This window comes from Corvus brachyrhynchos, unplaced genomic scaffold (assembly GCF_000691975.1).
Source record: "Corvus brachyrhynchos isolate BGI_N302 unplaced genomic scaffold, ASM69197v1 scaffold1, whole genome shotgun sequence".
Taxonomy (NCBI): Eukaryota; Metazoa; Chordata; class Aves; order Passeriformes; family Corvidae; genus Corvus; species Corvus brachyrhynchos.
Window position 1 is genome coordinate 7,220,078 of NW_008237222.1, and position 72,089 is coordinate 7,292,166.

Here is a 72,089-nt window from a genome sequence, read left to right on the forward strand (position 1 = left end):
ACTTTGAGAAGGAAGGTTGAGTTATGCATCCCCGAAGTCCTCCATTTGCATAGTTTTAGAAAGTGGATATATTTGGCAGGCATTCTTTTTATTCAGCCATGGGTTTGGCACATGCCAGAGTAGAGAAGCTGAGTGAACATCATGCAGCAATTTAAACTGAGAAAACAGATGTGGTTTTGCATTTTGTTATGTGTTGAGTCTCAGGCTACCATGAAAATATCTTTGGGTAATCAGCACACCCAAAGTGCACAGTTCACATGTTGATACCTTACAGCTATGCTACAAAAATAAATATTTTCCTTTTTTTTATTTCTTCATTTAGTTATGCTGCCCCAAATTATCTGAGTATTGTGGATAATTATAGTTGAATTTATCAGGATTAATTTTATTTCACATAATCGTCCTTGCGTTTGGGTTCTTATATGCATTATTCCAATCCTTGGGCCTACAAACCAGCAAAGAGAGATGGTGACATCACAAGATTATTTATAACAGTTTCATATGAGCAGAGTGCAAAACTTCTATTTCTGAATGGGAGCCTATACAATGTGAAAAAACGAATGAAAATGACAGTTAAGCAGTATTGAACACAGCAAAAAATATTTTCTTAGAAATCACTTCGAATATAGACTAAAGAACTGGTGACTGCAGTGCAAATTTAACATAAGGGATTTAAGACCTGGTCCCATATCATGGGCAGAATTCCCTTGATTTAAATGCATGTCAGTTCAGGTCAATAAAAGGCAATTACTTTTTTGTATGATGATAAGTATGAAACCCTGAACAATGTCTGGAATGTGTTTGTTGCTGATCTTTGAATTAGATGGGGAAAAATAGCAATTCTTGCATTGTTACACAGAATCTTGCTAGATTGTGTTAAGTGTGAGGTTTCAAGTTGTTAAAGTAGGAAGTTAGGGCTATTAAATCATGATTTCTCTGTAATTATGGAAAACACACATTTGTACTTTATGATAGCTATTGGCTTGCTAGATTTTTTCACAAGATTATGCGAAAACAGTACTACTAACTTGCTCATAGCACTAATTTTACAACTGAAAAACCAATTGTAGATCACTTTAGGGCAACCTGCAAACAAGGCTTATAAAGTAAGAGTGAAAGTAGCTGTAAAGTTACTAGCTGGCCAAAAAAATGTGTTCATTCAGACTGACTGTCCAGTGTGGCTGCAATTGTGAGTGTTTCTTCTTTGGTTGCTACTTTAATCAATCCAATTTTTTCTCCCACAGAAAGTTTTGCATATATAGTTCCAATTTATAGATGTGACCCTAAAGGAATTGATTAAGATAGTATTTTTAATATCACTTGTTACTAGAAGTGAGTTAATACTTCATAAAAATTTCTCTTCAAATTTGACCTTTTTTTGTCTCCTTCTCAAAAAGTCTGCAGTCAGACTGAAGGTTTTTGTGAAAAGCTGTACCAGAGGAAATGGTTTAGCAGATTATTTTGCCTATTTCTGATATTTGGAAAGCAAATTTCAATACATGTACCAAATGTACTCATCCATAACAACTGGCTACGTCAGCTCCCTTGAGGGCCAGGTTTAACAAGGGCAGTTCAGGGAAATAAGTTTATAGGTCCATCTATTTCTGCAGAGCCTATGAGGAAGTGCTTTTGGAACATCCTGAACACTGACAGGATCCTGGATAAAAGCTCATTCATATCTTCAAGAACTCCATGATTTAAATTTTGTTTCTCCCCACATATCAAGGCATGGAGAGCTCATTTCCTCACTTTCAACAAGAAACATGTTAGGGTAGCTGAAGTGGCTTCTTACTAATAGCCACAATATGCCATGAATAGAAGAACTGTAAAAAAAAGAATTCTTAAAACAATTTTTTATTATTCAAGTAACTCAATTTCTTAAGTCATCAACTTCAAGTGAGGAAAGACTGACAATATGTGTGCTCTTCATGAGGGGAGTAAAACAGTGGGGGAAAGCTGTCCTTTGATTTTGGTTCATATTCAGGGAACAGCCTGGGTTAATAATTTAAAGGTAGGAAGTTAATTTATGCATCCCTGAAATCCTCCTTTTGTGCAGTTTTAGAAAATGCATACATGTGACAGGATATCTCATTGTTCTCAGGATGTGTTATCGTGTATATGTGGAGTAGCTTTAGTGCGATATGAAATGCAAATTTGACTCACTTTGTTCTTGCCACTTTTATGAATATTAAAAATATGAGTAAAATAATTGTGAACACTTGGAAAAGGTCTTTAGCTCCTAATTTCAGTGCTATGAAGTTTTCATATCAGTGCAGTAGAAAAAAAAATTGAAAATTTTACCAGCTTATATTGGCATGAATGTAGGAAATTTAATTGAAAATCTGCATTTGAGTGTACTCTGAGTGGAACTTTATGATGGCATGAAACCCTAATGCCAATACCACAACAGCCTCTCAGGCCAAAACAATATAACTCATTCACGTTAAGTCAAACAAAATGTGGTCATTCAGGTGATTTTACACCAGCACTAACCTCCTGTAGCACCATGTTTGTAATAAAGAAGGGGTTAAAGAAGAGCTTATCCTCAACAGACAAGGCAGTTAGCCAGGCATGGGGCACCAGCAGTGTCGCCACTCGACATCCCTCATAACACCAATCCCACTTGATCCTCCCTGCTAAGTGCATTGGCTTGATGAGAAGGCTTTATGTAACAGTTTCTACTCTCACTAACAAATTCCTGGTAGTAAGGAGGACTCTAAGGCTGCCACAATGTGCCTTGCTTAACATTGTTAAGCACTACCTTTGTAAGCCATTCCTGATTGTGGATATATGCTGAGCAGTGCTCCAGAAATTGATGCTATGTAAAATCAACAGAATAGACTTGTTTAAATTATTGTGGGAGACCAAAAGGCCAAGTCATTACTTTATGCATATGATTCTTTAATGTAAAAATAAAAAACCAGATACTTTGCTTCCCCAGCATTCATTGATGTTTTACCTGTGCATTAAGTGCAGACTCCAATACTTCATATTGCAAGACAAAGAATTATGGTGTAAGTACTAGAAGAGACTATTTTTCTGGTCCTTTAATTTAATAGCACTGTAACTGTGAAACTGAGGACACAGAATCGTTTGTCTTATTTGTTTAGATTATTCAAATAAAACATGAGTAATAATCACAGCTTGGGCTGAGATTCTTCTTTACTTTAACTCTTCTAAAATCTGGACCTGTTTCAGGAATTAAACATCTTTTCCTCCATGTGGCTTTTAGGCTGCAGTTATAAAGCTCTTCATCAGCACGTAGTGACTTTGCTCATTTCTTTGACAAAAGGCTGATAATCTGCACTAATGGCTTTGGCTGAGTCATATGTTTAGTTCCCAACTGACTTTGACTGGCAAGCTGGGGAATATTAGCAATGTGGAAACAAAGGTTGATCATGGAAGGAGACGGACAAGCATCTTGGCTGAAATCCTGCATACCTTTACTTTTATTAGAGTTCATTTTTTTCTGAGGTTAGACTGTTTTTAAGTTACATTCCCTTCTCTGCTGAAAGAAATTTTCAGGTCCTAGACTGTCATTCCTGCACTTAGAAGTTCCTCTTTAGACAGGTAGCACTTAGGATTATGTCTTCCCAGAGGTAAAGTTTCTCTTGAGTACAAACTATCTCTTATCCCTAAACAGGAATGTATGAAAAGTATAAAAAAAAAAGAATCTTTATTTTCCTGTGGAAATCATTCACATCCAGTACCTGGAATTATAACCACTTGGCAATTTACCCACCAGCAAGGAGGGGCCATTTCCAGCTTGGAGTGGGTTCTTTATTTGTTTTGGTTTGGCGGTAGTGCTCTCTGGGGTAGTTCAGTTCTGAGCTACTCTTCTGTCTTTTACTCCATATATCAATATAAGAACACATATCCTGACTCATATAGATGGTGATAAATTCTGTATAGAAGAAATTGCAAATTGTATAAGCCTTTAGGTGACGAATAACAGGATAGGATTGAATAAATAGTGATTTAAGATCCATTTACCCATAAATTCAGAAAGATAAACATTGTCCAAAACTTTGCCTAGCATGTGGGCTGTCCTTGAGCAAAAGGATTGGAAGGTGAGGTGTAGGTTGTACTATTAATTTAGACAACCTTAAAATAAAATTTGGCAAACCCCACCCCCCAACCTCAAATCTAAAGTTAAAATATAAATTTAATATAAAAATTCATAATTTCAAAGTTTGAAAGCAAAGGTTTTGGCTTCCATGGGCAAATAGAAATGCTTTACAGGGAAAAGTGACAAACATGCAAGTTTGCAAAGGTTTTGAGTTAAAAGAATCTTTCCTGTACTAAAGTTAAAAACTTGTGCTTAAGTTCATCACTTGCATTCAACAAATATGTCCCTTCTGTTTCTCAGCAGGATCTCCATAAGCACAGGTGGGAAGATTGGTTTTGCTTTGTAGAGATAGAATGATATAAATCCTGTGTCATAACCAGGATAAATGACTATTTTTCAGCCTGAATGGAGCTTACAGATTTTTGCATGACAGAGGCCTCCAAAACATGCACATTTGGTTATTCCAAAACAACAGTCAGAAAAGTCACAATGTGAAATGTTTCTTCCTTCTTGAAAGCCAATTTCTTCCTGGAGGAAGCTTTATGTTCTTTCACATACATGAGATTCCAGCAGGTGTTTAAGCTTGACTCTCAATTATTGGCAGGTGATTTTGAAGAACAGTCACCCAATAAAAAAAGAGACAATAAAGAATTCCCACCTGGAAATACCTACCTATCTTAATAAGATAGCTTTATATAAAGATCTGAAGCCTTTTGAGATTGATGAGGACTGTTTACTTTCCATTTCATTCTGAGCCACCTCTACTACATGTGTTGAATCAAAAGGCTGAGAATTTCGATATGGGAAACTGAAAAAGGAATTGATAAAATGTAAAAAGTCAGCTATTGTGCTGGATTTGAAGTCTTTCTCTCTCCCCATCTTTGCCTGGAGTTGATCAGAAAGACTGGAAGACAACCGTTCTCTTTTATTAACAAAAAACTTTAAAAAAGAAAGAAATGTTCTCTGTACCTCTGTGGCTCCAGAGACAATCACATAGAAGTACACACAAATATAAAATATGTGTGATGTTACATATTGGTGTGCAGTGGTGCAGTGGTATTGTATAGATGGAGACATAAACCTGTCAGTTCGGGTTTTATTGCCAGGAGTGCCAGATGCACTGTCCAGGAGCCCAGACATATCAGTCAGTGCCACCAGCCCAAGAGGCCATGTCAGGGCTTTCCTCTGCTCTCACAGATTTCTCATTTGATAGACTCATGTTCCCAGACTGTAAGTGCCGTGGCCTCCCTCTGTGAGCTTTTAGCTTTTGATAAAGATGGTATTGTGTGTAACAACATTCATGTTTCTTAAGAGTTCCCATATTGCCTGGAAGAAACTCCTTAGGTGCTGACCTAAAACAGATGCTGTGAGCACTCTTTTTCCTACCCTTTAAACTTTTTTAATGGTTTGTGTATTTTAATTTTACCAGTCACTTAGCCTTCTCATTATATCCTGCTTCTCTCCCAGCTGCCTACAGGGGAGACATGGAGAGATAACCTTTCCTTTTCTCTCTGTCCAAGTGCAACATAAAAGAAAAGCAAAAAAAAATTTACATGCCATGGTGTGGCTGTGGACACTGCTCTGCTTTGCCAGGACCTGTGGACTCTGTTTCAAGTGACTCTGTTTCAAGTGTTGTTCAAACTTGTACACAGGAGTTTTGCTCAGGCTGCTTGGCTCTGGTTTGAAAAGTGCAGTGGTCTCTGGTTCTTTGGGTGTCACCACTGAAGTGGCCATGAACAAGGCTTGGCAGGATGACCTGGGACCTAGAAAGGTGAATGTATAAAGATCTCAGGACAAAAATAAAGTGAAGATAGATTCATCTTCATTATAAGACAGTTACAGAAAAGAAATCAAATTATATTGCAGAGAGACTGGAGAGCTGGGAGGCCTGTAGCCTAGATTCCTGACACTATTAAATATTACCCTATGTTTGCACAGTTTTTATCACCTCTCTGCAACGTTTCTGTTCAATCAAGGAAAATACAATGAATTAAAAAACATATGTTAGGATCTTAAAAAGCATTCCTGTTTTTTTGAGACTTTCAGCTAAAAGTTGCATAGACAACTGGCTGATAAAATTTGACATGTCATAGCTCAGTCTTTTTGAGTCACAGAGACTCCACAGGAGTTATTCTCTCATCAGAAGAGGGTAGTACACCTACTACAGAAAAGGAGAACAAAACAAAGCCTGTAGACATACTCAAATCCACCACGCCAGGAGAATTTTGTTTTGCCTCAATGACACTTTCTGAGACTGTGGGCAGCAGATTGTGTTTGGATTGTCAAGGAAACAGTCGGGCCATTATTGTTGTTGTTAAATTTTTGGTGGTTGAGGGTTTTTTTCCCCCTCCTAGTCAAAGTATTAAAAAAAAAAAAAAAAAAAAGAAGTTGATTTCTTCAACAAGCAGCTGCAATGACAGATGGCTGATGAATGCACTACCAGCAGTTCCAATGGAACTCGACTCCGTGGGAGTCAGGGCACTGCGCACCTTCCAAAGGGCGCCACGGTAGTCGCTTGGGAAAGGGAGTGAGAGTCGGAATTTCTAACCATGGTGAAAATGTACTGAAGGAAGAGAACATGATGACAAGGGGTGAGAAAGGGAAGGGAGTGATTGAGATCCATCCAGCTGAGTCTTTATCCCCAAGGATGAATTAAGATGAAATAGGGGCCTCGAGCCATAAAAACTTCAGGACTACTTTAAAAATAATGCCTCCTCTGCTAAAACATATCATCTTAGCCACGCACTTTACTTTAGTCTTTGTTGATCTTTCTTCCTTAGACCCCAGATAGACTCCTCCTCCCTCTGTTCTTTCTATACACCTTTTTCTTCTCTTTCCTGTTCCTTCTTTTCCCATAGCTATCTCTTCCTAACTTTTTTCCCCCCCCCAAGTAAAAATAAAAAAAAAAAAAAAAAAAAGAAGTTGATTTCTTCAACAAGCAGCTGCAATGACAGATGGCTGATGAATGCACTACCAGCAGTTCCAATGGAACTCGACTCCGTGGGAGTCAGGGCACTGCGCACCTTCCAAAGGGCGCCACGGTAGTCGCTTGGGAAAGGGAGTGAGAGTCGGAATTTCTAACCATGGTGAAAATGTACTGAAGGAAGAGAACATGATGACAAGGGGTGAGAAAGGGAAGGGAGTGATTGAGATCCATCCAGCTGAGTCTTTATCCCCAAGGATGAATTAAGATGAAATAGGGGCCTCGAGCCATAAAAACTTCAGGACTACTTTAAAAATAATGCCTCCTCTGCTAAAACATATCATCTTAGCCACGCACTTTACTTTAGTCTTTGTTGATCTTTCTTCCTTAGACCCCAGATAGACTCCTCCTCCCTCTGTTCTTTCTATACACCTTTTTCTTCTCTTTCCTGTTCCTTCTTTTCCCATAGCTATCTCTTCCTAACTCATGACTGTGTGTGATTGTGAAAGAAACAGATAAGCTGTTGCTCTTCTCAAAGCTGCTTCCTGATGCCTGCCAGATGTCCCCCATGAGTCTTTCTTAGCACCCAGGGTCTGGCAATCCATGATCAGCCCTGCTGGGTGATGTGTGGTGCAGTGTCCTCCCTTGTAGTGCTCGGGCTTGAAAAAATGATTTGTCCTGGCCAGTAATCACCTCTTTGTCCAAAAGCGCCACATTTAAATGGGTAGTCAGCAAAATTTATGACCTTGTATTGGAAGTCCTGTGCCAGGTGTGAAAATTTGTTGCCCTAATGCCTTTGAGTTTTAGCACATCGTGGAGGCAGAAACATGACAAGAAAGGAACACAAGCCACACTCTCTGAAAGGAATTTGCAGACAAATGTGAAGAGTCAGTTTCCTGCATCATGCAGAATATCATAACCTGCAAAATCCCCAACTTCTCATGGTCCCCAAGACAGTGCAGTTCCCCCTTTCTTCACCTCCCTTTGTGAAGTGAGAAGAAAAGAACTGGTGCCAGCTGGAAAAGCAGCAGGGGTTTGCAACAGGGCAGTGAGTGAACGAGGAACAAAACTCCTCTAGCAGTAAATGTACTGTGTAAACATAAACAATAGCAACAAGCAAGACACATATTCCAAATCTGTCTCCAGTGAGAATCAATTATGTTATATCCGATGAATCGGGGGAGGGGGCTGGTGAGAGAGAATGGGGGCCTATTATTATTTTCAAGTCAAGTCAAACAGCCAAGTCTGCAAACAAAAGCATTTTCTGTCTTTTTCTCTCTGTCTTGTTGATGGCCCTCCCTTGTCTCTCTTCCTTGGCATATTTCCTGCAGTTCCCCCACCCAGCAGTAGTTATATACATCTGAATAACACTGCAGTTCAAACACCAAAAGAATTGTTTTCCTGTGGTTTCTAAATGTCTTTTCTATTTTCTTATATTCATAATCCTAGCATAAGCAGTTCTTATCAAGGGGTGTTCCACATCAGAAAACTCAAGCATGAGACAACGTGTGTGTGTGTGTGTATGCTCACATGTACATGAACACATGTGACCAAGGAGGCAAGAAAATACTGCTGCAGATAATTAATGAAATAATGATAGGTACTTCTTTTACACCTGTGGTTGTAAAAAGAAAGGAGAGGTTTTATTCTTGTGTCTGCACATCACTATCTAGTACTAACACACAGAGGTTTTTTTCTGTATCCCCAAAATCACAAAATGGGAAATGAAAAGGGGAGGAGGAGAAAGAGAGAATTGCTGGAAATTATTGTCTCTTAGGGTGCTCTCTAATAATAAGAAAGAAGCCCCACTTTGAACTCTTGATTCTTTGCCAGAGAACAAAAACCTTAAAGCATTTTGCTACCTTTAATTGTATTACTCTTCTAGTAATCAATAAAGATAAAAAAAGATCATTCTATGTACAATATGAAATCACACAGTGTCTGACTATGTGGAGATAGATTCCACTTATCTGTCTCTAGGGGTAGCTTCTCTTGTATGAGAAAACTCAATTTTTATTTGGATTTTAAAAATGTTTCAAATTATTCAGTCAATGCTACATGCATATTAAAAGATTTATTACCAAATATTCTCATCTTGATGTACTGGATCTATGCACCCAATTCCCACTAATGTTAATGGAACTGCATCTGTAAATCCCTGCACATCAAAGGCAGACAGTACCCATAAGTATTGCAAATACATAGGTAGCTGGATAAATAGCACAAAGATTAACCACCTCTGACATTACTGGTTTTTATTTCTTTGTGTCAACGTTGGTCTCGTCTTTCTAAGGCTCAAGATGAGACGTAAGAAACTAAATGCATTGGGGCCAACTTCCCCCACGCTTCAGCATGGGTGTTGAAGGGAGACACCTGACTGCTGAGTGGTGGCGCCCACTCTAATTGAAGAGGAGAGGGAGAGAGGTGCCTCCACAGGGTGACTCAGATTTTAGGTGGGCTGAGTCATCCCCACAGGTGCCTTTTTCTCTCCACTGACTGTTAACTGGGGGTGTATAAAGAGATGGTAATTTGAGCACCTGAAGGGAGATAGGTTACATCAGGCCTTAAAGTATTAAGCCCTCATTCCTCCCCTCTGGTATGGGGTGATGGGAATGCTCCTGCTCAGGAAATAGGCTGCTCACCCCATGCTGGGGTGCCTATTAGCCCTTCATGTTAAAGGCCTGAAGAGAGATGAAGAAAGGGCAACCATCCCATGTCTCTCATTCACACCAGTATTAGAAAACCTATACTCATATATCAAAGCCAAGATTTTCAAACATGGATTCCTAGAGTTTAAGCCTTAAATCCCTAGATGGAATTCATATAAAGCAGCTTGGATTTCACTGCTCCAGAACTTAGTTTTGGGTTAATTTCTAATCTTAGGCATCCATGCTTTGTAACTTTTGGATCATGTTTTTAAATTAAAAGAAAACTAGTGTATTGTTATTATTAATAATATTATTAACAGATTTACTAATTTCAATGTCAACATATATACCAATATGAACTGTAATTAAAGTAAATTAAGTATACTAACAACAAAGTTGTATAGAAGTGCACATGCCATGTTGGAATTCAAAGTAAACAAATGCATGTTTTAAAGTGAAAAAAGGATGAGGTGGAAAAAATAATAACCATGGGGCCAATAACTATATTAATTGTCAGAAGAGAATACAGCTGCAATAAAGTCACAAGGAGTGTGTACAGTGAAAGATGAGTGGGATGATTAGAGCACAGACAGGCTAATAAATGTTAATTAATAATACCTTTCTGAAACTTCCATTTCTTATCTCTAGATTCACAAGTGCCTTACAAAGGAAGCATCATTAGCCCCATTAAGCAGAGGAAGGAGGAAGAGGCATAGAGTAATAAAGTACAGTGGCCAGCATCACCCAAGGGTACGGCTGCACAAACAAGTTACAGCAAGTTAAATTAGAGGATATATTAACGGAGTCAGATGCTCTGCTCTAGCTTCCTATTTGTCTGCTTTTGGCCTGCAGAAAATGAAACCCGTCTTACCTCAGGTCTAATGAAAAGACTAAGCCTCTTCTCCAGCTGCAGGAGGGAAAAAGTGAGTACCTGATACCGTGAAACCACACTGGCTAACTTGCTCTAACTCCAACTCCGTTAAAAACCTGGCTAGTGTGTGAGATGGCAGCGATAATTCTGTGAGGTTCTGCTGACATTGGGATGAGTGTGGTATATAAATGGAAAGGGTTGACGGGAAAGGAAGGTTCCGGGGGTGAGATACATCGTGTAGTTCAGCACAGAAAAGTCAAAATCTGTTGCAGATCTGCGATGTGACAGTAGGGTTCCAGGAAAAGCAGGTGGTGTGGGAACACAGCTCCCCATTAGGGCAGGGCTCAAAGAAAAGGGGATCCGTCATAGCCAGAGCCTTTATTACTTAAGGCTTTAAAATCTGAAAGGGCCAACTTAAAATCAACCTGCCACTTCAGAGGCTGGCAGCGTGGAAAATGCATTGTGGTGTAATGTGTTCCTGCTGGCTCACAGGGCTGAGCACACGTGCTGCCGTGCTCGGAGCAAGCAGTGCTGAGCAGCCTGGCTCTAAGCTCCTCTAAGAGGGTATTACAATAATTGAGCTTGCTGGTAACGAGGTCTGCGCTGCTATATTTGTGATAGGCATGGGATAAACTGAGCACGCAGCCGGTGCCTGTAGCAGAACTGGAGGAGGGGGGAAAAGAACCTTTTTGACACCAGGGCTGGAAACCTGGCTTCAACTTAAGCAATGGCAAAACTCCATTAACTTCAGCTTGAGCCTGTGTTTGCCAGGTCCTTTTCACGGAGCACAGAGGCCTAACACAGTGCCAGCACACACCCAGCCCATGACCTGTGAAACACAATTCTTCAAAGTGCAGGGCAACATAATAGAAATAATTCTACGTGCCATCACCCAACACATGCTTTTACCAACTCAGAGAAGAAGTGTCTCCAGCTGTAGAGCATCCCTCTCCTCCTTTATGGCTGAAATAGAATCAGGATAATGACGGCATAGGATTCTATATAAATTTTATTAAGATATTCAGTCTTTATTTTATTGTTCATCTGTTTTGATCTGTCCCAACTTACTGCCTTTCTCACATTGTAAAATCTGGGAGAAGATCTGGCACAGACTGCATTTTCCCACATGCATTTTCCAGTGGCTCATTCTCATTTTGAAAACCCTCTTCATCAGAAATCCCAAATCCTTTGTCCCAATCACGGCTAATAACATGAAGCTTGAGTTAGAGAAATCTTCACTTTTTAGTGCTCTCCTATGAGTCTCACATTCTTCCATGTTCCAAATCAGGCAAATGCCTTAACTGTCATTTGACTGTGGAACCTGCACAGGCACTGTCTCTTGTGGCCCACTTGCTCTCCCTGATCCTCCTGACTTTGTTTCAGTTGTTTTCTGTTGGGGGCTGGATGCAGTAAGTTCATTTAGGAAGATCTAAAGGGTTTTGGTTGCTCTGAGGAAAGCAGTTCAAGGGTTATTCCAGGGCAACACTATCTTGAAGGAGCTGGGTAGGCAGTTCCTCCCCACTACCAGCACAATGGCCTCCCGGGTTTTCTCTTACAGTGGGGTCTCTGAATGGTCAGTGTGAGGGACAGGCACTTCCAGAGCCTGGTGAGAGTGTTGGAGACCTGCTATGCTCTTTGCCAGTGCCCACTGTGCTCCTGAGAAGCCCTGGCAGGATTCTCAGCTAACAGATTAGCATTAGGTCATTAAATGAGGGACCCATATATCTCTTGTGGCTTAAAGTAGGCACTCAAGGGCTTTGGTCTTGCTAAACTTAGGTGGTACTGAGCTAGGGATTTGAAGATCAAAAGCTGAGCGTTAGGATTTAGGTATGCAAGTCTTCTTTGGATTGAGCCCTTTGTCTAACCTTTTTGGCTCAAGAATAGGCACTCTGAAATTCTGTGGTCTGCCTTGTCAGCCACAAATTAATGATGGTAAATGCATGGAAAGAAATTATCCATTAATGAGTATATTATGTAAAGAATCTTGTGTGTATATGTGTGTGCACCTTGAGTAAAGCGAATGTTTTTTGCACAAATAGAAAAGCATTTTTTAAAAACGAATGTATGATACTCTGTGAAGTCTACAGTCATAACAGGAAATCATGCATTTTCTGCAGAAAGATTTTATTTAAAAAAGCAGAGTGCATCTCATTGACCTACATTCAGCTTCCCCAGCATACACTGTACCTGCAGAACTTTTCTGCAGAGATACACTGTAGATACAGATCAAAGGGAAATGCTGGTGTCAGAATTGTCTAAATGTCCCTTTTTGGGCCTGAAATCCTAGATCATTGCCATGCATTTGCACTGACTTTGTAACTTTAATCAACCTGTAAACTGTTCCTTGGACTGCTGTCTTTAAAAGCCAGGTAGGCTGTTCCTGGGGATAATGAATGTCTGTATCTATAGAACAGACAAATGAAGGTCTCTGTTGCCTCAGAAAGAAAATACCTATATTCAAAGAGCTATCTAGATACATTGCAGTATATAAAAGTAGCAAAATAAGGTTAGCATCTGTGTTAGAAGAACTGCAATCCAAACAAAGCTAGATTAATCTTGTTCAACATATACCCTAATTGCTTTGCAGAACATTTGGTCCCCTCTTTAAAAAAGGCCGTGGGGGTGCTAAACATCGCCTATCAGGGTGCTGAGTTTTATGACATGCACATCTGCCTATTCTGACTTAGCCTGAGACCTGCCAACTCATTTCTTACACACCCACTGTAATGGGCCTGGATTCACAAATGTGTCTGTGGGTGTATGGGGAGCTGTAGAGTGAGGGAACTTCAGGGGTTAACACTGGCCACTGCCATGCTGAGCTTTTGGTCACCATTCTGCCTGGAAGGGGTAACACAGGGGCATGGTCCAGCTCTCTTATGCGGTGCCTAGCTGGGTGTTTAAGAAATGAAGGTGACCAAGGAAAAATGCAAAGAGAGGAAGGACCCTTTAGAAACTAGGAAGCATGTAAAACACAAGGTACCTATAGACCCACTTGGTGTCTCTCTCCCTGTTGTACAATCAGGTAGCTGTAGACCACAGCTTTTGTTTCTGTTTGTAGTGAAAACACTGCATAAATAGTTTTTTTTCTGTAAGATTGTCTTTTACTGCTAGACAAATTCAATAATTTGGACAGTGGTGGTGTTTTCAATTATTATATACTAAAACTACTAAAAAAACAAGACAGCCACATAAAATTTCTATTAATAAAAAGTGTTCACTGAGATGGAATGTATTGTCCTATAGTCTCTGTTTTCAATGTTGTGGGTTTGTTTGGGGTTTTTTTGTTTGTTTATGCTTGTTTGGTTTTGAGTTTGATTTGATTAAGGTTTTTTGGTTGGTTTTCGTTTTGGTTTGGTTTTTTAAATTTATTTTCAAAAAATTAGAATGGTGGATGAAAAAAGTAATTACAAAATATCTTCCTACTCCAAAAGTTAATAATTCAGCCTTTATAGAAAATTGTTTAAACATGAAATATTTAGGGGAAATGTATGTCACATAAAGTATAGTTGTGAAATGACTCTGTATCACAAAACATTACCATTTCCAATGAGCTGTACTTGATACCAAATCTGCACAACTGTGAGCCTCTGGAGTGAAAAAATGAATTGCTCTGAAAGTATCTTGTAGCTTATTCTTAGAACAAATTCTGTTGCTTCAGTGTTGTGCCCCTGTCCTTCCATTCTCATAGGCTTGGACAATTTCCAAGGTCTTTCATTAACCCTCGACCCCTCCCCAGATTCATAATATCTTTATTTTTTGTGCTACTTGTATAGTAAATATTTAAGTAAAATGGCATTGATACGTCTCTTTCTACATTGGGTAGAAGTTTCTCCTCCTTGCTCCTACATAGCTGTTCAAGGTATCCTGAATTCTCCTGTCTTCCTGATGTCTAGTCACAAGACAGATTTTAATCTCATGATTTGGCTTTCATTGAACCTAATCATCAGCCTCTTTCTTGAAGACAGATAGGAAACTTTTGCTGGAACATGATACCTTTCATGAGATGTCCTTGGGTCACACTGGCTGGAGACCATAACTGCTTCACACTCCTATGACCTTTACACAATTCCTTCCTGTTAGTTACCTGAAATGAGTAACTAACACAGATCATAGGATCTGTGCTACGTCAACCAGTGGCAAACCAACTCACTTGTTGCACATCCACATTGTTAATGCATCATACAGGAATGGCACAAACACATCCAGGTGACCCAAGGAACCTAAATTTACTTTGGTGAGCATAAAGAAAATGCTCCATCATTGGATAACTCCATGTACTTGGTTTGTACTGAATAAGCCTAAAATCAGGGACTGAAAATTTGTTTTATGTTAAAAAGGGAGTGGGAAGGACACAGTTCCAGAAAATAGATGAGTGGGAGGAGAATATAAGTACTAACAGGGTTTTTTTTGGGAAGTAGTTAAGGAAGAAAAACTGGGTAAGAGAACTAGGGAAGGATTTTTCAAAGAGAGAGTCAAATTAGGAAGGGAATATTGTATCTTGAAAAAGACCCAAAGAGAACACATTTATTAACTTGTATGACCATCCTCAAGCATTAGAAAACATGACAATGGGAAATCAGACTGTATGGAATTAGAGACTGCTTTAAAAGTTGTTCAGACCACATTAATATCAAGTAAAATGCTTTAACTTTAAACCCTTATCTAGGAAGGGGTTTGAGGCTGTAGAGGTCAGACCTCCACTATGAATCTGATAAATTGTTGTCTCTTGTCTACAGATTGTGTTGCAGTAACTTGCAAGGATTTTATCATCATATGCTTTAAAAATCTTGCTTTTGGCTGCTGACTAATTAAAGGAAAATGGCCTTTCCGAACATGGTGGAAGGCAAAAGTGATTTAAAGGGAACATGGATGACACAGAGAAGAAGAATTTGGCTGCTAGGAGTCAAATTCTCTTGTTTTGGTGCATTTTGCAAGGGATAAATTTTGAGAATTAGAGCACTGTCAATACGCGCTATAAAACTGCATGTCCTTTAAGAGGATAATGCTCCACTAGACCTTTTGCCACAAATTACTCTATATAATTGGACCTAAGATCACAAAGAGTGCACATTTACAAGATAAATTGAAAATTAATGAACAAATAATATAGTAATTACCAAATCTTTATTATTTGAAGAATATACACACTATGGGGTCTATTTCTTCCTCAATGAGCATATGTAACCCCCATTAATTTTAATGGGAGTTAAGCATGCACATCAAAGAAAGAATTAACTCATGATTTTAAAACTGACTACTAAGATTAAGACCTGCACTTTTGGCTTTGAGTTGAAAATGTGGCATATCTTTTGATATTTATCTCTTTTTAATTGTGTATTTGTAGCTGAACCAATTTGCAAATCATTGTTATCCCTATCAGTACAAGGCAAAGATAAATTGCATTATATACCCTACTTCTTGGACTCCTTGATGTTCTTTTCTGATTAAATTGAACTGTACCAGCAGTATCATAATTAATAATCTATGCTGATCAAGTTGGCAGTGCTAAGTCTGTTTGGTATCTGATGGCAATGAAAAATTGTTGAAGCAAGGTGTGTCATTTGTTGTTTTTTTCACTAATGTGAGAAATTTACAATTAATAATACTGAGTCATGGAGATTTTCAGATAATGTGAACCCTGCAGTTTAGGTCTGGACGATGTAAAATCATCCAGTTTAAAAAGACTTCTGAGGCGATTCATGAACTATGATGTTAAGCTTATGTAAAAAGGATTTTACTCCTTAGAAAGAGATTATAAGATGCTCAGATGGAAACTTTCAGTCCCAAAAGAATTGGTACCAGTTGTTCTTTCTACCTCTCATCTCAGGGAAGGGATATTTTCTTGTGCCCTTCTATGGTTGTCCATTAATTAATATTAGTGAAATGGCTTCTGCAATTGTGCACTTTTTTGTATCAATCAAGGTATTGTTCCCCATATTAGAGCAGGAATTAAAAATATTTTTAAAGTGTAAACCAACATGGATTAAATGTATAAAGACAAAGAACTTCTAATTTATTTTTTAAAAATAAAAAGTTGAAGTATTTGTTTTTTCAAATGAATTATCCAGTTCTTTTTTTTACACTGAAAAACAGTCCTATATAAGTAGTGAAAATCTCAGAAACATGTCTAACATGAAGGTGACCATTGTGATCTTAATGTCAGAGTTGAAGAAACTGCAAAAAGTAAACAAAAAAAAGGGGGAAAATTAAAATTTTAAAATCCTTTGCCCTTTATGTGGGCAGTATTTCTTGTTATATTTAGAAAACTTACCCTAGTAGAAGATTGCAATATATATGTTGCATATTCTGTCTCTCCTTATGCTATTACAAAGTAGAATAATTTTCCATTTGTTTGGCTGTGTGAACATATAACTGAAGGAGTGCACTCACAAAAATATTTATCCACAAAGGTATGGCTGTTGAATAGCCCTTTTACATTTCTGTTTATTCTGTTCATCTGTTCATTTAATTTTAAATGTTTCAAACTGTTGCAGCTTGTAGCTGCCATTTGCACTGCCTCAGTTTAGTCCCATTTCAAGCTAGAGAGTGAGATTAGGGGAAGGAAGCCCTAGATCTCAGTAGTGGAAATCAGTCAAAATAATTTAAATCCTATAAACTTTATTTTCTCAACAGTAACTAATTACAGAAAGTTCCTCCACATTTCTGTGCAGACTGTAAGATACCACAATGGACAATATTTGCAAAATCTTCAAACCGAAATGGGGCACTGAGTATCCTTAGTCAGTTATTGTAATGCTAAGTGGGGTCTTGCTGTCCTCTCATTATGGATGTTACATTTGAGATAAGGGAGCTTCACTGTTTTGCTACATCTGTGAATCAGAGGATGAGAACTTACAATCTGATCAAAAAGAGAGTAGCAACTTTTGAATAGTGAGTAATGTGAAGAAGGTTCAGGAAGGAGACTATTTTCTTGAGAGAAAAAATAATTATGAACTATCAAAATGAGGGTTAGGTGAAATGACTTGAAGAAAATGATCATAAAAGGGTAGCCAGAGAAACTGAAGTATATTAATAATTTTGAAACAGGTGGTGAAGATGTATGGTAGTTGCACTTGTATATTCAGTCAAGGTAAAATTTCAGAAGGGAAACACTAAACCTGTGGAGGGGTCACTCAGCTAATTAAGGGGATGGAGATGATAATGAATGAAGAAGTGCTAATTGAGCTTTTTTTGTTAAACTTTTAGAAGAAAAGGCTAAAGAGGGAATCCAGCTAGAGCACACATGCAGCTCAGATGCAGCTAAAGGGAAGACAGAGAAAACAAAGTGAATTTTTTCTCAGAGACTTACAGCAGAAGGATGAGAGACTTAAGAGTAAGGGAAAACTCAACTGAATATAAAGAAAAGTTTTCACAAGAAAAGCAGTTAAACATGGACTGTATCTAAGAGAGGCCATCTATACAGCTTTCCACTTATTAAATAAATTTATATTTCCACAAATATTTTCAAGATGAAGACAATTTTTTTAAAAAATATTCAGAAAGAAGCTTGTGAATTAACATCCAACTTTGTGCACTGGTGAAGCTATACATTGTAAGTGCAGTAAGTGCACTGGTGAAGACATTACCCATGAAATCTATGATCTTTAGAACACAGAAAGTTATTTATAAAAGCAAGAAAATATAACTTAGAAAGACTTCTTCAAAAATACAATCTTTTACTTGATTGACTTCTACATGATAGCTTATGAAAAATTAATAATGATTAATATTACTTTTCAATGGAGATGAGAGTATTATTAAAGTTATATTTTTCACCTAAATATGGTTAGTATTTAGTAAAATAGCTTTAGAATCCCAGTGATTGTGAAAGGAAAATAGTGTGTTCTGTTGGAAAGCAGAAGTGATTCTTTGCTATGTTTTTTATTGGCTTATGATTCAAACAACTATTTGCTGAGAACAGTATCCAGTGCCTGGTATTTTTTATTTGGAGATCAGGAAAAATTAGTACCCAAATAGAATATTTGCTTCCAAAAAATCTTGGGGTCATTTTTGTCATTATGGTTCTGACTGCCTCTGAATTTGAAAGGATGGATTGCATTTTTTATGGTAAAAAGAGCCCCGAAATTCACTTGAATGTCCAAACTGGGTGCCTCTGGTCTTCAGATAATGACCTGAGTTTCTGAAGAAAATCCATCAAGGCTTCAAAACACCAATCCTAAGAATTTGCCTATCAAATGGCTTGATTTAGTGCCACTGTAATCATTTGGCTCTTTGTCATTGTCTTCATTAGGCTCGTTATCGTGATCAGAAAGGTTTTTACCATCAGCAGGAGAAAAAGATACTTAGGAAATCCTCAACTTTTTTCAGCTGTGCTGTGGTTTTTTTACAGCATCAGCTTTCTCTTTTTCCAAGCAGTTTGCATTTTGGGGTCTGACACAGCAAGTGTGCCATAGCAAGAGTACACTACACAAATATCATGGAAAGCACAGGGATAAAAGCTTTATATAAACTTCCCCTGCTTGTCTGAGCCAAACAGTTCTTTATTAATGACACTGTCAAAGTTTGTATTGTGCTCACATTGGAAGGGGAAGCTTCATCCTCACAAAACCAATAAAAGTTGATTACATACATATGAAATCTATGGATTAGGGGCAGGATTCTTGGATCCTTTACAAAGGAAGTGTCATGTTTCATCTCCTGTAGGGGAATGTATGGGAATGCATATGTGAAGCCACAGAACTCCATATAGTTCCTTTCAGTAAAATCATACAAACAGAACCAAATTTTCTTTAAAGCACAACTATAGGTTTGTAATTACAAGGAGGAAAAATATCCCTTTTTTTTCCTTCTCATCTTCAGTGCCACCTGAAGGCTGTCAAGAGAAATTAATAATTTCGATCAAGGGACAAAACATGGTAGATATTCCAAGTTAATAATAATACACCAATAAATTAAGTTAGTCAAAGCAATTTGAAATGGCATTTTGAGAAGAGAGAGATGTTGCCAGACCTGTGACCGAAGGGCCAAGTATTCTAATGGGATCAGTTAACCATCAAAATAAAAAGTCAGGTTTTCAAAGGCAAATATTATGCTTGATTTTGTAGAAAATACAGGAAATGTGATTCACAGTAGCATGGGTATAAGAAACAATATTATTTTCTTTTGAAATATGTGGTTCAGTTGAAATATAAAGCTTTGTGAAAGAAGATGAATATACAAGCATGTGGAGTTGCATGAAAATAAAAGCGTGGAAATCCCAATAAATCACAGTGCTCTCAAACCAAAGCATTTCTGCTTTTTAATTTCAAAGTGGCATTTCAGAAAATATTTTTTATTTTCTCTGTCACAATCCACCACATAATTACAATATAAAAATATAAAAATTAAATGATTTGACCAAGCTGACATAATTTGTCCTTCTCAGAGTTCTTGAAGTCTGCAAGATTTTGCAGTTCGAATGATATCCAGATTTTCAGAATCTTTCCCAAGAAAGAAATTCCATTCTTTTCATATTTGAAATTCTCTACTTAAACCATTTTTGGTTGACTAAAAAGATGCAGAGCCTTTTGAACTTATTCAAATGTTCTGTTCCAGAATATGTTTCCTAAGTAGACATCCTTGGCAAATACATTTTTATTACTATAGTAGCTCAGATAATCTCTGTGACATAACATTTTCTCATGTATTCCCATCACCTTCATCCGACTCCTTTTTTAAACTGAAGCTAACTCCAAAGGTAGCTGATGAACCCCAGTGAAACAAGAGAGGAGCACCACAGAGTAGGTTTAAGACATAAAGTCAAAAAAAAAAGACTTTCATAATGACAGGACAGGATTTGGCATAGGCAATATGTAATCACCAAAGCCATAATATGAATCAGACTCCAGAGGTTAAAGGAAAACACCTGACATTATGAAATGTGTGATGAAATATTCTTCACATAATCATGTATTTCAGAAAGTCAGCCAGCTTGATTGTTACATTACCTAAATTGAAGATAAAAGATGAAATATATATAGTGGTGTGGTAAATTACAACAGGGCCACCTTACCTTAATTGAATCTAATGGTATGGGAATTTCCCCGTGTTAACTGGATGGGAAGGAGCACCTGGTCTTTAAGCAGTCAGACCATTGGATTGATGGCACACTGCATGCAGGAAGAGGACAAAGCCTCTTTTGTACCTGAAGTTGTGGGCTTCTTCATCAGTTACTGGAAATGAAGTGACATATATTCAGTAGTTCCAGTCCATCTCCAAGACCTGCAGCACTCCCATCTAGGACGTTCTAACACATTAAACATATTTAGATTTTTTTACAATGATTGTTCATATTTTCTTCCTTTCTTTATTTTCTTGCATGAAATGTATGGAAATGACTCCAATATCAGGTCTGTGGAAAGCCATGGACAATACCCAGGCTTTTAATAGTGCAGAGCGACAGTTCTTGGGCATTTTTTACACTTTATAATTGTAAGCTGCATATGCTACCCTCAACCTCCACAGCTTACAATTAAGTATTCTATCTTAGTACTATACAAATAAATATAAATTTTGTGTGGATCCAAGTTCTCAAATGCAGAATCAAGTCACATGTCTAGGTGCTCAAATGGACATTTGGCTGTGTGAAGGAGTTTTGCACCAATTTGGAAGCTCATTGTGAAGCAGCAAGTCTGTTCTGCTCCTGGGGGAATGAAAATCATCACATAGAGACATACACATCCTTGTTTGAAAAAGCAACTTTGAGAAACTTTAATCTGTAGCTTCTAGAAATTTGGTAATACTAGGTTGCATCTAGTCAGAGTTATTTATAGCAAATGGCCTTTCCTTGGAATACTTTTTTTCCCCACTGTTTTTAAAGGATTTTTCCCTTTCTTGAAAAGGTATTGTTCTGAAGTTCAGACCATCAAAGTGAAAAGTTCAAACATCACTACGAAATATGTTTGATGATAAAACATTAAACATTCAGTAATAAAGGCACAGAAATGATTATATAACTCTTTGGGTTAAATGCGACCCACTTAAACAAATAGCTGGAACTGAAAAAGACAGTCTGTAAAATCAGTGTATTTATTCCCAGTGCTCTGAATGACATATGTTTAAATTGATCTCACAATCAACTCATATCTGCTTCAGCATAGTCATCTGATACCTATTTAAATGAATCTCATCTAAGGGGTGCAAGATCACTCCTGGGTGACAATTCCATGGCACAGTGGGATGTATGCTAATACAGCTGAACTCAGGGACAAATTCTTGCTGATCCTGATTTAAATGGGAATAGAAATTTGTTGTCTCCCTAAAACGAGAAAGATCAAACTTTGAAAGAGAAAGCAATCTATTGAGATCTGCATGCTCCTTGATTTCAAATAAAATCCTTGGTTTTCAGGATCCCTTTTAAATAAGAACTGGCATTAGACTAGGGGAGTATGTGGACAGTAATCCCAAGTAATTTTTTCAAGGGAGAAAGAATGAGGAAAAGAGATAAACAATGAGGGAGCAGAGGGAATTGTAACTTAATTGGATATTTAAAATATAATTAAAATACATTAAAAGATGATAAAATAATTCCATATATGTAAATATAAAGTATCAAGCAAGCTGTATATATTGGCCCTGTTTCAAGTGCACATTCCTGTTCATTAATGTGCATAAGCTTCTGCTTAAGTGCTGTTTCTTAGAGGGAATGGTCTTAAGTTCTTATATAAGTGTTCTCTTGAAACAGGGCCAACATACAACTCAGTGCCATTTTCACTCAGACACTCTGCCTTTGCTCACTACAGTCACCTATTCCATCTTGACTCCAGTACAACAAAGTTTTCCAGGTTGAAACCATGGGTCTACATTTATTGATAGAGTACAGTTTTGCCAGCTTTAAGTCCTGAATGGGGTTTTTTGGATTTTCTGGTGTTTCTTAGCTGAGCTGTTAATAGTGGTAATACAAATAACAGTTAATAAATCAATCTGTCTCTTCCAGGAATTTTGCTAGGAGGCATTAACCCCTTCTCACCATCTCCCAGGCCACACCCCTGCACTCTTTACAATGAGTGCAGCATATTTTTTATTTCTTCAACTGGCATTTGCAATCTGTCCTGACATAATTTACACATTTACACATTTTACAGAGCAAAGCACAGTCATGCAATTTAATTCCAAAAAACATAAGCATAGGAGACTCGGCACACTCGATTAGCAAAGCATATGATCGAGTTTTGCCAGTATGATATCAAAGGCACACGTTTGATTTGAATTTGTGTCAAAATGTACCTGCTGCTCTTCATTTCAAAACAGACATGTGCTGATGTGTTAGCCCATATTCACACACAGGGGGCTTTTATATGCTGCAAACTGCACGTGTAGACCAGTGTCCTTTACAAATGCACTTTCTTTCCCTTCCTTTTCTCTTATCCAAAGGCAGCTGGTCTTCACATCCTTAGGGAGAGGGAAGGCCTGTCACGACCCGAGAGACAGAGCAGGGGAAAGCAAGAAATCACTATTCAACCTAATGAAATAAAGTTCTGACCCAGATAAAGTCATCTGGGTTCTTCCACTGATCATTGCCCTATTGAGCCACCATTCCAGTTCTATTATTTCTTTTAAATAGGGATTTAATGCTCATGAATGGAAGGTGAATGCTTGAAAATGAAAGGTGATCAGTGCAGTAAAAGACAAATCAATACAGAACCAAAGTGCTCTACTTATCCACAGGGCAAACTAAAGTGAAAGGAAATGTCTTCGAGACCCTCTCAAGCAGTTGTACTAATAAAAATGATGATTAAATTTCCATACTATTACGCTTGGACTTAAAAAAAATCAGTGATTAAACACTTACTAGAAAAGGAATTGGCAGCTACCTAGATAGTGGGCGTTTTGTTGTTCACTTTCCTTTAGCTTCATTTAAAGGAAATTTATTTGATTGAGTTTTGTGAATTTTTGATTAATAAAGACTGATAGCTGCAAAGAGCTATCTTAGAAGGACCGGAACAAAATTTCTCCTGCAATTTGTTTAAAGTTCAGTTTCTAGGAGTGCAGGGAATTACATAATTTGCTTGGGTTCTTGTTCACGTAATTATAAATTAGTATATTTGGAATAATAGCTGGAACGTTAGTTTGTTCATAAGGTGTGAAATAGGCTTTTTTTACCTCTAATATTGGAGGCTGAAAATAATATGATAGCAAGAGAAGGGCTCATGTTCGCAGGTAAAATATTTTTCAGTCTCATGGAAACTGCAAAAAATGAAAATGGAATTTGGGCCACGAACTTTCTGTGCTGATCTGGTACTGACATTTGGGGGTGTTGGTGTCAAAGATTTTGGTTTTGGGTCATTCTCAGCAGTAGATGGAACAATAAAGGATTCACTTTCTTTGATCCCCCAGCAAACTCTGATTGGCTGGAAGCAGGGAGAGACAGTTAACTTCACAAAGTCAATAAATGTGGCCATCTGGGAGAATGCAAATTTAGACAAATGTGATATATGTGGGATGACACTTTTTCCTTAGAACATGCCACACCATAAAAGCATTAAAAATACATTCGTATGACCCAGAGCATTTGATTAAAGCCTTTAATATGCAATAAATTCAGCCCCAAGCAAACTAAAAGGGACAACGTGTACAAATTCCAGACTCAGATCCATTCAGGTTCAGTTTTCTGCCTCCTCAGCCTCTTCTCTTCAGGCATCTCTGTCTGTGTTTCTTTTCAATTAATTTGAGAGGAATCTGTGTAAAAAACTGTAATTCATTGTGCTGGAACTCCTTCTTTATGTGGAAAACTGTTTTTCCTCTTTCAGCTCTTTACATTTCATCCTTTTGAGCCACTGGCTTGAGAAAAAGTTAAGTATGTTTGCGCATGGGTAATTTTTACTTGGGAGGACTCCCAGTATGTCTAAAATGAGTAAAGCTGACCTGATCAGGACTTGATCCCCATAGCTACTGGTAAGAATACTTCATGTCCAGCAGCATGTCCTTCCCCAGCTGCAGGAACATCTCTGGGGCTCAGCTAGTTCCCAGGCAGGAAGAAACCCAAAGCTGCTCACTGTTCTTGTCCAAGTGCTGCTAACCCCTAACTTGCTGCCTGCAAAGCAATATTTATCTATCAGTGTGCATCTAGATCTTTAGATTATTCACAGAGTGTTTTGGTATGATGTAAAATGGAATGTTTCCATAGACTGCACTGCATCTTGGACATGCTCACTCAACCCAGAGACCTTACTAAAAGTCCACTTTAAAGCAGTGAGTGAACTTACCTGATCTGAAACGGTAGCTATCCTTTTTGTAATGGTTGAATACCTACATTGTCTGTTCCATGGTAGGAAAATGGGTAAAACCAGGGATAGCCTTTTCCTTACAATGTCTGGACAGAAATGTTGTACACTATGATTTTCTCCTTATATAAATCCTACTGCACCCAGGACAGGATAGAAGTTTAAAAAAACATGTGTGTGCGCAATATAGCTGCAACACAGCACCTCCAGGAGATACAGCTGATGTGGTACAGTTTCTTCAGCACTTCTTTTTACGTGGAAATTGAAAGCTCACCCCAGCCTTACTTAAACATTTATTTTTTTTTTTAAAGAGGAGACAGACTAGTTCTACTTAAAACAAACACAGAGGACTTGACTGCTTCCATTTTTTTTTGTGAAATTTTTTTTTTTGGCAAATTATTTTGACTATTTGCATTGAACAAAATAATTGAAGGGATGAACTTGCAGCCTTTATTTTACCTAGCAATAGTGAAACTAGCTGCAGGAGTAAAACTTGCCTAACTAAACCTTTGATGTGATAAGAGTTATAAGAAAACAGATAGAGTCCTGACGTGTGGATCAAGATTGCTGCAGAAGAAAAGCTGTAGTTAAAGCTACTTGTTTCTTCCAAAACAAGCCACAGCTCTGTGTGCCTGGTCCTCAGATGGTGTAACCTGCCATGGCACCAGCATGACCTGCCAACACTTAAACATTTCCTGTCGCCCACTGAACAGTCCTGGCTTTGCAGTAGGTGACCAGGCTATCACACCGTGGGCATAGCTGTAATACTGAAATGAGGTGGCAGCGAAATGAGGTGGCAGGCTGAGTGGCATTTACATATGATGGGGAGGTCTGCTGGAAATCATGGTATTAAGCAGAATGCAGAGGACATGACTGCTACTCTCTGTGAGATACACACAGAAAAAAGTGAAGGTTTCTGAGAAGGAGAAAGGAAGGGGTGGGAGACTCTGCCTTTGAAAGAGCACGAGTCCAAAGCCCAGTTTCCTGTAAAGTCTTTTGTGATCACATCTACTTGTGGTTGGAGAATGAAACATTCCACAGGACCAACTGTGCACTTGTTTGTTCGTACTTTCTGTTCACACCAGTCCTCTAACGGCTCTGTGCAGTGAAGTACACAGTGCTAACCACCACAGACTACTTCATCTGCACTTCATCAGATTAGCATTAGGTTGAAATCTCCAAGACAATATAAATGAGATCAATAAATAGTGCAATCAATCTCAGCTGGTTTTAAGTGTCCAGAGACAGATTGAAGCAGAACTCCTGTAGGATGACACTGCATTACCAGCAGAGAGAACACCAAACACATTGCATTGATGCCAACATGAGCACTGCCCCTTACGATCCTCCTTGCATTTAAACAGCAAAGACAAGAGGACTTGCTGTTGATTTATGGATGTTTTTGAAGAAGTATTTAAAACATTGTTTGAATTTGCAGAGATAGAAAAAGAAGATGCATCTATACAGTCCTTCCTTTTCTTTAGTTTTCCAAATGGGTTGAGTTTTACCTTGCTTTGCATATCTGTACATTTCTCAGGTATTCAAGCAGGGACTGAACAATTCTTGTTCAGCTCTGAGTGCTTTGTCAGTGGCAAAGGAATAAAGTGTAAGGATTTGAAAGGAAAAAGAAGAATAACCCAAATGCTCCAAATGAAGAAAACAAACGCAACATGATCCCAAATGTTTAAAAGAACAGTGACAAGCATCTTAGAAAGCCAAAGCAGCATAGCACAGTCACAAGTTCTACAGGACAGAATTCTATCTAATGGACAGAATTAATTGAAATCCATATCCTGTAAAAGGTTATATAATACTGGGGGTAAAAATCCTGTGCGTGATACATATTTTGGAGTTTTCTTCGTCACTTCATCTTTACACTGAAATCAAAGCAGTTACAGCAGTCTCACTCTGTAATAATGACTCAAGACATGACATAGGCTCCAGAGCAAAACAGGGCAAGATAATTCAGAACATTCCAGGTTTTTTTATTATTGCTGTTTCCCTAAAATGGCAACAACTGTTTCACTGGGTTAAAAGAATCTTCCTTTTCTTGACAAAAGTCATAAAGTAAGCTTGATTTTTGAAAAGCAAAAAGAAGGTAGGGCATTTCTTATACCCTCTTTTCTTTTTACCTTTCTGTGACCCCTAGGAAGTCACATTCCCCTCACAGTCTAATCAGCATGGGGAATTGCAAAATGAATGGGCTGGAAAATTCCTTTGAAAGGCAATAATAATATTTTTTCATATATGAATTCCAGCTTAGGGGCTCAGCAAAGTGAAGTCACGGTTATTGTTCTTTTAATTTTTTTGCTCCTTCACAGAGCTTTTCAAAGGCACTTGCGTTTGCATAAGTTGTAAGTTTATGTTAAAGTCCTGTGCTAGTCTGTGTTACACGTTTTAGTGTGTTCTGTACTGCCCTGGGAGCTAACCCCCCTCCCCCAAAGAACTCTTTCTCAGCCCCTTCATCTGTAACCTTTCTGCAAGTAAATGCTAATTGAAAAAGAAAGAACACCACTAATCTTGGAATTTAAATGCATTTAACAAAACCAATCTCGGTCTAAATTGTTGTTTCACCATTCCCTTTTCCCCAACAGATGTCGAGAAACTGCAATTCCTATTAAGAACACTTGACTGTTTACTCAGCAAGAGAACTTCAGGCTCAGGCTGCATCAATCTAAATGCGTTTCAGGACGTCAGTCTTTTGAAAAGTGCAGACTGTTAGTTGGTTATTTTTAAATGTAATCTTCACATAAAAGAGTTGCTGCATTTTTTTCTTTTCACTTTGTCATCCATCTCTCCCTCCTCCCTCTTTTTATTTTTTTTTTTAATGATAACATCAAACATAGTTGTCCTGAATTTTTAAGTCCCATTCCATTTAAGTTTCCCTCTCTCCATGGTGTTTTATTTCATTTTTGCTCCCTTCTTTTCATTTTTGACCAATGAAATATCAGTGAAGACTGTGAACATTATTACAGGAAAAAAAATAAAACCCCAGAAATATTATGTGGTAAGAATGTTAGACATCAAAAACATGAATGTGTTTTCTTAGTGAGCTTTAGAGTAAAGCCCCCGTGGGCTTTGACCACAGACCTACATAAAGTTATCTCTGCAGATAAAGGTGGCTCTCTGGGGTTTTGTTTTGTACCCCGGGTGTCACTCCTTAACTATGATCAGGAAAGTAAACATGTGTAGGGTTTTTTCCCCCTTTTTTGTCTTATCTCTTTACTTGATTCTTCAGTTAGTAAGTGCAATATTAGTGTTTGTAAATACATCCTCAAGTGATAGTCACTGAAGTGTAGTTTAGGCCCTGTTTAGCACAGGTCCTTCAAGCATATTTTACCACAGAATAAATTTTATTTGTTTTACTCATCAGGTGTTGAAACATGGTGGCTCAATTCTTCCCTTGTTAGGGGGAGCTAACAAGGCTGAGGACCAGAGGCAGGTCTGAAGTGGCTGGGGCAGCCCCACCTTGAGCTATGTGGTGCCTGAATGGGGGATGTTCCTTTCCTAAGGTCTTTTATATAATCCTCCATTTTATCGGACAAAAGCAGGTGGGGAGAATGCTCTGGACCACACAAGGTCAGACTAAGACACATGGCTTTAGGTCCCACTTTTCTTAACTATTGCAATGCAGAGAAAGTCAGCAAAAGCACATCAGTTAACACAAGTCAGAAAATGGCATGTAGGTGAAAAAAATAATTTAAAATTTGAATGCAAACAAGCAACAGATAATTGGGTGTGTGGGGGTGTATGGGTGAATGTCTGAAACTGAACTTCTGAACTCTCAAGCAGAAACCTACTACTTGCTGGCTGCAGTCTTTATGGGCTGGCTGTAAATTTTGGTAACACCTGGACTGAAAAAAGCAGCACATCTTGAATCCTCCGGTTAACAAAGAGGAGTTAAACACAACTAGCAAGTTCATGGCTGCTCATCTGTTTGGCTTCTGCATATAGACTGTAGAGACTGAAAATGGTTCCAGAAAGAAGACCCAGTGCCTAAACAAAATGCCAGGGGATGACCACCATCATTTCTGTCCAACCTCCCAGAGGGGAAGTAAAAAATTAGCAAACACAGATCTGGGGATGGTAATGTGTAAGTGAGATAATCAAATTGGGTACTATCTCTGATCCCGTTCGTTCAGATCCACCATGGGCTGTTTTTTGATCCATCTCACTTGTGGCACAAGGGGGAAGAATGCTGAGCCAAGTGTTAAAGAGTGATACTCAAGTACTGTGAACATTGAATATTGGTTTTTAAAATAGGGCAGGTGGTTCTTTAAGACTTCTAGGAAAAATGAAAATGTACAAGAAGAAAAGTTAGATAAAAAATGGACTTTAGGATTACAGCGAAAACTACAATACTCCACAATAAACTGAAAATGGAAACAGTTATAAGGAAAATGTAAACTAAGTCAAATGAAGTGCCATATGCAAAGAAATGTCTCACAATGGCAATCTAATGGGTAATTTGCAGTCTTTATTCAGTTCCATATTCAGAAATCCATTGGAATCAATTACTAGTGGGAAGAGCAGGCATGAAACCATTTTCCACCTGCAACATGTCATATCAGAAACAATTCCATTATGCAGCATGAAAAAGGAGACAAATCAAACCTTGAGACGTTTACCATGTGGTTTACAAATCTTTTTTTATGGAAGACTGTGTCCTTCCAAGAGTTTACTTGGTCTCTGAAAACTCCAGAGAAAAATCCAGAAAGTTAAGTTTATTCTGTCTTCATGCAAATCTTAGTTGAAATAATAGATTATTTATAATTCAAAAATCTATTATTAAAAAACTCACCACCACTGAAAGTTTTTTTAGAACTTAGGAAACTCTTCAGCTATCATAGAATTAGCATGATCATGCTAATTGACTACTTTGACTTGAATACTAAGTACCCACAGAGAGCCATGAAAAAGAAGTCAAATAATAATTTGGCAAGAGTGTATTAAAAGTCTGTGATCCTTTAATATGATATCTTTATAGCAATGAGGCATCTACATAGTTGGACAGAGTCTGAATTACATGTACAGTTTCTCAGAATAACCCCCAACATTCTAAGTAAGTTTACTCTAGTAAGCTTGATAAACCAAAGTTGATGGCTCTCCCGTTTCTTTGGATAGCTTTCTAAATTACAGCAGCACAACCAATCATCCTAGCAGCCATGACAAACACAAATGCCTGGGCAAAAAGGGCAATCTACTTTTTGGACACTGCTGTTTAGACAGCATAGTTTAAAATTCAAAATAAATGTATAAAGTCGCCAGCACTTTCAGTATAGTTAAAAATGTTTCTGTAAATCAGATATCTAATTTTGGTCCAAAAAGTAACCTTGGTAACAAAAGTCCTTTTTTGAAGAAACTGAATTAGAACTGAACAATTTTTGTTTCCAAAATGTTAGAACCCAAGGAATTGTTTTTATGCTTTGCTTTTCTTTAAATATAAAAAATGCAGGTGTTTGTTCTCTGTTTATATTTCCTTCAGCAAACACATTCATTGTGGCCACTGTAAGGGAAATTCCCCTCTCTGTGAGTGTGTTTCTCACCTTCTGACCCTCTCTTGTAGAATCAAGGTCTAACGAGAGAACAGAAAATCTTGTACATTCCTGTTTTGCATGAAAAATCATCATCCTCTTTCAAGATGTTAAAATTCTACTCATAGTGTTTAGTTTTCTTCTCCAATATGATTTCATTTTAGATTTGTGCTTTTTACATGTTTTTTGGTGGATTTCTTTCTTCATTCTGTAGTGGGAAGATGCTTAAACTCCTTCTCTCTGCTCCAGTAGTGAGCTGAGGGAAAAGCCAGCATCTGCAGAGGAGCAATAACAGAAGAGGAGGATGGCTGGGCCCATAAAGACATAAACATCCATCCCTGGCATGCCAGGCTGCACTCACAGTACCACAAGGAAGCATAAGAGTCTCTCTGACCTGTGTGGCAGCATAGTCAAAAGCTGGAGCCTTTGATGTGCACCTTGCAGAGGATAAGTGATCTGGACTTTCTGCTCTGTAGGCAAAGCATCCAGCCTGAGACTCAGAGACCCTGTCATCTAAAGCTGTTCCATTGGCATTACAAAAGAAATCTTTTGTGTTGAGTCTGAAATGTCGTGTGTTGAGCCTGGAGCCCATTCAGAGCTTCCTTCTACTGCCTGCTGGCACAATGGGTTCCCTTAGCAGCCAACCCAGCCACATCCTAAAGGTAATTCAAATAGAAAATGTCCCCAGCCCAAAGAGAAACTCATCTCTTCTGATACAAGAGTACTCATTTACTTCACTGTCAAGGGCCAAAACTGAACCTTTTGTTGTCACCTATAACTTGCCATGTGAGTTACATGGCTACTAACCCTTTGGTCTCACAAAAGTTCAGAGGAATACTTTTATTGCTGTGCACAGCCCAAGTCATCTCCCACTGATAGAGCAAAATAAGGTGCTAGTGACACTTTCTCTCTACTGCGGTTTTTCGTTGAGAGTGAGCTGATGTTTTGTTCAAGGTTATTTTGTAGTAGGTTTGCAAACTGCAATTAGGCATAAGAAAATTTTCCTTCAAGAATGAAATTTACACTCTCAGTAGTGGAGGGGTAATGGGTAATGGGAAAGAAAATAATGCTGAAATCTTTAGGAAATTCACTTTAAAAGATTTGTTGGTTCAGTTAGGAGTAAAAGCCTGTAGCCTTGGTATTCCACCTCCCCCAAATTCACCATGCTGCAAGCTGTGTTTGAGAATCTTTTGGGAACAGCCATTTTTGTACAGTGTTCTTCATACTCTGTGCCATGAAAAGTCAGTAAAGTTGGAAATATAACTTTATTTCTGAAAGGCATGAGGTCTTTAAATTCTGGGTCTTGGTTCAACTTTTATGTATTCTTCACTTTTATTCTTCTTGCCTTTAAGTCTTAAATTAAGACTTTGATAGACAAAGCAGCAAAAAGAAAAACGAATACTTTTCTTTTATCTTCTTCCCCTTTGTGAATGAGTAAGACCAGTTTAGACCCCAACTGATATTTCCTATCAGTGGTAGCACTAATGTTACCACTTGTGATACAATGAAAATTTAATTAATTCTAATTCTAGCTAATACATTTTAATAATTATTCAGTATAAAAATTTTTAAAACAAACTGTATGGTAATTTACAGATGACTTTTGCAAGGCTCACCTCTATTACTCTTCTCATATAACACCTCATAGAAGGTGATAGTGAGAAACACAGAGGTTTGCCTGGTGTTACAGGAAGAAATACTCTGTCTGGAAGCAGAAACTTTGACTTGTGCCATGATTAAAATCCACAAGATACATTAAAGACAATGAACAGCTTACTGTTCACTGTTATTCAATAGGCAAGTGATATTCTTGCCTCAGCCACTACTAGCTCCGAACTTTCTGGAAAGTAGTATTAGATTGTTAAAAGAAGTTTACCTCTGGTGAAATGAAATATGATGAAAATCAAATACAAATAAATATGATGAACTTTCAGAAAAGCTGAACCATTTGTAAAAATTAACATGCTTTCAAGAAACATCTGATATCATTTCACTATCAGTTCAAATTTATACCCTTCGCATTTTAAAAAAATATGTAACCAGATCTGCAAGGTGTTTATCCTTTTTATTGCTCATCTTCTCTGTAAGGTTTAGCAGTATGTACCCCACACAGAAATACTGGAGGGCTCATCTCTTATGCCAAATGAGAACCCTATATTTCATGTTAGGGAGCACTTACTCAAAGGAATGCCCACATTTTTTATGGATGAACTGTTCATTCACTTGTGTGAATAAAATATTCAAGGGTTCAGAATTCATAACCTGTTTCTTTAAGATGCTGCATAATTGTGGATAAAAGGTGATATTACAGTGAAAAACACTGCTAATTACCATTTATTATTATTTTCATTCATATCTCACTATTTTTAAGTTGCTCATAAAAATTTCTCTTCCTATGACTTAGTCCAGATTGTATGATAATAAGTGAATAAATAATGCCAGTGCTTTCCTATCCTGTTTTCTTTTTTTTTTCTCATGAAACCAGATTTCTAAATGTGAATCGTCACTTTGCATTCCCCACCCGAAAACACAGCTATAATTTTGTAGACATTGCTAAGTATCTGAGGTGAATGTTTGGTAGAATTCTGCTGGCATGTGACAAACAAACAAATACGTAAACAGAATAAATACAAATACAATACATTCTGCAGTATTTACCAGGATTCTGGGAAGATATTTTACTGACCTGAAAAACTATTTTATTTTTTTTCTCACATTGTGTCACACAAAGCATATTCTCTACAATCTGTGAAGCCTCACGTTAGGCAGAGTGAAAGTTAAGTGAATTTTAGGAGGATTATTTATTATATTGCAAATCACAGCCTGGCATAGTGCATTTCTTCACTGAAATATGCTTTTAGCACTTTAGAAATCCCTTTGTATGCATCTGAGTCGATTAATTTCTCTGCAACTATACGTGCTACTCAATATACTTGTTATGTGTTTGTCGCTCTCGGTGTGTAATGAGACATTTTTGCTGTTGCTGATAATTCTGTAGATTCCATTGTACCCAGACATATGGTGTCAGTTGTTTGAAGGCTTTAGAACCCCTCGGATTGGCTGTGATGTAAAAATTCAATAATCCCCATAGAAAACTTCGGACTTCTCAAACCAGAGTTTAAAATCCTCATGCTCGCTTGCAGACTGGGGAGTTTTAAAAACAAACGGGCCCTTGTAGATAATTTAGCATTAATGGCCCGAGTCAACAAGAAGTGCAAAGCATTAAGCCCCCAGGAAGAGTGATTCATAATCTGAGCTATGCTTCCACAAGGTATGTGCCAGATGGAAATATGTATAACCAGAGTTTTACCAGTAGTCAGAGTGTATTAAATTAGTCTTATTAAAGGACAGGTTTTCAATACTTTAGTAAGGAAGAATGACAATCTGCCTTCTCAATGTAGTCCTAATCCAAAGACAGAAGCAGCCAATTGAAAGACCCCATTGCTTTTGATGTGTTTTCTATTGAGCCAAGCTGAATGCAAGGCAGCTGCGGGGAATTGGAGGGCCCTGGTTTAGCAGATGCATCCGGTTTCCTCTAAACTCATAGAAGTCACCACAGGTCCTTCATATCATGTGTGTCTGGAGTGAAATCATGACTCCATCACAGTCATTAAGAGTCTTACCAACGACTAGGGGTGGATTTAAAATTTTACCCCTGGTATGAGTAGGCCAGTTTATTTTATTTGCTCTGGATATTAAATTTCCCTGACAAGGGTGTTCTGCTTGGATTGTCTCAGTGGGCCGGTAAGCAGAAGTGTTTGACTATTAAGTGTCTATAACCCTGTTACCTGATTTAGGCCATAAATACATACTTTCTATGCTCAGAACCTTGGTGCAAAGCATTTGTTATTGTAGCTGTCTAATAAAAAAATAGTTGGTCAAAGGCCAAAATTAAGTGAATAAGGACCATTTTCCTTTGCCATATCATGCCCTTAAGCAGTGTTTCACCAAGGCTGCAAAAGAATTTGTTAAACATGGCTGAGTACAGATAGTGTTTGAACAAAGAAGGAATAACATTTCCTCCATCCTTCTAATACATTTATTTCCGTGTACTGTGGTCAAGCATGGGTTTTTTAGGGAAAAGAAGTACATTAGTCTTCCATAGTTTTTAATGAACCACAGGGCCTGCACTTATTTTTATGTGTTACTTTTATAACTCTTTTAGGGCAGCAGTGCTCTGAAATCCAGGTTGTAAGTAGACCCCAGAAATACAGAGTAAATCAATTGAACAATGCACAACAGTTTGTAACCTCATTGCTCTTGTATATTGCAGGAATACCAGAATGGGTGCAGCCCAGCTAAAAATATTTCCCATCTTCATCTCTTTCTGAGAAAACTGCTTAAACCCCTTGGTTGAGCACTGGCCGAACACTGACCAGCCACTGTCCAGCAAACAGAGGTCAAATATGCAGCATGCAAGGCAAGATCAGTCTGGCTGTACAGCCTACATATGGGTGTACAAAAAAAGGTAAGTAAACTGGGAAAGCAAAAAAGGTTTTGGTCTTTAGGATTCCTTGAACTGCTTTAGGCTAAATTAATCTTTTAGGTCATGCCAGGAATAATATATCCCTGGTGATGAAAAGACACTTTTTCCTTGTAACACCTTTTCACTTTCATTCCCTCCTAGCATTAGTGCCAGGGGAATTTCCAGATGAGATATTTGAAAGCTTTTTGGTTTTTATGTGCTGCTGGACCAGCATTAAGTGGTGTTACGTGTGCTGGAAGATTGAACTCCATTCATGTCTATATGATTTCTCTCCTCCTGTCTCTATGCAAGATATCCAAATGAGCAAACTCCATCCAGAGTTTCCCAAAACCACAAAATGAGAGTGTTTCCTCCTTTAAAGCTGGCATGGAGGGAGAGGAGCTGAGCCTTTTCTGAAGACACCTCTATCTCAGCTCTCTTTTGAAGTTCAAAAGATTAGGAGTACCCAGGTATACCACTCAGAAAACCAAAAAATGGTTTACTGAAGCCAAAAGTTTTGCCAAAATTTGATTTTACTCTCAAATATTTTCTTTTATATGACCAAAAAAATTCCCAAAATTAATCTTGCTGGAATTATCCAGGTAAGACAAATTTAATTCCATGATCCTCTCAGACACAGAGGCCAAGTTTGCTTGCAAGGTGCAATTTTCCCATTTCTTGTTCTTTGGATCATCAGAAGACCCAGCAGTACCTTCAAATCTAGTTGTTACCATTGCAATCCCTGATGTTTGTGTCAATATTTCTGCTGTCTGGAAGGAAAGAAAATGTTATATTTGACAATGGGGAGCTGTGTCGTTTGGAGATATATTGTTTCCCTCTCATATGTAGGCAAGAGACCGTAGCTGATATCAAAAGAGTTGCACATGATGAGTTTTATTCTGTGGATAGGAAATAGTGTGATTCAGAGTGCTTGTTACTTTTTGCATGCTAATGCCCTGTTTCTCTAACTGAAAGGGTTCTATAAGTTGCAGATAAGTGTTTTGTGAATCAAGCCCTAAATCCTCTCTTTATTTTAACTGGAGACTTTAGCCAGTGGATAAGCACCATCAGACATTATTCAAACATTTTACGGCTTGCAAAGAAAGTATTTTATTTATTTTTTAAAGAACACTTTAAATAAGAGAAAACAAACAGTTTCATTGGGAGAAGCCTGGTTATGGATATCTTCTTTCCACCCCAGTGGCTTGATGTGACTGTTAACCAGCATTTGGTTGCTTTATAACTGGTGCAATTATTTTGTCAAAGGTTGTAGGGTTTTTTTCCTCCTGTTGAAAAAAAAAGTTAGTTTACAGTTTATTAACTTAGATTACTGCTAATAGCTCCCATGAGTCTTTCTACTGAAACAAGGACCAGGATAACTGATTTCTTAAGGCCAATCTGGAAGACTTTAAAACACATTAATAGCTATCACTGAAACAGCAGGAGGAAGAATAATCTGTCATTTGGGTTTTTTCTTTTTTTCTTTCTTTTCTCTGCATAAACTTTTCCCCCAACTTTATCTGTTTATCTATTATTGTTGCTTGCTCTTTCTCTCCCTTTTTATCTTTTCCTTCTTTTTACAGCTATTAACAGGCTAAGTTTTCAGTGAGTGCAAATAATCAGCAAGGACTCATTTTTGACTGTTCAGGGAACACATTAGCACATAAATAGGAAACAAAGACTGGTTCAGGGAAAAAGTAAAATGATACTTTAAAGTGTGGAGGCCTGGAGTCAAAACACCCCAATTTCAAAGGAGTATAGATCCAGTGCAGAATATCATTCATGATTAACATTTGATATTTAAAGAAAAAAAAGGGGGTGGGGGGTTGATGCATAAATATTTGTAAAATCAACACATCCAGGTTAAATAGTAAGGCATGCAACTGTGTAGTTTACATGTGTTTGAAGAAGGCAATAATTTATTGTATGGTTTTATCAGAAGAAAAGGGAAATTTCCTTCCTTCACAGCTTTGACATGACTTCTCCAGTCATATCTTTCCATCCTAATCCTCAGTTTTATGGCCAAAAGAGGAATGAATGAATGAAGGGTGAGCAGAAGTGCTTATTCAGTCTGTCTGAAATAGTGTCTGGGATATCTGCTGAAGACTACGACAAAAACCTTTTGCTTACTTTTGAGTCCCTTGTCACAGTTGCTATAGTGAATAATGGAGGAAATCTGATTTTCTGTGGAAGGACTTTAGGCAGTTAAAACAGCTGGGATGTTTGTTATCCAGGTACTAACATTGCAGTACTCAGTGCCAAACATCATGAGGAAGTGAAAGTATGAGACCGCATTTTCAGGAATAAGAGTGTAGATATAAACAGGGAAATTATACTATTCTGAGTGTTCTCGTTTCTTCTATGGATTGCAGTTGTGGTGTTAGGCAGTCTGGAGCATCAGCCATCCAGCTGAGATGCTGGGTGAAATTTCCTGTATTTCTTTCCTGAGTAGTGAAGTCATGCACTTGTTACATGTCTTGATTTTCATGGATTTGGTGCATTGCCTGATCAGAGAAGGAACCTTTACAATGATAGGTGCTACACAGTTAAAGGAACCAATAATTGTCCTTTCCTGAAAGATTTTATAATGAAAACATTCTTATTTCTATTATCTGAAATAAAGAGGAATTGGGGTGGGGGTGGGAAGAAGGGATGCTCCTCTGATATCTAATGGGAAGATGCAATAAATCAGATATAGGCTTTGAGACCTGAAAAGATCGAGTAAGTTCAGCTTAGATGTTTCAGTATTGTTCTTCCCACTACTTTGCAGGGGGGTTTTGATCAGATACAGCATTGCACACATGTGGGAAGTGAACTGAGACAGTTACTAAATCACTCGGCCTCTGCCCTTCAAGACTGCGAACTGGTGTTTGTCATAGCAACGTACTTTGAATTGTCCGTGATGTTATTAACCAGAATGTAGAACATGAAGGAAAGATCTAGCCTACCTGCAGCAGAGGTGTATTTTATAAAACAAGTAATAAAGTAAGAGCACAGAACTACTTCTTAAGAGTAATTCCTGAAAATGTTACCTGGGAAATAGATTAAATTATGCAGATTTTAATTATTGGCATCATCAGGTGCCATAAATCAGCATAAATTCCCTCAAGGTTGGTTTTATCATATTTACAGTATTTTACTGTGGTCTGTATTTTTGTTTAGCTGAAAAGCTTTGCAGACATATATTTTCATTAAAAATATATGCTTCCAGGAGTTTACGTCAAACCTACTCAATGCTTTAGTAGAAATGTTTTATTTTCAGTCCTGAATGGGGGTCATACCATTGCTCTGTCTCCCCATCACTTTCTGGTTTTGTTCTTTATCGATTCACAAATGTGTACTGAAGGACCCAATGTTATCAGACAGACAAGTTATAGCATAATCCTATTTTCCTGGAATAAGTTTTGCATATAGTTCTGTAGTGTGCTAGAAACATCCACTTATATGAGAAAATCAAAAAGTTAAAAAAAAATGCCCAATGGATTTATTGGGAAAATACACGTCATTTTCTACTACCAGTCCTTTTTGACACTCAGCTGTTGATGTTCAAGCACTCCTGTAGTAAAAGTGACTACAGTCTACGACAGATAGTATGGTAATGAAGTGGCATACTTTTCTGTTACACTGAAATTTCAATAAGGGTGGAATTTTGCCTTAAAAAGAGGGCAGTGATCTTCTCACAAACACTGTCCTTTGTCCTGAGGCACACAAAATCCCTAAATCCCTAAAATATTTTATCTAAAGATAATTTTGCACCAGCCCAGGCATTAAAAAGAAAAGTATATCAGATGCAGCTGGAAAGGTCCTGTTGCTCAGGGAGAAGGTAAATTAAAGGTTTCTATCTTATCTGTATTTCAATTACAATTTTATTTTTGGTCCCTGACAGTGCAGACAGTTGAAGTCTTGGGAAGTGGAAACATTCACAGGTGTAAGAAAAAAAGAATCTTTTATAGTGGAGATGTATATATTTGAACTATGTGGCTTTTCATGCAGGGTATACATGACATTTAAATAAAAATGTGGACTCTTTTGGGGGGCCTATCTGTTTGAGCTCATTTGAAGATGTCCTTTATTCTACCTTTTTTTTTCCTTAGCAATAATGACCTAGTTTAGGAGTCTGCAGGTCCATAGACCCCTAGAATGACTCATGGACACCAAACAAAGTCAGACCAGCACCTTTGTGATTAAGAGTTTTGGTCCTTGCACAACTGGTTTAGTTAAGGCTGACCCCTAGAATGAATCATAGGGGTCAGCCTTAACTAAACCAGTTGTGCAAGGACCAAAACTTAATCACAAAGGTGCTGGTCTGACTTTGTTTGGTGTCCATGGTGTATATTTGTATCCAGTTTTCTGAGAACTGGATGACAAAGTCTTGAGATAAATACCTTTTAGCTCTTGGACACCTGGATCTGTGGGAAAAGACCAGAGAAGGCTTCTACCTCTTCTGTCGGGCTGTATGTATCCTTACATCAGGATGATGTAAGTCAGGAAAACAGGAAAGCTCTTCATGTCAGTACAGAAAGAAGATAGGTGAGTTGGAGCTCACCTTTATGGTTTCAGAAAGGCTAAGAAAGACTCTAAAAATCCGATAGTAGATTTGGGGTAAATGTGGATCTGAGCTGGGCTGCAATTGCTAAAACTAGTTTCTACTTGGAGCTTTACTGCAGACAACTCTGGTCTTTTCTGTTTTCTCCCAGATAAGAAATGCTCTGAAAATGATCCTGCTGACCGAGATTTCAGTACCTTCTGATTTTAGCTGCAACAACGCTATTTTAAAGTAGAGGGTTAACATCACTGAAAACTAGTGAGAGAAAGAGGCTAGAGAAGGTGAGAGGAGGTGAGAGAAAAAGGCTGGAGAAAAATTATAATCGTGAAAAAATGTCAAACACCAAAATTTTCTCAAATCTCATCATTTTCACTTGCTTAAAAAAGTTACATGTGAAAAGATCCAAACCTTTTAAAACAGAATGATTTAGTGAGTCTCTTATTGTCTACATGCATTCACACACATTTATCCTCTCAAGAATACTTGTATATTTGTGCCTGTGTGTATCAATAAGAGTCCACACATATGCAGCATTATTTTCTGCCTTCTCATTTGGGAAAGGAAGACTGAGAAGAATTTTCTGTCTTCTACTTTTCCTCTTGAAAATATTTTCTTGTGTCTGTCTCAAATTCACACACAAATATTCACTAAGGCAATTTCCACTCAACAGTTTCATGACTTGTTGCATTCTATATTTCATTATCTTCAGCAAAATGTGTCTCATCTTTGGTATTACAGAAACACATCAGGGTTTTCATGTGACACAGTTAAAATTCACAGTGTGTTCTTGGAAAGTGTGCCAGGCAAACATTTTAGGGTCTGGTGGTGTCCTATGGAGAAAGACCTGCAGAAATCACCAGGATAGAATGATGAATGGATTCTGGATTATATTGCAGTTGAAAAGTATCAGAAAGCTATCTAATACATCTTCTACTGTTTAGTGAACAGGACTCACATTAGGTAATGGCAGCAGAAAACATTAAAGACAATTGTATATGATGTAGTATTCGGTCAGATTCGTTCACAGTGTATAGTCATTTCCAAATGGCATTTTGCTGTTCTTTGTTCTGCAGCAGTGTCTAATATTTCTAAACATTTTTAGGCTCTGTGACACCTTAATGGTATACAATAACAGTATGCCTCCCTCTTAGAAAAATGGATACTCTCATTTTTCTAAACATTGTGCCTTTACCTTTAACCATTTCCATTTAAATGCAAATTTCAATCATGTCCACCTCTCTGTATTCCAACAGAAACCTGGGGAAAAGACTATACCTTAAATCCTCATTTCTCCATAAAGGGAGCTGTTTCCTTCAGGTGTGTCACTCCATGTTATCTGTCTTCCTTCTCATTTTACACATCACCATTGTGGCAAGTTTAACTTGCAGAATTCACAAATAAAAAACAGTTTTCTTTTTTTGTTGAAAACTCTGCTGGTTTTATGTGCTAAAAGAAAATGGGCGTTTTTAGTTATATTTATTTCCTGTTAAATTTGTCTGACATAACTGTAATGGAAATTTCCCCTTCACAAGCCTTTGAATTATTCCCGGCATTTGCAACTGTTTATACACTCAAAAGTTTATAATTTCCTAAACAACTGTAGACAAATTAAGTTAATTTGTATCATAGGCTTGGATTAATCTTGCAATTATTGTTCCAGTTTAAAGTAAATAATTGAATTTCAGGGTTAAGGATAAAATGTGATGCTATGAAACATATGTGATACTGGTGTCAGTTTCCTGAATGTCTGTTCTTCGTATGCAGCTTAGCAACACATTTGAGCAATTCATTAAAGTGTCTCTGCTTAGTGAGTCTTCAGAGAGAAAGTTACATTTGAATCTGGTGTGTAAAAAACACTCAGAAAACAGCCAACTGAAACAAAACATCTCCCTCCCCTCTCGTCCCTCACCAAAAAACCAAATCCCACACCCTTTATCTCTTGTTAGTCCCTCTTGATTTACTTTTGACAAGAGAGGGCACTGTGATAACATTCTAAAGAGTGGACATATTTGTATATTCTTGCCTCTGAGACAGAAAGGAAGCCAGGGATTAACCCCTGAAGCAATTACTTTACAATATAGCAACTACTTCAACACAAAGCAGGATTGGCGGTGGGGGGAAGAGAAAATTTAACTAATTAGTGCAAGTCATGATGTTATTTATGGGAATTAGTTGGAAGAAATATTGTTGAGTGGGCTCATAGAAAAAAAGACTGATTTGAAGTGTATTTATTAATTCTCACTTTGAGTTATCATTTACTGGCTGAGAAATTTAGCTGAAGATACTTACTGGCTTCAGCCCTTCAAGAGAATTAAACATATTGGAAATACTGTGCGGGTATATTTTTTCAGCAATATGTGTAAACCTATATTAAATGCAGTTGTGTGGATTTCTAACTCTCCATCATATTTCTGGTATTGGGGGTTCTAAGACCATTTCTTGTAGGTCAGAAATATCTCGTGCCTGTCATTTTAAAACTAACCGTTAAATGTTCTAGCCATGATATACCAATTGCCTTGCAAATAGTGTGCTTTCTTTATTCATTTGGATGAAACTGATTTTGAACACCATTTTAAATGTAGATAATAAGTTAGGAGCAGTTCAGTTCTGAGGTGGCCAGGGTTCAAGGAAGGAGGCAACTTAAGACTTTAAGCATCTGCACTTTGAAAATCATATTATTTTTAAGTGTCACAGGCTGGGTACCTGGAACTGCTAGTTATTTTCAGAAAATCTTGTCTATGTGTGGATTATTGTTGTGGTTTTAGGAATGGCATTCCTCAAATTTAGTGCCCCCCCTCCCTTCACCCCCAAGACTCTCTTAAACCAGACACCACTCGCTTCCCCTGACCACCCCCCACCTTCCCCTTCCCACTCTGGGGATGGACTTGAGAACTGAAGGCACAAAAAGATTGAAATTGCAGATTGAATTAAGAACAGTTTACTGGAAACAGCAATGAGATAAGAAAACAAACACTAATAGCAACTATATTAATAACAAAAGTGTACAAAAATGTTCATTTCAAAGCCTAACCTGACTGCAGCCACATTTTCCCCTCAGGAATAGGAACACCTTTCTTCACAGAAGCCAGAAAAAAAGAATCCCTTTCTCCCAATCCCTGGCAATGACCTAAGATGGTATCGAACAACATTTGGGTCTTGGCCATGCCCACTCAGCGCAGCACATGGCAGACCAGAAATCCCAAGCTCAAGAGACCCGATGGGCTCAGCCTGGCTACTGTAAAAATATTAATTTTGTTCTGGTGGGAACTAGGACACTTATGAATGTAAAACTGTATTGGTGGTAGGGGCAGAGCATGTTTATCCTGTCTTGTTGCCATATGCCAAGTGCATTCTTGGTGAGATATTGTTGATAAGAATAAATGTTATCAGAAGGAAAGAAAAAATTAGAGGATGTTTTTAGCATTTTAAATTTTAATGACTATATTGTGGACCCTTAATTTCCTTTTTCTCCAAACTGCAACAACTACTGCAAGTATTCAGACAAATAAGTGTTTTCATAAATATTGCAGTTTATGTGAAATATATATGTTTAATCCACAATATATGTTTGTATTTCACTGTACTTTCAGATATCAGAGAACAGATTCCTATGATGACAAGAGATGGATTAATTTGGTTATGTAAGCCTTTGGGCCTTTGGCTTTAGCTGTTCAGGGTTGATATCAATGGCTGGCAAGAGATGCGTGGGAATGATTGTGCTCTGTTAAATTTTACTCGTTTCTTGTAATACTTAGTTGGGGAAAAATCCCTGTGGTAGTTTGAGGAGTTATGTGACTACCTTGGTTCTCTTGTTTATATTTGTTCATGTGAACTTCATGCCAGGAGTCTTGAAAAATATGGAAGAGGTCCTTTCCTTTTCATAACAAAAAGTCCCATGTTCTTACCCTCAATTTTTTTTCTCCAAAATGTGAATTCTCTTTGTCCTATAGAAAAGCTATGGGAAAATGAAAAAAGAAAAAGTACTCTGAAAGTTTCAACTTTCTGACTTTAGTGGAATGCAGATGACTACATGACACTAAGTTATTAGAAGAGATTTCTATTTCCTGCAGAAGTGAGAAAACATCATTTGAGTCTACTTCTCCATTCTATTTTGTTCTTCTGCTTTTGAGCTTGAAGGATATATTAGCTAATGGGTAGTTCCCTGCTCTCTGTCTTGATCCAGAAACAGACAAAGAAAATTAACAGATAGTGCTTGAAGATTAGCTATCATTAAGTCAGGCTTTGACATATGTGGCTAATTGAAGAAATACCAGGTACAACAGGAAATGAAGAATAATGGGTAATACTTACTTAGAATAGACTTGTTTAGCTTTAAATCCAAGAAAAGTGTGATAGTGCTTAGATAAACTTAGGGGAGTTAAGATCTTACAGACTCCTCACACACTGCTTACTGTTAAAAACTCTCTATCCCAGATGGTAATTCTTTGACAAATGTTATTTTTTTTAAGTGACAACTGATAGACCTTGTTGTTAACAAAATTATAATCCTTTTCTTTAGTATGATGCAAAAACTTGTTTCTTGGATACTTTTTGTTTATTTTTGCATTTTGGCTTCCCTTGACTTACTTGAAAGGTAGACAACTGCAGAATTGGACCTGAGTGTTTCAATAGTTACTGTTTCCACATGGGCCACTGTAAAAACAGGATGGAGTCATGGAGAGCTGAATTATTGCAAAGCTGAAGCAGAAGAGGAAAGACTTTGTAGATCCAGACTCTGCTTACATCTCATCTGTGCTTTCATCTCTCCAACAGTCATTGCACAGGTGTGCATGACAGATGAATCTATATTGCCAAAGTGGAAAGCACACACATTAGCTTCTGGGACCTTGTCAGGATTACACAAAAAAAAGGGGGCTTATGGATCACTGTAAAATCCAAAGGTGTACCATTCAACCTGGAATTTGGTCTGATACTTGCTATTTGCACAGCTTTCAGGAAAGGCTGTTTAAGTGAATAAAACATGATTTTAAAAGATTCTTATCAAGAACCATAAGAAACTTCAGAAAACATTCTGGTACCTAATTTGAAATACAGTGCAGAAAAGTCATCAGGATATACTGATGGCTTTTATGAAATAAACCCATTTTCTTCAGGCAAATAGATAGGGATTCATTCTCTTTTTCTGCCTACCCCTATGGCATGATAATGATGCGTGGAGCAGTTTGTGTGTGAGTGTGGGGCGTGAGGGTATTTAAGCAAGCAGCCTCTCTATTACATATTTATATTGAGAGCATGCATAAAGTTCTAGCACAAAAAAAGAAAAAGAAAAAACCCCACCAATCTAAACAAAAAACCCCAACAAAAACCTTTGCAAGCCCTAGGCTTATATTCATCTGCGGCATGTGGTTGACTGGCAGGCTGAATTTTGTCATGAATAATGTTTAAAAGGCACTGGCTTTCTTCCATGAGCAACACATAACTTTTCTGAGCCACATCTAAGGAGGCAAGTATGTAAACTACACACTTAGAACCTGATCATCTTTGTGTAGTTATTTTCCTACTTCCTATTTTCAATTGTCTTTGCCTAAAATGGGTCAGAGTTAGCAGTTACCTATGAAGGTGCTATAATGTTGATGAGTTTTGGTTTACTGCTTGCTGTAGTGGGTAGAAGAAGGCAAACCATGGGTGAAAGGTGAGCAGCCAGGTCAGCAGCTACCCAAACTGACACAGACAATGAGGCTCCATGAGTTTTTTCCAGTGGAGATACTGCACCACACAGTTCCATTGTATAACATGTCACACACAAGAGGCTATCACAGCTTCTTATGATGTCTCGTACATCATAGAACAGAATTTGACTTTTCAAAATTAACCTGTTTAAAGATCATAAATTCTGCCAACCGTTCATCTGCATGGGGGAATCACATCTGAAAATTAAATCCTGAAGTGTGATCCATCTGTTTTCGCTGTCAGGCTCAGCCCCAGGAACTCCTAAGCAGTTGTTGTTGCTGCTGCTTTTTAATAGGGTAGGACAGTAATGCACAGTCCTCCAGATGTGTCCTGATCTTGTCTTGAGATTCACACACTTGACCTCAGGTTGATATTGAAAACCCATCTGAGGCTCAACAGAATTACACTGCCCTTCATAAAGAGTACAAAAAACTTCCGAAGCAGAAGTGCTGGAAAATGTTCAGTAACCAGTGGATGGCTCTGATATAAACTTTAGTAACCTAGTGAGAGTGGAGAGAAAAAGGAGGGAGTTTTTCTGACTTCTAGTGTAGCACAATACTTGTTCTTGCCTCCTGAAGTCTAGTTATTGAATGCTTAATCATGTGACAAGGAGGACTGTGTTGCAGCATATCAGAAATATAAAGACAGATCATTTTCTTTCCCCAAAAGTTTGGTAATTATTAACTCAATAAAAAGCAGACCTTTTTTATTTTTGCCATCATCTATGGGTAGGAGTGAGCAGCAGGTAATTCACTGTCAGAGCATTTCTAATTTTAACTAGTGTGGGTATTTCTCAGATAAGCGAAGAAAGGTAGTGAAACTGTGCATTGATACAACTCAGACAATGAGCCTCTGGACCTACTGTAAGTGCTGATAATACAGACCCAATGCCATTCAGTGTCTAAGTCATTTCAAACAACCATATTTAATGAGATCTGAGTCTACACTGCCCTGAGCAGAACATTAATATAACACAAGGCACTGAACCACTCTAACGTCCCATTCACTTTATACAAAGCAATGCGAGGGTGACTCCAAATGACAAGTTGGCACTATGATTCCTCTTCTGTTCCTTAGAAACACCAGGTGCTGTGCTGAGAAGCAACCAGCTTTACGTTTTGAAAACCTGAAGCTTGTTTTCTTACTGGCTGCAGTGGACCTCTAGGGATAGTTTTGTAAACCACCCAAACAAACCTCATTTTTTATTGGAAGTGTGCACAGAACAAATAGAAGGGGAAATACTTTGCACTGGAATATTTTTGATAAGTGCAACTTTAAGAAGGAAGTTGACATGAAGGACTGCCTTCATCATTAAAGAGCTGCATGGTACAAGCTGCCCTGCCTTAATCACAGCTGTCATGAGAAAAGGAAATAGATTTTTAGGGTCCAGATAGGATTTCTCCTTGGAAATGTCAGGAGTGATTGATGTAAGACACAAGTAAAAAGCTACTCACTAAACGTGTGTTGTCTACACTTTGAATCCTGCCTCCCCCCCACCCGATATGGTGTTGTCATGATTTTAACAAGTCACAGGAAGAGTTAAGCTGTGCTTCTGAATAAATTAGTACAGTCACAAAATGACACTTCCCTGACCTTTGCAAAAGGTGGAGAGTATAACGGTAAGACATACAGGGCTGTTAAACAATGTTGTTTTTTTTTTTTAACCACTCTGACAAAAGGTGCAAGCTCTTTAAAACAGTTTCCTAATGCACTTCAGCAAGAGAGCTAACTGACTGTCATAAGATGACATGCGTAACACAGAGATCCTGCTACACATTTTGATGCAAAGGAACACCCTGTTAGTTGAAAATCACTGCTAACTGGATTCAGATGTTAGAGATGAAGTACATGGAGCACAGTACATTTGGTAAAGCTTAAAGAAGCTTTAAAAAAAAAGAACATAAATCTTTAGCTGTGGCCTTTTATCAGCTCTTAATTTGTCATGGTATTTTAATTACTGACAGTGTAAAAGTTTTAATCCATATGTTAGGGGAGATGATTCTTATTTCTTGCTCCTTTCCTTGAAAAACAGTTTTTAAAAGTTATCAGGCCTGCATGCACATGGAAGTTTTAAAAGCTTGCAATGTGCCGTATCAAAGTTCTCTTAGCTCCATGTTGTGCACATATTCAGAAAGTTTTATCCATGTTGACTTTGGAAGTTATAAATTCAAACCTTAAAAGTGACATAAATTTCTTTGGATGACTCCAGTTTGATGGGACCTGATTTTCAGAGGGCTTCTGCTCAGCATTGCTGTAAGTTGCATTTTAATTGTTTCAAGACGGGTATTCAAATAGATAAGTATAGGATTTGGGGTGTTTGAAAATAAAGAGCAAACCTGATCTCTTATGTGGTGAGACCCTGTTTTTGCTATTTTTTTTTTAATTTTTTTTATTTTTGTGAGATTGTTGCTGTTTTATTTTCAGACTTACATGTGTGACTGCTGAGACATACACAAAATATGATCAAATTGGTACATGAAGCTAAGGGAAGCAATAAGGTATTCTCAGTACTGCATGACTGCAGTTAAGTCATTTTGAAATCAATAATCCCCTCGCAATTCACTGTGCCACTTGACTGGACATACAGATGCAGATGCCCTTGTAAATGAATTTACATCGCACTGTGCTTGTAGCCATATAATCTTTCTTCCCTTCTCAAGTCTGTCCCATTTTTCCTTGCTTCCGTTATGCATATGAAACTGAAATTAAGATTGCATGTAAAGTTGACTAGCTAATCCAGGTTATTTATTGGAAATGAAACTATATAAGCATACAATATATGGTTTGTTTAAAATTGATTTACCTAACTCTTCCCATAGTCCCAGGCAAATACAATTGTTATACAGCAGAGAATTGTATTGTGGAGGAAAAGAAACAGAAGAAAAAGAAGGTATCAATAGATAATTTGCAGCTAGTTTATGGGGGACTTCAATTTGGTAATAAAGAGGGTAATTCATCAAATAGAAAAATTAGACATGACACTAAATTTAAAATTCTTATTAGCTACAATAAGTAAAGATTTTAGCATGAAAACTATGCGTATTTCAAATGCTATCTCAACATTGCTTGGACACAAGCTTAGACTGAAGTCCAGGAGATGGGTCATCTCTAGGAATGCAAGGTTCTTGTTAGCACCTTTCATTGGTCCAGCCATGCCTTCTCCTCTCCCTGCACTGTCTGCCTATCTCTACCCACCTGCCCAGGCGTTGACATCAAGACACTGAATTAGCCAGAAAGAAATCTGTAGTGTCTGAGATTCAGCTGTGTCAGAGTCACAGGCTGCAAGGGAAGATGGCATACAGAGAGCCTGAAGTTCATCTGTGCTACAGAAACTCAGCCCTGTGAAGTGTGCAGTGGAAGTGTGAATCATGAGCTACAAAGAATGGCATGGCTTAGCAAGATTCCTAAACTGATTTCTAAGGCTGTGATATCACCAACCGTCATCACTGGTGTGTATTGCAACATCATGAAGGAATCCAGGCTCTGACAAACCAGACGTGATATTTGATGGTAACATGCCTGTCCATGGTGGGACTAGATGATCTTTAAGGTCCCTTCTAAACCAAGCCACTCTATCCATCTATGATTCTTTCCATGATCTGGCCTGGTCCAGAAGTCTCTAGGGTTTTGGCTATCATAAGCTGCAGGTCTGTATGTTCTTCCCCTTCACAAGGAATGACATCTAAAGCAGAAGGTCTGTGGCATGGTAGGTTCTTGCATTGAAGTCTGAGAAGTTACCTTTTGCTGACAGCCTTCAGGAACTTGAACACAAGGGAAATGATCTCTTTCAACCATCAATGCAGGCTGCCTTAGGGGAGAAAATGGAGCAGGGCAGCTGAGGAATAATCAATCACAATGACATGCCTTCCTTACTCTCAATAGAGATTGGTTTCAATTCTGAATCATGCCTCACTTTTCACATATTTCTTTTATGTATATATAAGCATATGTATCTATGCATGTATGTATTTAAAATACATATGGACACACACATGCAATAATATTTACCAGTGTATTTTTATACTCCAAAAATGCCCAGCTTTTTTTGAATTCTGTTCAAAAAAACCAGAACCACTGGGCCACAGTGACCTTGTGGTAATCACCTCCCCAGGCTAAGAGTATGCTGTGTTCACAACCTATCATTTTTGCTGAATGTTCTCTGTGTTCTTTCTCATTGCTAGGAATAATATTCTTACCTTAAGACTAGGACAATATCCACATCATACTCATGGAAACCGAGATGTAGAGAAGACAGATAAGCAGCATAGATGGAAAGAGGAGTAGGTAGGAAAAATGGCTATGGTTCATCACATCTAACTTATTAAACAGGCTTCTCTTGGGCCCATCTATGCTAAAAGTGCAGAAGCTTTGGGTTTCTACATTTACTTTAGGTAGCACAACATAACTGCTTTTCTTCAAGGAGGTGGAAAAAGCAGACTACAGAAGGCCTGTGCAACACTGTACACTTGCCTGTGTGAATGTGGACATTCCAGCCAAAGATGCATTTATCTTATTCTTAGATGCTATTTTCCGTTTTCTGTAGAAACAATAGTTTCTTATTACTCTAAGTTGGCATGACGTGTGAAAAATCAGATGCTGCTTCGTGCAGACTGAGAAAGTCACACACATTTTCACTCTGTTTACAATCTTTCATAACAGCTTCAGTTTGGAGAGGGATCTACCTGCATCTTGCTTTCCATTGCATTAAAAAAATTCCTCTTTCATTATTTGTTTGATGAAAAACAAAAGAAATGAGATCTACGGCCTATATTGGTAAGTCATAAGGTTTTGTCAATCTCCAGAGATTTACCTGTTCACCTCATAATCTTCACTAAATCCCTCAATGTTGAGTTGGGATAGCTTCATGTTGCTTAGAAAAAAAATCCCTAATCATTACCTCATATCCTATTATCCCATCCCAAATCTTGAAAAACGCTTTTTTCCTGTCACACACTGATAGAAATCAAGGCCAGTTGGATGGGGCTTTGAGCAAGCTGGTCTGGGGGGGGTGTCCCTGCCCATGTAAGGGGAGTAGGAAATAGATAATCTTTAAGGCTCCTTCCAGCCCAAACCATTTGATGATTCTACAATACTGTTCCTGCTGTAAGTTGTTCTAATTAACTGTTATGGCTAATCTAACATTTGTGCTATGTCTGGTTGCATGGGCATTGCTGAGTCTGGCATAGTGCATGAAATCCCTCATTCCACAGAATATTTGAAAGAAACAACACAGAAGAACCAGAAATTCTGCACTCTAATAATAAAAAAGTGAAGCAGACCTAGGAAGAAAAAAATCAATTTCCTTCTTGTATTTCAACATTCTGGAATTTACTTCTTCATCTCATCCAGTTGCCCAAAATTCTGCCAAAAAACTTTTTCCTGCATGAATGTAGACATCCATCTTTCTTCTGGTTTTCTACCCCTCCATCTGCTTTTCTCTTTTTTTTTTCCTAATCAGAATTAAAAAGAGAGACCTCAAAAAACTTCTAGCCAAAAAAAATTAAAATTCCTTTGTTTCAATGAAATTACTTTGCTCTGATGAAGCAATGTTTTTTGGATGAAAGTATTTTCTGTTATCATGTTCCTATAAATTCCATTTAAAAATATATATAATCATGAGAAACTCAAAGTGAAGTAGAAAGTTCAAATGATATCATCCTCAGTGTCCTCTTAGAGAAAACCTATCCTAGCTGTCACATACCTGAAACTTTCAGCTTGTTTTTGTGCTGAAATAGTACAAAGCAATGAATTTTTTATAACTTCAAATCTTTGTTACTGCTGATTTACTAAAGATGTACATGACACTGCTTTATTTCACTCTCCAGAGGCTTTGCATCTATGTATCTATGTCTGCTGATGCATATGTGCCTGTATGACTGAAATGAGATTTGCTTGACTTTATGAACTACATGCCAGACCACATCTGAAGAACTACTGAGCTTGCAAAGTGCTGTACCACACTCCTCCTTCCATTCTCTCTCACTCTCTCTCAGTGCTGATAGTTCTGGCCCTTCAATATTTTTAACCATTTCATGACTAAAAGTTCAGAGAACAAAAGGGATTCTCTTTATGTGTGAGTAGGGTATGCTCTGTGACTGGAGTTTATTTACTGGATGTCAAAGCAGGGCTATGTACCTTTCTCAACTGAGTAAGTTACATGATATGGTCAACATTTCAGAAATGTTCAGACTGAGACTCAGGCCTGCAAAAATTCTCAGAATTGGGAAATAGAAACATTTGGAAAATCTGATTACGCACTAAGTCAGAACAGAAGTTTTTTGGATGCTTAGAGTGCTTGAAAAAACCTATCCTTTTAACATCGCTTAAATGAGTTCCTGCAAAATATGGCCTTAACTGAATGTGTTGAGAAATTTGAATTATGACCCTGCATACTCTTTTCCTACACCTCAGACACATTTCTGCTGTCATTAGTGTTGCTGTCAGTTAGTTAGCTTTAGGCTTTAGTTAGCATGATTAAAATTAGGATGTTCTTATTTTGGAATTTTTGGAAGTATTTTTCCTGATATTTCATATAAGTAGTAAGAGGTTTTTTTTCTTTTTTCCAGATTTGCACAGTCCTTGCCAGTTGGTCTTTGCACTGCAGGTCCAGGATAGCATCCTGATTTTCTGAGTATGTCATCTGGCAATGCTGGTTGATGTCTTTGCATGAATCTAAGGAAAGAATGTGCTTTTTAAAAGGAAGACTTTGACTCTGTCAGAAGTAGGCTGTGTGCTAAAGATTTGTTACTCCATAACAAAAGGCAGTCACTGATTTGCAGACACAGCTCACACTGATGTCAACGAAAGCTGCACATAGAGTTCAAGTGTGCAAAGGGGCCCTTTGCCTCTAATTCATCTCAAGGCTTGCCTTATTTCATTACACAGCTTTGAGCTGAATGAGATCGGGACATATTTTTAAAGATGTTGGCTGCAGATCCACACCGATGAGAAGTGAGAAAATCCTTGCAGTTCCACGGACAAGTCGAAAACCTGCCTGAACAAACTGCCAGTTCAACTGTTCTTAAAGCAGCCACAGACCAGGGAATTTGTGCACACAACTGAGTGTCAAATACTCTCCTGGTGTGTTTTGGCGTAATTTCATTTGCTTCAGTGGAGGCATGATGGTTTTCATCAGCTAAAGATCTGGTTTTAAAGTACACATATATATTTTGAAGCTCCATCCTCAAAGTTCACAAGCTTGGGTTTTGTTTGGGTTTTTTTCTGTTCTCTCTGGGGTAGTTTCACTGAGCTGTTCCTATATTGTTTTATTTTTTCTTGAAGAATCTAGACACAATAAAAACTGTAGGGCTGGTCAAGGAATGCTATGTTAAAGTGTAACTTCAGAAGAAAAGTAGCACAATTCTACACTGGCCAGTACAAACAAAGAGTTTTTTTTTTTTAAATAGCCTCTTTACATACTAAAAAAATCATTACCTTTTCTGCCCCTAATTTTTTTCTCTATAGCCTTTCTTACACTGATACTCTGTGTGTTGCAGACTGATAAACAGCAGTCACTGACTCTATTGCAGTTAAACCTTAGAAGGAAAACTAGAACGGTCCTGAAGCAGCCACATGGAAGGGAGAGGGGGAAAAAGGTAAGTCAGAGTGTTAACAACTCCCGAAGTCTTTACACACCAGGCTAGAACTTACTTTGAGTTTAAAATAATGCAAGTCTATGCCTCTACAGCAGTCAGAGAATCACAGCATTGTTATGGTTGGAAGGGACCTCTGGAGATCATCCAGTTCAACCTCCCTGCCAAGGCAGGATCACCTGGAGCAAGTTACACAGGAATGTTTCCAGGTGGGTTTTGGATATCTCCAGAGAGGGAGACTCCACGACCTTCCTGGACAGCATGTTCCAGTGCTCTGCCACCATAGTTCCCTAGCTAGGCAGGAATAAACAGGCTGTGCAGTAGATGACATGTTATTTCCTAAGCCAATGAAACACTGTTGGTGGAGAGTTAGAAATTTGTCACTATATTTTGTTATTGTTATTTTGATCATCCTAGAACAAAGCATTCAGAAAGCAGGAATCCTAGTCTCATACAGATTCTTGAGGAATTTCTGAAGGTGAATTTTTCACCACAGTCATGAGCTAGTCATATTAGCAGAGCTGACCAGATCTGAAGAGACACTTATCCATCATCTAACATTCAGAGAAGACTCATGACAGTTCTGAACTGTATCCAGTGTGGACACCACAAATCTGGCAGGACTGCACCACTTAATTTCAGGGCTAGAGACATCACAGCCTCTTCACCACAAGGCTCTCTGCACATCAGTTGAGTGCTCAGCCAAGTCTCCTTCCCTGGAAGACTCTTGTCTCCTTTCTGTGAGCTACTTCTAGAATTCCCCTCAGCTTGTCTTTCTAAAATATGCAGTATAATCCTAAAAATGTTTTAGGTGTGTGACTTGTATTGTCTGGAAAGTTGGAGTATTCTCCACTGCCAAGACTGCACTGCTCACAAGCAGTGTGTTCGCACTCAAGATCCTTGCAGACCAGCGCGGTCGCCATAATTGAAAACAGTATCTGTTCGGCATTCAGGCTGAGCTGAGAGTCTGTTTTCCATGTTCATGACTGCTAAATTAGTTATGCTGTTACTGAGTGGGGAATTAAGGTGTAGGTTTTCAAAGTCTCCAGCATTAAGTTACCAGTCACTGTCCCAAACTGTCATTTTGGTTATGCAATTAAAGTTTCCCTGAGAGTGTTTAAACAGAAACCAGAGTGTGCATTTCCACAAAGTGTTTCACATCCATTCTTTTTCATAGAAGGCTGAAGAAAAAATTAATTTTGATAAAATGTTAGGTCAGTGTTTCAGAATGTACTATGACAGAGAGCATGAGAGAATTTGTGGCCAGTATGCCCACCTAGACTAAAACCCAGCCGTACAGTGGAGTCTGAAATGATCACCCATTGGCTTTGCAACTCCCAGTCTGTATATTTGCAGGATGAATTCTATTGTGAGCAATTCCCTTTCAACTTTAATTTTCCCTGGCTGTTGCAAATGGGAGGATCATTCACCTCTTTGACATAAACTGTTATGTTTTTGTACATTTTTCAATAGCTGCCACAGAAATGGATGCATTCTAGCAGGAGGCAGAATTATTCAGCCACATATCTGTACTCCTTTCGCTCATACATTATACTACATTCTAATTTTATGTGATTGTCATTAATTTACTAACAAATTATTTTTCTTATTTCAGAGTCAAAGCAGAGATAACAATTTTATAAGTATTGAAACCAGCCAGGCATCTTGAATATTTCCTTGACATATTTTGGTGTATTCCTAAGTTGCTTTATCAGTCATTAAAGCTCAGCTTGCAGTACTTAACAATCTTGGCCTTGATCCTATATGCATGCATATGCCTTGCTTTATGCATATAAGCACTCTCATTGAAATCAATATTCATCCACATTACATTAAGTACACACATAAGTGTTTGCAGGATTGAGGCTGCCTTTTTTTTTTTTCCCTGTATTCATACTATTTTCTGCCTGGTGTCTATTGTAGTCTTTTGAGTAAATGATTTGTAGGCTGAATAGGGCTCTTCAGATCGCATTCCTCACTGAATGATACAATTCCTCATGTAGTGCCAGGACCCACTCAAGGCTTTTCAGTTCTGGAGGCAACATTAACTTCCAGTTCCCCAAAGAGCAAAATTGAATTTTGTGATAATGACACAAAATATTCAACAAGTGTGTACAGGGAGGTGTTGAGGGCTGAGGGAAGCCAGTAAGGACAAAGTGGATGAGGGTTCAGAAAGGCCAGAGGATGTTATAGAGAGCAGTGTGTGTGTATTGGAGTAGTCCATAAGATCTCAGTAGAGCTCTGTGTTTTCGAGGGAGCCAGAGAAGCCATGCAGATCTTGAGGGAGGAAGGGAGTGACAAAGAGAGGAAGTACTGCTGTTCGTGGTAGCTGTAGATCTTGTTCCATCAAATAGATGTGGATCATCTATTTGCACAATAAGTTAAAAAAGCTTTCAGGGAGGCTTCCTCCTGGAGATGCAGAATCTAATGCTTTCATGGCCCTCCGTTCTTTTCTGAGGAAAAGAAAGCATTATTGATGAGAATGGATCTTGGAAAGTTTTATTACAAATGTTCTGTTTTAAATATTAGACCCTTCCAGAACAAATTACACTTTATTAATATTTTGTGTTAGGATCATTATGGATGACTTAAAATGTTGGATGGAATAGAGGACTTTATGCCTCTTACTAGATCTTGTTTGTCAGGCTATTTAATCTGTCATTTTTCAAGGGCTTTTGAGGTTTTTTCAAGAATGACTTGTGTCTTAATTCATTGCAATTATTAAAATTCTTCAATTAAAAAAAAAAAATCCTATTTGTTTCCTGCCATTTGTGCTGGCTCTTTGTGTTCCATCTACCACAATTAAAAAAGGACCAGTCATATTCACTGCTGTTTGCAGTAAATTTATCTCTGAAGTTTGCGTGTACCACCACTGGAATTTTTGTCTTATAATGGTGATAAGACGGTTTTGTCTCTTATTTAACTTTGTGTAGCTACACTGAAAAGTAAAATATGGAAGCATTTTTTGGTTCTGATGTTGGAGTTATAAATATAAAACAGAAATGCTGTGTTTTACCTGAAAATGTTTCTGTAAATCTCAAAAGTTATGACATTTTATGGTTGTTCATCCGCTTAGATCTTGTCTCATCATTCATTATTTTTCCACTTTTTTCATAGCATGGGAATTTTTTTTATAGATTAAGTTTTAATTTGGCTCTCCAGTTTATTAAGTACGTGACTAAAGATATCCATCAATTATGCCCTACTTCATCTGTACAAATTTCAATACCTTGGAATTTAAAAACTGAAAAACTGTGCCTGAAAAGTGTGTTCTTTTTCCACCTGCATCAGGTTTTTTAAAAGAAAAAAATTACTTCTCCCTAAAACTTTGTTTCTTTTAAACCCTAAGCCTGTGTGGCTACAAGGCTACTTTCCTAGACATGAAGGCATTAATCATATCTGACAGATTTTTCCCTTCTATAATAAGCAACATTTCTCATAATAAGACATAAAAATAGGACATGAATTAACATGACACACCACAGAAGATCAGTGAGTACAAACTCAGATTTAAATTTCCAAGTCTTTTGGGGCTATGTTAATTTTTTGCACCATTAAGTAGTTTCCAGTTTCAATCCCCATTTATTCTAGGCAAAACCACAACAGAAGCATACAATGCATTACAGCTTGCACTGGTGGAAGGTTCCAGCAGCTCAGCCTCTCTCTTGTCCTCCAGAGGGCAGTGGGTATTTCAGGCACTCCTTCAGCCCCTGAATTACTGCCTCCAACATCTGGACTTTCCAGACATTCCCAACAATGGAGTACTGGGGGCGAGGAATTTCTGCTGGTTGAAAGTGGAATTTGGCTTCAATTAAAAAAATAAATAAATAAAAGAGAGGGGGATGCTGGGTTTATGAGTTATACACTCTTAATTTACAGGCTTGTATCATACTTATAACCACTAAATATCTGGAGTAAGCTCCAGCTCCAGGACTCTCTCTTTTCCACTGTCATGTAACCACCAATACTATTTTAGTTCAAGTGCAAATATATAGTATTAGAAGATTTTTTCAGATTTCCTTGGGAGATGAGACAGAACGGGGAGTGTAGTGGGAAAGTGTTCATTTCTCCTGTGTGGTGGCCTCCAAATGCATTATAAACTTTTATTGCCTTGGAAAGTGTTATGGAGTCAGACTGATTTGCATTTGATTTGATTGCAAAATATAGATAGATGGGAACTTCTAAGGAGAAGCTGTATTGGTCAGAAGATTCCATATGGTTGCAAGAAGCCTTCTCCCTGGTCTCAAGAAACCTGTTTTTGAGAGTAAATAACTGAATGAAAACAGATTTCTTGGAAAACTGTTGTAATTTAATGCATGTAAACAAAAGCTTTTATAATAGTCTCAGGCACACTGGGATTTCTGAAAGAATTACTTCAAACAAATATCAGTTTTTAATTGAGAGGCACCCAAGAGGGTGGTGATGGTATGGTCTTTTTCTCTTTTCCTTTTTTTTTTTTTTTTTTTAATTTTTCTTTCCTTTTTCCATCTGAAGTGGGAAATATGACAAGGTTCACAATGCTTTTATTTAAAATTCCTATCAGACTTTTCTAGCACTAAAACTTCCACAGGATATCACACAATCACACAAGAGTTGAGGCTAGAAAGAACTACTGGAGATTATCTAATCCAATCACCATTCAGAGCAGGGTCAACCAGTAAAAGTTTCCCAGGGCTGTGTCCAGTCAAATTTAGAGTATCTCCAAGAATGGAGACTCCTCATCCTTCCTTGGAAACTTGAAAATTCCAAGGAATGCCATTTGCTTGCTTCCCATTTTCAGGAACATTTCCTCATCACCTTGACCTTTCAGATATATGAGAGAGTAGCCTCACAATGACATCTGCCAACACCCTCTGTTCTTGTGGCTGTATTCTAGTAAATCCCACAGACCTGTGTATGTCCAACTTGTTTAAATGTTTCCTAACCTGATCCTTTTTCACTGAGAGTAGGTCTTCTTTCCTTCTTCCCAAACTTTCTCACTGTTCTCAGGACTCTGGGATTCCTGAAGGCATATCTTATTCATAGAATCAGAGAATGGCTTGGGTTGAAAGGGACCTTAAAGATCATGAAGTTACAACACTCCTGCCGTGGGTGGATGCCATCCACTAGATCAGGTTGCCCAGGGCTCTATCCAGCCATTCCTTGAACGCTTTCAGGGATGGGGCACCCTCAACTTCTCTGGGCAACCTGTTCCACTGCCTCAACACTGTTTGAGTAAAGAATTTCTTCCTAGCACCTAAATCTCTGCTCTTTTAGCTTAAAATCATTCCCCCTTGTCCTATCTTTAAATATCCTTGTAAAATCTCTCTCCCTGTTTTTTATACACTCCTACACATACTGAATGGCCACAATAAGGTCTTGGAGGCTTCTCTTCTCAAGGCTGAACAACCCCAGTTCTCTCAACCTGTCTTCATAGGAGAGGTGCTCCATCCCTCTGATCATCTTTGTGGTCCTCCTCTGGACTCCAACAGGTCCATGTCCTTCTTATGTTGTGGCCCCCAGAGCTGGAAGCAGCACTCCAATTGGGATCTCACCAGAGCAGAGTAGAGGGGCAAAATCCCCTCCCTCACCCTGCTGGTTGCTCTTCTTTTAATGCAGCCCAGGACACGGTAGGCTGCAAATGCACATTGCCTGTTCATGTCCAGGTTTTTATCTACCAACACTCCCATGTCCTTCTCTGCAGGGCTTACCTCAATGAGTTCTTCTGTACTCTTGTCTGGGATTGCACTGGTAGAGATGCTGCACCTTGCACTTGGAATTGTTGAACCTCATGAGGTTCTCATGGCCTAACCTCATCAGGTTCTCAGCCTAATTCTCTGAAAAATTCCAGAACTTTTAAAATAGTTCCAAAACCAGAAGTTTAAGATTGCACCAATATCTAAGCAAAATGACTGTGGTTATATATAATTAATAATAATTCTTTGAAAATGACCATTGTTATAATTGTAATAATAATGTACAATAACAATTGTACAATTCTAACCAGTAACATAGTGAGATGGAAAGGAGGTGTTTATATAGGCAATCAAATTTGTCTGTTTTGGAGGCGAATAGTTCCATATAAACTATGTGAGTGCTGAACTGCTTTTACAGGATGTAGTAAAAATAATGGCTTAATCAAGAAATTCTGATAACAAATACAATAACTGAAAATAAACTTTGTTCAGTGTATGCTAGCAAAAGAACCTTAATAAATATTTACATAAATATTTGCTTATCTTTCCTGCTCAGTGAAGACAAAGATTTTGGAGGGCATGGATGGGTGCTGGATCACACTTAAGAATTTCATATTCTCCAATCTGATTCAACAGATCAATAAGAGGTCTCAACTAGTGCTGACCTCACCATGCAAGAGTCACACACTCAGGGGCTATTTGCCTTTTGTTTATGTATCCTCAAGAGAAGAGTACATTCCTGAGCAAAACCCTGATCTTTGGAAGAAACAAGATTACGGGGAGAAAAAAATGCCCTAATCCTCTCCTGCCTACTCAAAGTTTTAAACCCATGTCACCCTAAGAAATGAGAAGTGCATTTTAGAAATGATCATGTCTATATTCCTATAGAAAAATGTCTGGTGTTTGATATTGTGGAGTCTCCCTAGTTTTCTCAAACTACTTTTTAGTGGAGGAGAACTGAATATTAAAGACATATTTTTGAAAGATTCAGGGTTTTGGTTTTTTTAAACTAAGAAAATAAAGCCTCATATTTTTAAGGGTCTTTATTAGAACATATCCTAGTTTGATTCTGTGATGACAAACTAAAATTTTCTAATACTGGGAAAATAATTTTCCAGGAAGTTCTTCCTGAGGTGTTGTTAAGGATATATCAACCGAGGATATACTGTATGGGCTGATAGAACTGCTGAGTAGTCAATGAGAGAATCTGCATCTAAATTACAGATAGAGTTTCTGATATAACGTTAAAAGTAGATTTAAAAAACATAAAATTTTGGTGTGTGAATATATGGAAATCAAATGATGATTTTGTCTCTCTGAAATGTATGAATCACAAAAAACCAGAAGAACCTGAAAACAAAATGAAAATAATTTACATTTTCATTTTATTTGGTTTTTGACTCTTTAAAGCAATAAGCTCAGCACTTAAAGCAGAAGAATCTTACAAGAGAGTGAAAAGGTTGAGGAAAACAGAAAATTATAAAACTAAAATGGAAAGCTTTCCTTCTCTTCATCTCCCTCTACATTTTTAACCAATTTCAGATTATGAGGTATTGAGCTTTGACTATGTGAGAGGCCCAGGTGACACCACTAGTCTTGCTTACCAAATCATGAAACATGCTTTGTCCAGCTACTAGTCTGTGGTTTGCTACTGGTTTGGGAAATGCCATTACCTTAACTTCAGTTGTGGGCAACATTGATAAGAGATAAGATTTCAACACATAGTGGCAAGAGCCTTATGTGTAGGTCCTTCAATTTAATTCTAGAATAATTTTTGCATTGTGTACTTCATCAATAGATTTCTGTGTGATAGACTAGCCAAGACTATATGTGTTGGATAGGATCCATTTCATTCTTTACATTAGTAGTTAAGTGGGGTTGGAAAAGGATAGAGTCCTTGGCCTCCAGACCAGCATAGTTGTCTTTCTTCACTACTGGAACACAGCCCATAGCCAGGTTGCAGACTTTTACACTCCTACTGTCTCAGTGACAGTATGTGTCCTTACATCCACCTTAACCTTCATGAAAAACAAAATTATTGAGTATCCCCACGCCAATCTATACACTTCAAAACTCTTGCAAAATCTTTAGACAGGGGCTATTTGGTAGAAATGCTCTAAGTACAAGGTGTCTTCATGCTTCCCTGTTGAAGTTATGTAAAAGTTCATGAGGATGCTGAAGAGTAAGAAAGGATTATGACTCCACTGCTGGAAGATGAGAACACATGTCTAGGACAGAGGCAGACCTTCTGCAAGGCTTCCATATTCTATGAAAACCAGCTTAGAGACTTCAGCTCAAAATAAAACATGACTAAGGCATTATGCAATAGTCACAAACTTAACATTTCTTGAGAGAGAGCATTAGGAGGCAGATAGATTTGACAGAAGAGACAAGGTTGCCTACAAAATTTAGCCACTAGCAAATTTAAAGCCTGTGATAACACCATCATAATCACTATGGGAGAAAATTAAATACAAATGGATGACTACTAGGATGCCTATATGCTGTCTGGAATCAAAGGTTGTACAGAAATATTGTTTGATGAAAAAAGCTCAGTAATACAGTTTTGGCCAACATATTGTAGCAAAAGAACTCTTGATATTTGCAGGAGAAAAAGGCCTGATGAAACAGGACATTTGTTTAGATCTTCTGTGCATGTCAGAAAGACTGATTTAGGTAACAGGAAGGAAAAAAAACTTAAAGAGAAAGTCTGATTTGAGCTCACTTTCATAGAAGGAAAATAGATAGAATAAGTGGTTGGCCCCTTACAGTGATGAACTTTCTTAACCCCTCTTGGGTTATGGAAAACAGAAATAGTCTCTTCATATCTGCCTAATTTAACCATAAGGAACAATGGGAAATCCCACAGAAAATTTCCATGAAAGGAAAAATAAAAAAACCCCAAAGAAGGATTTATTGTTTAAGACAGTCACTAATTCTATAATAGGAAGCCACCATGAACTGTAGCTGAACACAGCGCAGAAATACTGAAGCTATTGAGATGACTTCTCCTGAGCACCTAATGTGAACTTGCCATACCAGCTGTGACATGAACTGATGATATTGCTGTCTGCTATGTTTACCAGGAACTGACAGAAGGGGTCAAGATAATTTTTTTGGTCCCTTTACATCATAAACTTCTCACTGGATCCCATCTGAGGTTAACATTGAAACATGTGGCTGATTTGGCTGCCTGGTTGTTGAATGCTATCTCTTGATTTGCTGTCCTACGGAAGAGGTTTTTATACTCTCTGTTGGAGAGTAATGCTCTGCAGAAATCTGACAGAGGATCCAAATATTAAACCCTTGCTTGCTCTCTAATGACAGCATAATATTTATCTGCTATATAAATCTATATATAGCCTTTATGGCTCATTGACATCCCAGTATGTACTGTTGGTTGCTTTTGGTTTCCAAAGATTTTATTCTTGTGGCTTAGGAATGCACAATCACATTGCCAATTCAAGTGGAAAATGTAACTTGAGTAACGTTATGTTTCTTGCTTACTCTAATACAGGGAGACTTGGATCTCAGTAGCTTCACAAGCAGAGTAGTAAAATCCTCATTATTATACTTAAAATATTTGAATTTTCAGTCAGAAATAATCAGAAAATAACCCCATGGCTGCTACTTAATCGAATCTGAAAGCACATGAGTAAAATGACTGTAGGTTTGTTGTAGAATACAGTTAATAAACCTCTCTTATTTGGTCACATTCCCTTGTGCTGTCATAAACAGTCTTATCCCAGATGCAAAGATCTTTCTTTTTTGAAAATATATATGAACTTGTAATCTGCAAAATGATGAGAGGTTTGCTTTCTTATTCTGAAATATCTTGCTCTTTTTAACAATCATATTTATTAGATACTTATTAGATGGTTGCAACCTCACTAGTAATCTTATGAATTTATCATTACTTGTCAGAAACAGTGAACTCACACCTGCAAAGAGTAAATGGTTGACAATGTGGGGATTTGCTCTAACACAGTAAGGTCTGAAGTATGTCATTATATATTGGGATTCCCCAACTGTTTTTTTCTTTCCACAGTGAGATTTTTCTAACTCCTCCTTAGCAGCCAAGAAGCTAGCAGTGCTTGAAGAAATTAGTATTTTAATAGTAACAATTTTTCCTTTCAGGCTATCTAAGAACTTTGTACAGATATTTGTATTGTTAGGGGTCTCAAACTTGCACAGTCATCACTTCCTTAAGACTTCTGGCATTCAGGTATGGCTTTATCTCTGTTTTTTAAATGAGTAGAAATAGGGATTACATGAAATGTAAGTGAGAGTCTGGAGTCAAATATGTGTGTCCTGACTTCCACAGTCATGCTGGAAACTCAGCCACAGGAGGGGCTTAATCATACACCATGCACAAGGGACCATTGGTCTCCCTTGCCATCTTAATCAAGACACCAAGCAGAGGAGCCTGAGGACTCTGAGGAAGAGAAGCTGAATTGGCTTAGAGCTGAAATATAATGAGCAGGCATAGCCTCTGTAATTCTTTTAGCTGAAAACCTCACTGTCTTAGTGAATCAGATTGGTGTATTACATTCTATTAAAACTAATTGTCTACAAGACTCACAGGGTAACATAATATTATTTTAACATTTTTGGCTCTAAGACTGTCCTTATACCTTTAAATATAAAGATTATTTCTTGGAAAAGTGATTAGAATATTAAAACTCTATAAAAGTAGGCATTAGCTGATGATCCTGTCATTATGTTGAGTACCCATGGATTCACCTCAGCACACCTAGTGATTTCACAAAGGCTATTATCTCATGGCTATATCCCCTTCTTCTGAGCTTATTACTTTAAATAAAAAATGTTAATGGTTTCTGAGAAGCTCATGATGAGAAATGGAGAATTTCTTAACAAAGAAGCATGCTTTCCAAATTTCAAAGCTTGCATTAAACTTTCCAGCAAATGCCTGAAATTCTCAGTTGGCCAATAATATTGCAAGGTGAATTCAGCCTTCTTTTATACAGAGCTGCCATTTTGATATGCTTTATTGCTATTTATTAAATTACACAGTACTGCTTGTTATGCATAGAAATTACATAAGAATGTGCATTATGCTTTCACATACAGGGACAATAGAATGAAATTATAATTTCTGAATTGTAAACGGGGTCAGACAGGATGATCTAAAAGCTCCTTTTGACCTTAAAATCTGAGGTCACACATTGGTCTCAGAATAATGGGTACATGGGTAGAGGAAACGATGGACAATTTTCAAATCTGAAGAGCAAACAGGATGGCATGTAAATATTTGGCTGTATTGCATGTGTACGGCATGTATTGCATCCCCTGTGCTGGGGAGTGAAGAGAGATGAATGCTTTTGAGTGAGTCACAAGCAAACAAGAGGCTGTAGAAGGAGCAGCAGGTGTTTAGATGGAATTTAGGCCTTTGCAACAGGACCTCTAGTCCTGTGCAGACTGTTGGCACTCATAAAAAGGTTTTGGGTGCTAGTGAACAACAGTTTCCAGTAGTAATCTGCCTCCTTTCAGAGATACTCCAAGACCCTCCTCTTTTTAATCCCCTAGATCAGTGGAAGTTGGGACTCCTTAGTCTCAGACCATATCCTTTTGATTTATGTTTCTTCTCTGTTTTCAAGTCCTTTCAGAGCTACAGAAGTAGTATCTTCTGGGATTTTTGCATATACTAGCGCAAGCTACAGGGAACCCATATAATTATTTGGGACTATGCCAAACTTAATCACAATCCAGAACCATCACAGCAGCTGGGATCCAGAGGTGAGTCAGAGAGTATGAGTGCTGGCAATATTTTTGGTTAGTCCAGGGAATAACCAGCCTTGAAGAAACCATGCACAGAGTTCTTGGCAATCAATTAAAACATTTTGAGGGGAGGAGTAATCAGACTAACTTTTCCTGGAAGGCAGTGAAAGGAGGATAAACTGGTGGAGATGAGGAGACCACACTGTTGACAGCATGGCCAATTCTGACATAATCTGTGTATTTTGTTCTTCTTAGTCACAAAAAAAAAAGGCAAACTACACACACCCCCACTCCCCCCCAACCTAAACTAAAACAACCTACCTGGACATATGGAGAAGAAATGTCAGTGCAAACTTTACTGATACAGAGAAATATACCCTAAAAATTAAGTCACCAGGGGTACAGAGATGTTATTATTTACTAGGGCTAATAAAGAAGGGAGAGAAGGGAGAGAAGGCAGAGGTATTATGCACAACAGGTGATAAGCCTATTCAGGCAAGAAAGTATATCAGCCAGGGAGTAGAAGAGAACTGGCACACACTGTGCACTAGGAATGATGCTGGCAAAGGCCTATCTGAGTGAAAGCCAGAGTGGCTCAGTGTGCTGGGTTTCTCTTGCTGCAAATAAAAAATCTGTTAAAAAAGGCATTAGAGAATTTCAGGGAACTTGTCAATGAGATTTCCTGCTAGAATATTGAAGGATGATTATGTTGTACTGAAGGAAGAAGAATTTAATAGCATTCATTACACATAAGGAAAATAGACCTTAACATTAAGAAATGTTTCACCTACCTGAGAAATGGCCCTTGGTGTACTTCTGAGAAATTCTGAGAAATTCTCTTTCTCTGAACAGGGAGGTGAGCTGAGCATAACATATCTTCCTAAGCAATGCCACCTTTTTCCAGCTGACATCTTTACAAAACTTTTATCAATTTTTCTCCATTTGCCTTGCCAACATCACCGTGGAGATATGAGAAATATGGACTGTGCTGACTAATCTTTTGGCTAGTATCCTCTAATAAAGAATCAATAAATTAATAAAATGGAGGGGACAAAAAGAGATGGAATTTGCTGTAGGAAAATATCTATCTAAGCAGCATTTAATAAAACAGTAAGATTTTTAGCACAGTAAGTGGATGGTCCCTGCACTTTAGTGTGACCCCTTCTCCTGCATGTGTGGGTGGAGTAACACTGCTCTGTGTGTGATCGACAGAGATTTGTCTGCTCTTGGGATACAATCATAGCATCATAACCTGCAGTTTATGGGCATTCAATACATAACTGATGATGAAATAACTGCAACATAGACTACTCGCAAAGCAGGAATTGAATTGTACTTTTCCAGTGGTTATGATGAGCTGATCTGGGAAAGATGAAGGTGTCTTAATCAGTTGGAACAACTGTCTGGAACAAGGACCGATACCTTCACCAGAAAAGAAGAGCACTACAATGCCAGTGCAACACAAAAACAGTAGGACTGAGAATTCTGGTTTACCTATTTCACTTTTCTTTAAGTTGTCAATTCCTACTCGTGTAGCCAGTACAAATGTGTAGCCAGTCAGGACAAGGACTAGAAGGTTAGGATGTGATGAGATATTTGATCTCTCCTTCACTTCTGAAAAATGAAGTAGCTGGACAGCAGCACACGGCAGACTTGCTTTGAATTCATGAGTAAAGATGTTTTTGACATATAGCTTGTGGTTGTTACCCACTATAAGCACATTAAAGGCATATCAGCATGGTATAATTCTGTACCCTACAGCAATACTCTAGGCATCTATTCACAGAGCTCTAGTGTTAAGAGTTAATATCTAGATTCAGAAGGGAGTCAGAATGTAGAGCTCACAATCCCTGCAGCATTCACTGCAGTATTTTGGAATGCCAGCTTAGAAAGCTAAAGATACATAGGAAGAAAGTATTAGGGAAACTCAATAAATTCATCCAGTCCTTGGAAAGGTATGACATGAACAGATTTTCCATTCAAGGAAGTTTAAATCAAGGGCATACTTAAGACACTAACAAAGATTAAGTGACAGATGCTGTTTAAACTCTGATCAGGCATAAGGGGAGTGTAGGAAACCTTTTCACAAAAGGGCCCATAGCTTGCATGTTGTATGAAGTTCTAACCTGGATCCAGAAAGATGTAAATGAATCACAGCTGGGGTAGTCATAGGAAAATTAGTTGTGGACCCTCTCCCCTCATGTCAGAACAGGGTTCTTTTTTCCATCCTTATCCAAATGTAGGGTGTCACATCTGAGTCCTGTGCACAGTTTCTTGTGTTCATATTCTGATAAAGAATACAGAATACTCAGAAATACTTTCTGGTGCAGTCTTCTCACTGCCTGTCTATATCAAAAACTTTTTAAAACAGTACCAATGAGGTCTATACCACAGACTTGTTAAGAATATATGTGAACTGCTGTCCTAAAACTAAGCATTGCCACATGATTTATCACATATTTGTGTAAACCTATACATTTCTGCTCTCAAGGAGAGGGTGTTATATGGTCAGAAAAGGGCAGGGAGGGCTGGTTACCAGAGAGATTGTGTCATGGCTGAGCCAGTATTTCAAAGAAGTTCAGACTTCCCTGTAGAAGGTTAATTTTGCAACTTCTTAAGTTGCTCAGTTCATACATTAAAGCACATTTTTGTGTCCAGATGATACATTAATAGCTGAAACTCTTGCTGTACCCAGACCCAGAAAAAAGATCTGGCAAATCTGTAACTGCAGTAAACAGTTCCTAACATTCTCTGCTTGGGTGGGGTGAGGAAAGACCTTGCACTTCAGTCTGAAATGTAGACCAGTTCTGTAAATTCAAACTCTCCACTTAGGTTCCTGTTGGGACTTCACAGAGTACTTGCTTTCTTTCATGCTAGATTTATTTGAATGACCTTATTATGGAAAATGGGATTTTATATCTCAGTGCCCATTACATTTTTTTTTTATTTGTTACAATGAAAACATTTCATTAAAGCCCTTATTGAATAGTGAAGTGTGAATCTTGGGAATGAATAAAAGTCATTTATTGAATCAGCCCTCACTGGAGCTAAGAAAGCATGTACAGCTGCAGAACTATGAAATGCTCAGTGCACTTTGAGTTTCATAGGAAAATGCTACAAAACCCAGCTCAAGTTTACTTTTGAAATAAATAAATAAAGGGCCCAAGTTCCATTTCAGGGCCAGCCTTCATCTTTTTTGTGGAGAAAAATAGTACCTCCTAGGTGGAGGGGAAGTGAAGTCACTGCTACATCCCATCTGTGACTGTTAGTTGCCATCCTCACTCTGGCAGTCTTCCTTGCAAGGATGAAGGGAGTGGACTTTTCAACTCCTGGACCTTTTTTGTCCTTGAGGGGAAGCAGGGAATCATCAGGATCTGTTTCCACCAAAAGAGAAGATAGAGCCACTGGGGCCTGTGCCACGGAAACACAAATCATAACCTCCCTCAGCCCTCCAATTAATTAGATTATTAGAATAATTCTGAAGCTTTAACTTACATTATAATTTAGTTCTTTCCTCTTTTTAAATTATTTAAAGTCAAAATGCAGATGTAGAAAATTCAAATGTACTTAAAGATCAGGGATTTTAATTTGGGGTCATTATTGGTGTACACTGTGGTTGTATTTCAGCAGCTGAAGAAAGGGGAACAGATTTTGCTCCTTGGTACCCCACTGTAAATCTAGAGAAACTCCACTGATTTCAGTGGCATTTATTCCTGAATTACCCTGGCTTAGTTGACAGCAGAGTATGGCTGACAGTGACTCCATAGAGACATAGACTGTTTATATGTTGAGTCTATTGTTGATTAAATATGCACACAAATGCAACAAGCCATCAGTCAAAGAAATCACATTTGCTCTGCTGCCAGGATATAAACTAAAATCCTGAAAAGAGAATGTATTCCTCTGATATATTGAATGATACAATTTCAATAGAAAGAATTGCTCCACATTATTTTACTGTAATTAGCGCCTGTGAAAGGCACTGATTTGGAAATAGGTGTCCTCTGTTCACTCATTAAAAACCAAAGAAACTCTCAGCTGGTATCTCTACCCTGTTCTACCAGTCTTTCTGGTCTAAGGGTCTCCTGTGAAAAACAGGAGATTTCCTTTGCCATTGCTGCTTCTTCTGAGGACCACACAAACAAGAAACCAGCTTTATTTACAATGACTTTCCTGAGACATGAATGTTGGCCCATAACATTTCTTATGATCTGGCCTGCTGTAGCAGCACTCAGGTGCTCTCAAGTTGTTTCAGGTCTGATCTTGGGATCAAAAATTGGAAGTTCAGCCAGGTAATATTAAATAATATTATTATTATTTAATGTACTTAAATGCACAACCTATGCATAATAAATCTACTTCTTACCGACAAGAGTTACTTTCTTCAATGTCCATATACTTCCAGTCAATGCTCAAAATATTTTATATGATACTTGTCACAAGAGTTATAGATAAGTAGATATGGGTCTGTAGATACTACCTGCTCTGTCCAATTCTAATTACAAGATTCACAGATTCTCCTGTGCATCTTTGGCATGTTGTACCATTTTGGTTTCAGAGATGTTGCTGTAAAGTCTACTTGAAAATATTTATGATAAAGAGGCAAGATGAATAGTCAAATATCTTTCCAGCTCTGAGCATCCTAGTAACCAATATTTTTCTGAGGACAGTTGAATACATTGCATTTAGCAGTACATGAATAGTGACAATGATATAGCACTTGGATTTAGTACTGACTTAATGTGTGTTTCTTGTTTATTTACTGATGTCTTGATTCTCCATCATTTTGATCACTCATTCAAGGTACTTGGAATTCATACTCAGCTGATTCTTTAGATTTGTGAAAATCTGGTCCTTTGTGGGGTTGGGTGCAAAGGTCAGCTTGTTCCTATGTAGAATCTTGGTGAAGAAAAAAGGCAAATATTTCACAGATACCCTCCTAAGGATCTGTTTCTTGTCTTTCTTTTTTGCACCTTAATTGATACCTTTATTTTATTGGCTAATTTTTTCTGTACTTAGTGATGTGTAATATTTATGAGTAACTTCATTGACTCAGTAGAACTCTTTGGGGAATGAGCTATAACATGCCATTTTTTAAAAAGTGACAAAATACAGCCATGCATTAGGTTTAATATTCTTACTGGCAATGAATGAACACCACTACAATTCTCAGCCATAATTTTTTTGCATAAAGTCAAAATACGTTTCCACTGACTGCATTAATAATAATGTGAATTATTAATTTTGTTATTTAGAGCAAAAGAAAAAGAAAAGGAACGGAAAAAAAAGCTGTCTGAGATTCAATTTCCTACCAGTGTGTTCTCTGGACTGCTGGCACACAAAGGTTAACGAAACCTGGAGCAGAAGTCATAAGTGATGTCAGCAGTTAGCACACTATCTTTTTCTTTCATCTATTCATCTAAAGTGCAGAGCAGATAACTTTAACTATCATCTTCAGTACCAAAAAAAGAGAGAGTTCAAGGCATTGTCAAGGAGCCATTCAGCTTTGGCTCTTAATTAAAGTAAACACAGTAAAAAACATTTCCATTAAAAGAGAGAGTTTTAACCTCTCATAACAATCTGACCACATTCAAATGAGGGTGGAATGCATGCCACCTCATGGGAAGAGCTTGCAGAATAAAATTTTGCCAGTATAGTGGCTCCCAATAAAAAATATTATGATTTTCATTACACTGTGCTCATTTATCATTGGAAAAATGCAAGGATGAGATCTTCCATACAAGTTCAGACGTATGCCCTTGAGAGCTACAGAATGACTTTCAGTGCAATTCCAAATGTTAATATCCCCACAGGAATGCAGATCCAACAGAGGAACCTACTATTCTATATAGCCATCATATTCACCTCAGTGAGTGAACATCATGCATCAGTGTGGCTTGATACTGTGATTAGCTGCTTTGGGGCTGTGCTGAATAATCAGCAGAACTGACAGTTCTTCCTTAGGCTCCTGGGTTTTTTATGGGAAGACTCTCCTTGATTTTTTAAGATTATTTATGATTTTTTATTTTTTATTTATGTATTATATATATATGCCACAAAACAATCTAACACAGAAGTAAATTAATGTTTTACTGATTTTTTTTTAAACAATTTTTATTTTACATTATACCAAGGATTAAGTGACAGATCTTAACAAGGATTAAGAGAGACAGGGAACTCCATTGCTACAGGACAATAGACAGAAGTGTGGGCCGCAACAGGTTCTCTTTACACAGCTCTAGCATGTCACATCCAAATTATTTGGCTTGCTTCTGGTGAACTTCTTACCAGATAGGTGTTGGCAATTTTGGAAGAACTATTGCTTGTAAAGGAAGTGTTGATCTCTTCAAGAGAGAAATAGTACTCAATAGAACACCAGTTAAAATAATTTATGGGATAAAGAATAGAAGAATTAAAATTTCAAAGTCTGTCTTGAATTTAAGAGACATTAACATTCAATACACTTTCTGAAAGGAGGCTATTTGAGAGAATGATACTTAGCACTTTTATTTAAAAATGCACTATAGAAATGCAGAGTCAAGAAAAACAAATACAAAAACAACCTCACCTTACCTGAGACAGAAGTTTTTTATTTAAAGGCAGATAAGTAAAATGTTAGTAGCATATGAACTATGAAGGGAGAGAGTTGATGAGTCCCTACAGAGGTACCTTAAAGTTTTATGATAAATGTTCAGATAAAGACAAAGGTATTGAAAGAAATTGGATGATATTTATATTTACTTCATTTGCCTTTCAGCAAGAAAATAATAAATTTTTTTTAATGGTGCTAAACACAAGTTCATAGCTGATGATGTCTCTACTGGTGCTAGATAGGTAAGTCAGGGACATATTTATCAGAATGGTTCAGGGAATCCACAGCACCTATTTACTCTACTATCTAATGGTCTGAGCCTTCAAACATTTATGCTTGGACTAATGGCAGAATGACAATCACACTGAGTCTGTGGGAACACCTGCCACTGAACACCAGAAGGAGTGTTGGCAGGACTTGGTCCTAAATCCCTTTGTCATGGTCAGTATCTTTCAAATTGAATGATACTAGACTAACACACATTCAAAAGCAGGCTGCAGCCTGGCATTTTTCCAGCAGCTAACATGATTGGGGCCTGATTCCTACTGACTTCAAACCTTCATGTATTCTCAGTGCCTGCTCTCTGATTTTCAGAAGTTTCACCAGAAGGCAGATCTAATGAGTAGAACAGAAGTCTGGATTTCACAATTTCCTGCATTTTAATTTCATGTATCAGATTAATTTTATCAGTAATATGCTTTATTCAATCATAGAAATAAAACTGGATGGGATGCAAGACATCATTTAGGATCCTTCTGGGACCCCAGTCACAGACCAAAAGGCTGTTACTTCAGGTGTGTATAAGTCAGGAAAAGTCTGCTATTAACCTTAAAAATCAGGAAAGGTATGTAGAGAATTATTGAGGGAATGTGGGAAGAGACTGCTGTAGATCTTCAGTAGTTCTTTAGATGATGTATAACTTCAACTTTTATGCTAAGGCCATAAAGAAATGTCAAAACAAGATGAATTAAAGGAAATGGTCATGGACAAGAGACTACAGGAAGAATTAATTTTTCACCTCCACAGCTAGAACTGACCGCAGACCAAGAGCAGACTGGTTTAGGTAACCACACGATGTAAAACTCAGGCTAAAGGTTAGACCCAATCTGCCCAAAGACAGGATGACAAATGAAGTGCATCCACTTGCCATAATTAGATAACGATAAGAAGGCTTTGCTTCAGATTGACATTCGCCTTGCTTTGAACCTGTGTTCATTTTGAGATTCTTACCTGCAGGGGTGAGGAGATCTGTGCTGCCTTTAAATGCAACAACTGAGACCTGGGCAAAATTTTGTTCTAACACACTGCCTCCAAATAATCTTTCCTAGCAGGTTAAGAAATGCTGCCAAGTTTGTAAATGTCACTAGTTTGTTTTAAAATGTATTTATATTTATAAAATGGTGTTCTATGTATACCAGTTAATAAAATGTTTACACTAGACTCTTTAAAATTAATTCACTATATTATTTGAATAATAGTTTCAGTATTTTAAAAGCAATTCTTTGAAATACTTCGGCTTGTA

At 37.8% G+C, this 72,089-nt stretch overlaps 1 long non-coding RNA gene across 1 annotated transcript; it reads left to right on the forward strand.

Annotated features, from left to right (window-relative positions):
- Window positions 1-10,274: 10,274 nt before the first annotated feature.
- Window positions 10,275-57,299, forward strand: LOC108445403. Its single transcript, XR_001860247.1, has 3 exons — window positions 10,275-10,563; window positions 34,541-34,735; window positions 51,536-57,299. It is a non-coding gene; the product is annotated as an uncharacterized LOC108445403 (long non-coding RNA).
- The last annotated feature ends 14,790 nt before the right edge of the window (window positions 57,300-72,089 follow it).